Source organism: Amblyomma maculatum, chromosome 1 (genome assembly GCF_055883805.1).
Source record: "Amblyomma maculatum isolate TAMU_Amacu chromosome 1, ASM5588380v1, whole genome shotgun sequence".
Lineage (NCBI taxonomy): Eukaryota > Metazoa > Arthropoda > Arachnida > Ixodida > Ixodidae > Amblyomma > Amblyomma maculatum.
In genome coordinates, this window is record NC_139344.1 from 78,937,036 (window position 1) to 79,009,124 (window position 72,089).

At 46.2% G+C, this 72,089-nt stretch overlaps 1 protein-coding gene across 1 annotated transcript; it reads right to left on the reverse strand.

The window, feature by feature from the left end:
* Positions 1 to 14,177: 14,177 nt before the first annotated feature.
* On the reverse strand, positions 14,178 to 49,949 carry LOC146202868 (locomotion-related protein Hikaru genki-like). The gene is made up of 9 exons (XM_084585208.1): positions 49,862 to 49,949; positions 41,606 to 41,881; positions 38,541 to 38,798; positions 30,841 to 30,997; positions 28,131 to 28,279; positions 27,161 to 27,340; positions 21,420 to 21,593; positions 16,452 to 16,622; positions 14,178 to 14,904 (listed from the first exon to the last, which is right to left on the reverse strand). Exons 1-9 carry the CDS (start codon positions 49,947 to 49,949, stop codon positions 14,702 to 14,704), a joined length of 1,656 nt encoding a protein of 551 aa, XP_084441334.1. The 3' UTR covers positions 14,178 to 14,701.
* Between the last annotated feature and the right edge of the window lie 22,140 nt (positions 49,950 to 72,089).

Here is a 72,089-nt window from a genome sequence, read left to right on the forward strand (position 1 = left end):
TTTTCGTTCACTTTCTCCAGCCAACTCTGTGAAACTCTGTGTTTGGCAAAGTCCTGAAGCCGAAGGAGTTTAGTCTCAGCCGCAAAATGGAGCCATTACTTTATTATTAAAAACTAAATATCATTAAAAATGCTAGGAAATGATTTCGTATTACAGCAAGAAATACCTCGTAGCATTCACGGCCCTTTAATCTTTCATGGTGCAGTGACGGCTTCATTTTATGGCGGAGACAAAACTCTGTTTGCTTCATGACTTTTGAACAAGGCTGTACCTTTCTCTGGGGCCCGGAACAGGCTGGAGCTTTCTCATAGCCTATTGGTAATTTAACCACTCCACTCATTTTGGGCAATTTAAACCATTCCGTCCATACTGAACTCTGCACTGACGCAAGCGGCCATGGCATTGTAGCTAGCAATACTCGCTCTGTGACCCTCCAGCCACACCAGGGCTATTGCGTATGCCGCAAGCCTCCTAATATACGACTGAATAAAATTATTCCATCTCAGAGAGGGAGTGCCTAGCGTTTGCTTGAGCCGTTACGAAATTCCGCCCTTATTTTTTTGGCCGACCTTTACAGACATCACGGGCCACCATGCTTTGTGTTGGATATCTTCACTCAAAAACCCCATTTGCTGTTTGGGCGCTTGACGTTACGAATTAAAGAGAACATCTTTTCCATCGTTCAGAAGCCTGGATGGCTTCAACGAGATGCAGGTTGCTTGTCCCGTCGCCTCATCGATTCTCCGAGGTCTACCGACTGTGACGTCGACGCATGGATCTTGTCATTAGCAGCCTCTCACCACATTCTTCGCTATCTTCACTCAGCGAACATCTGACTACCGGCCACCCGGATTCTATATACCGTAGCCATGTTCGGGCTCTAAGGAGACGCACTATACCACCACAGTATGCGACCTGATGGCGCTGAGCTCTCGCTTGTCGTTCCGCAACATGTGCGCTCTACCATCTTCTAGCAGTGTCATGATACTCCCACGGTGGGCCACCTTGGCGTTTCCCTCACGTATGACAGCGTGCGCCGCCGTTTCTGCTGGCCGGGTCTCTACCGCTCCATCCAGCACTAGTGGCCGCATGTGAGTTGTGCCAGCGGCGGAAGAAGACCTCTGCTTTGCCTTCTGGACACCTGCAGCCCATGCCCATCCCGACTGACCTGAATTACTGTGTTGGCATTGACTTACTTTGGCCATTTCCAGTTTCCCCATCGGTGAACAAATGGATCGCCGTCACTACCGACTATGCTACGCGGTACGCCACTGTTCGAGCCATCCCAACCAGCTGCGCTGCAGACGTCGCTGATTTCTTCTCCGCGGCGTGATACTCCACCATGGTGCCCCTCGTGAACTACTTACAGATAGTGATCGCTGCTTCCTCCCCAGAGGGATTGACGAAATTCTTCCTCTGTACTCCGTTAGCAACACATTTCCCACTGCCTATCATCCCCAGACCAACCGACTCGCTAAAAATCTTGACCATACGCTTACAAACGCGTTGTCCATATATGTCTATCATCCCCAGACCAACCGACTCGCAAAAAATCTTGACTGTACGCTTACAAACGCGTTGTCCATATATGTCCATATAACACCACAGGAACAGGGGTGTTAACCTCTACCATTCGCGACATTCGCCTACAACACCTCTCGCCATGATACCGCTGGCTACTCTCAATTCTATCTGCTCTTTAGCTGGCACCTATTACTACATTTCGACACATCACTATCTGCTGCTGGCACCGCCACCAGTACATATGCTCGTGATGTCCTCACCTGCGCTAACGACGCCCGCCAGATTGCTCGTGACAGGCTCAATGCTTACGAAGGCTTCCAAGAATGTCGCTACAACAGTCGCTACTGTGATGTGTACTTTACTCCCAGATCTCTCGTTCTGATCTGGCTCCAAAGCCGCTGATAGAACTTTTGTGGAAAGGTTCTGCCACGCTACACAGGCCCTTACCGTAATTTGCTCCGAGTCACCGACGTCACATATCACCCCTCAGCAAGCGTAGTCCTCCGTACCGCCAACCTCCGACATGGTACGTGTGACGCGCCACAAACCGTACAATTCACGCTCTACTTCACCCACCCATAGCGCACTGGGACAGAGCTTTTGCGGAGGGAAGCGTTATATGGCTTACCGTGCTGGCATTGAGACAACCGAAGACAAAGCGACTTGGTCCGCCAGGCGACGACGAAGCAGAGGGCGTTCATAAACGAGCGGCTTTAGAGCCTGAACTAGTGTTCTACACTTCTGTGGGAATTCCACCTTTAACAATATGTTTGAGTTAGAGACGTCAACAATTGCTCTGACTGGCGCGCCGACAAGCATCTTGGTACGTCAGACAACCTATTTTGTACTATCTAGAAATTGGCAATAAAGGTTCCTATTGATATATTACATTTTTATTTTTAAGACATCTGCGAAGCCCCAAGACTGTTCAGTCAGACAGCCCCATAAGTGCTGACTCGTTGTTGACGTCCTCATTATATTATGTATGGATGTGAAATAAATTTCATTCGAGTTGATTCGATTTAAAAGATGGCACGTTCTTTGTCCTTAATCGACCTTGATATACCGTTAAAATGCTTACTTCTTCTAAGATAAGGGATACAAATGCACCGCGCCCGAAGTACTGTTATTAAAATTCCTATCACTATTGACAAACAACATATCCACTAAGACCTTTTGTACCACTAAGTGCTACATTTTTCGTTCATATTGTTTCTGTATGATGCTATGTGGGCCATGCCTAACTTATTAGTGTGATCATGTTTGCCAGGCGTCAGTGATCTTGTTGTATAAGAATGATCTTCCCTGTATAACTATGTAATGAAGTAAAAAGAAGAACCGAACAAGGGTAAATAGGGTACGCCTCAGGTCGCAGATGAGCCAACGTTTCGACAAGTCCACTTGTCGAAACGTTGGCTCATCTGCGACCTGAGGCGTACCCTATTTACCCTTGTTCGGTTCTGCTTTTTTTTATACCGTGCAAACCATCTTCTTCCTTTCGTTCTATATGTAATGAAGTGTGACACTGTATCCCCATCGTTTCACCTTTTAAGTTCCTTTTAAGACTACGCGCTCTGCATCTGACATTTTTAGCCATGTAGTCCTTATCACCCTGATATGCTTTGTACTAAATGCCCTTCCTGTTAAAATCCCCAGTGGATTGACAGTATGTTTAAATAATAATAAAATAAAAAAGTATTGTTCTACTATCGAACGTAGAAATTAACTATGGCAAACTACTTTGCGTTTTTATTAACTATTAAACCAGCCCCTTTTCAGGGTGCATTTGTTCTACTATCGAAAGTAGAAATTAACTATGGCAAACTACTTTGCGTTTTTATTAACTATTAAACCAGCCCCTTTTCAGGGTGCATTACACACCTCCCTAAAAAATACCTTGTAGAAAGACCCACAGCATTACTAAATTTCTTAGTCTGCATTATTTTCCTTCTTTAAATACTTTTTAGCAATTCATTTTGATTTTTGCGTTCAATGTGTTCTTTTTTATTAATACGCTTTCTTTTCATGTTCTGGTATGCCACAAACTACTGCAAGTTTTACTTGTTGCTGCCAGCAGCCCAAGTATGCGGCCTTATCACTTCGCTTGTTACGCGCAGAATGATCTAGGTAATGCCACGGGTATTTTCTTCTCTTTGTGCACTCTCAAGCCGTCGGGCACAGCTTTATCATTTACTTTGCCGAGCAAGATGGGTCGAGGTTTATCTCGAATGAATACCGCCACTTGCGTCTGCTTCTACATTGTTCTAGGTTGTTCTAGTCACCGTTGTGGGCCTTATTTATCTAGATGTTTCTTCACCGATATTAAATTGAGCGCAGAGGACGCTTCCTCCTATGGTCGCCTCCTAGTTACTCAATTCTTTTGCAGGCGCAAGTCAGCCCAATAAAGAATTCATTTAAGTGCAACACAAGCCTCTCCGTTTGGTGCCTTCAGCATTGTCACCAACACGTGACAATATATATTTCATTCACTCAGCTTCTTTCACGTAAACACACGAGGAAGTGATCGCTCTCTTTAAAGCCCGATACCGGCTGGTAGAACCTGATGTCGAAGCAAAGTGACCCAGGCAAAGAGGGACCTGCAGATGATGCTTAGAATGTGCCTTGATTTAGTTCTGGTGCCCAGTCAGGTAAGACGAACCGACGCTCCGAAGATAGGGGCCACATGCTCGTGTATTTTACCCAAGAATAGACCATCTTGTACTTTAACATCGCTCTTTTCGCTTCTTCTCTCGCTCATCATATGTGACATTCGCCTTTGTTTTTGCCTTGAAAATATATTTCAGGTTGCTTACTAATGTATAACATCATGTATTACACAAAGTTGGTACTCCACGATGCTAGAAAAAATATTAGTAAGCTTTATCTTGCTTCTCTGCGTGACCCATGCTTTCATTTTCATGTATTGTATAACAGGAGATCCCGCAGAAAGATTTACATCAGTACCTCCTTCTGTATCAACCCTTTCGGGTCAATGTTTGTAATTATATAATAAAATCTCTAACCATATTGGAATTCTACCCCCGTGCCGAACACCCTGCTCAGATTCCAGGCTTCACGTATGTTTGGGATCTTCTTTATTTTTTTTTCGTTTTTTTTTTTTTTAAGTCTCTGTGTATGCCGCTTGCACAGATCCGGGTTAATTGGAAGAAAATGGGAGAGGCCTTTGCCCTGCAGTGGATATAGTCCGGCTGTGATGATGATGATGGTGATGATCTTTGCCTTCCCTTTAAGCCTTTACCTCTGTGACGTACTTTTTATCCGTGGATTTTGACGTCCATTATCGTCAGTGTGCCGCCGTATGAAGTCTGAACACAACTGCGAGCTGTGCGGGCACACCTCCGATTCAAAATGTGGGCTTTACAGGTGTACCTAGCTCACGGGCGGTGGAGATCACGCCGTCTTTTTGAGATTCTGAGAACTTTACCTCTTCGCGCCTGCGTCGCGCAGACCCTGACCTACAGCTGCAGTTTCCAGCTGCCATAATGCCACGTCGTGCACGACTTGCTTTGTTCTCTGTGGCTGAGCGTCGCGCTCACAAAATATTGGTTATAGCTAATGGCTTGACCTACAGCTTTACTTGTGGCGCCAGTGGCCAGGACGTACGTTTGGTGCCGCAAAAAAAAAAAAGTGCGCTGTAACCTGCATATAACCGTCTCAGTCCTCAGCCGCTAATGTAACCAATGTTTCTATACACTAGAAGCATCAGGGCGAAGGCTTGTCAAGAACTGCTCAGCTTCTTGCGGGTGTCGCACGACAGTGAGTGGTAGTGACACATGTGCCTCGCGTTCTTTGTTTATGTACTTCATTACCCTTTTGACTATACCATACTTTGACCTAGTTTTCTCTTTTCTTGCTGCAGTGTAGCCAGGTGTAATCCTGCTCCGGTTAATCTACCTGTCTTTCTTTTCCACCCAATCTTTCCCGATTTCGCCTGCTGGCCAAGCACAGTGAGCTCGAGCTTCAGTGGGTCGCGGTCACAAAGGGTATGTGAACATGGAGGGGGTTGTTTAGAATATGCTGTTTATGGTGAAGCGACCCGAATTGGCGGTGGAAAGGAAGAAGGTTCTAGGTATGGTGCAGCTGCCCATCGTCGCGGAGGAGGGCGAAAATGGTAGAATTAACGAGCCTGTACCTACTCAATCGGTATATTATTTTCTGGATCATTTTTTTTCTTGTCCTTTTGTGTCCTTTGCTCCTTCTTACTGCCATAATTTGAACTAAAATAGTTCACCAGAAATGTTTTCGACGATGTCTAGGATTTCTTCATACAGGTCATTTCGTATAAACGTTCTCTTCTGTCAGTTTGGTTTATTACCTTGAAAGGAGATTCCCCAGTCCTACTTTCCTTGTCTGATGCCTTTTACCGCAATAAATTGTCGCTAAGTTCAGTTGTCGATTATTGCAAATGAGGAATCTGTGTACGTCCTTTTATGTAACATGACCGGAAGCCTTCAACTGCTTTATTCGACATCTTTTGCTACTTTTTTGGGTTCATGTAGCCTAAAGTTCGGTAGCTATAACTCTTTAAAACGCAAGGATACTACCTGGTCATTTGCTTGTGGTCACTCTTCTCACAGGGAACTTCCACTCTTCACCACAAAGGGATATTTTTAGTTGTTTAAATCTTGGTATCGCCGATGGTAGATGTTCATTGTTACATTTTTGAAAGCGTGATGCTTCCGCAGCTTTAAAGAAAAACCAAGTTCTTGGACGTAAAATACACGGCTAAACCTAAAGCTTAGGTTTAGAGCCTATGCTTTTAAGAGTTTTTATGACCCTTTAAATGCGAGCTGTATAATATTCTAAATATTTACAGTACTGAAAGAGTATACCTTACAATTAGGGCTTGAAAATTCCGCTCTCAGTCGATATCTTGTTACGCAGTTGACTCCCACAGACGTCGAGGTAGTAGCTTTTAAAATCTCTCATAAATGATATCGGAGCATCGTGCTTTGATCAAATATTCCCTGTTCTGCCTCGTCCAATTTGAAGCCGCACTTCGTGTCATCCATCTACTGGAGTCTTCCCAGCTGAACGACGCACACTATGCGTCTAACGACAAAGCCGGCAACGAAGAGCGCCTTTAACGCAACAAATGGCATTGTTTTGTGTTCACAAAATGGAGCTTGAGCACATTGGCAGACCAAGTGGACCTAATTTAAATGTAACGCTGTTAGTTCATTTTGCCGAACACTAGGTCAATTTTCCCAGCAAAGAGCATCGCTGCTTCAGTAGCCAGCCTGAATTTGTTGGTCATGCGCCGGGAAATTGGGATGGTTGGTGGCGCCCTTCTGTAACATTCGTTTACAACAATTTGCCACAGAGGCCCCGTCATTCTAAGCCTCCCCTGACACTTTCCGTGTTGAATCTCGGAACAGCTCACCGCAGAAAACATTTCAGATTGCAGATAATGTATCGCATTTATTTTGGAAAGCTCAGCATTGACAAAGACCGGTACCTGCTTCAATCTCACTTTTTATCTAGACGATTTGATCATCAGTGGAATATCCGAGAAATAAAATGCCGGACAGATGTGTATAAAACCTCGTTCTTTCCACTGACGATCAATGAGTTGAACAGACTGCCAGCTGGCATCACTGAGTGCTGCACGGATAATTTATTTCAGGCTTTTTTATCAGGTGTGTGACGTGGCGCGCAGTTCTCTTGTGCGTGTTTTCTTCATCACTTTGTTGTTGAGTATTTTCATCACTTTATTCGTCGCGCAGTTGCCCTCTTTCGATGCATACTTTTCATTCTGCATTATCACTTTTGTCGTGCTATTTTCTGCATTTTTTCTGCATTCTTATTGCACTTCTGGCCTTTGTAGTAATGTTATTTGTCATCTACCCTCTTGCAATAATGCCTTCGGGCGCTGCAGGACTCTGTATAAATAAATGAAAATTATATAGTACGACGATACTCATAATTTTGACATCCAAATCACCTCAAGTTTTCCGCGATGCGTTAATGAGTCAGTAAATCAGCAGTTCATACCGCGAATCATATAGTTTTATTTTTGTCAAAAATGCACCTCAATGGTTTTTTTTTTTTGTTACAACCTTAACCGTATGAAAAAACTGTAGAGCCGGGCTCTGCAAGTTGCCCATGAAGCGTCGTGTCCCTCTCTCTGCTTCGTCTCTGTTAGCACTGTTTTTTAGCCTCAGATCATGCACCAACTAGCATAAATTTCCACCCTTTTGAAGTACCTTTCTAGTTCAACGGGCACTTTCCTTTACCCTTCAGTGTTTCACCCTCCTTCCTTTTATGTCAACCTAGTTCCATGGGCAACTTGCAGAGCCCGGCTCTACAGTTTTTTCCTGTGGACTTCATTACAGCGTCGTGTCCCTCTCTCTGCTTCGTCTCTGTTAGCGCTATTTTTTAGCCTTAGATCATGCACCGACCAGCCCATATTTCCACCCTTTTGAAGTGCCTTAACCGTACTCGTTGCAAGATCAGGACAGATTTCGAAATCGGGATTTCGTATGCATGAGAAGGTTAGACTATCCCCATCAAATGTTGACAACGGTATCTTGCAATATGGCACAGTTTCTCAAATTTAAGCCTGATGTCCAAAGAAGTTGAACTTGCAAGCTGATTTTGATTCGTGCGGATGGATATGATTTGTTAGCATAAAACATTGGGCGGCCATCCAAGCGACACGCAAGATGCTCCGGAGTGGTACTCGTAAATACTATTTTATAGATCAGCTCTTCGGACGCGGTTTACAGCACATTCTAGAACACTGCCAAAGCACTCTTTGAAGTGGTCTTAGCAAGGTTCATAGGTTGGCGTTCGTCGAGTTCTTTTTTTTTTTTCTTTTTTTTTTTTCCAGGGTGAAATTCTTACGAGCCCCGTTAGACGGAATTCCGTCCTCGACAGCCGTCGTAGTTGAGGCCGAGAGATGGTCTTAAAAATGTGGCGTCCCAAAAGCCGTCGTCTAGCCACAAGAAGCGGCGAGTGCGATGATGGCACAAGTACATCAGGTACCCTTGCAGCGAAGGCCCCGTCATTTCCCGTCCCGAAGCGCGAGGGGGAGCCACCGTCTCCCCCTCGGCGCACCATTTGCTCAAACTGGCTGACCTCCACGCGGTGCCAGTTTTCCCGACTGTCGTATCGAAACTGCGACGCAACTGTTCATCATCCAGAGTTTCGTGGTGGTGTCATACGAGTTTTTTTTGCACGTAGCATGTGTCACTTGAAGTCAAGTTGCAAACTAACTTTCGTTTCACAGTTGTGACGCAACCTTTCGTCGCAATGGATTTCGGATGATGTCGTATGATTTATAATTTGACATAGCATGCAGCAGATAGTGAAATGAGAGGCGCTAGCTTGAGACAGATATGGTGACACATAAAGTGGCGATAAGACATCATGCTTCCGCCTTCGTAGCGCTAACGCAGCTTTAAGTGCTCTCTGTAAGAATGAGAGACACTATATAAGGCTTGTTACAGGATAACATGCTTCCCTTGCCAAGCTGCATGTCGAGCGCTTCTCTGCTCCCGCGTCAAACCCTCATTTTATTTACGCGGTGTTAGAAGAGTCCGGTTGAGGAGTTCAAGGACACGGTTGAGGCTCCGGCCGTGGCCACCGCACGTAGATGAAGACTAAACACAAGCCTCGCTAAAGAACACACAAAAGTTGAAGTTGGCGTCCCTCACAGCCCCTGTCTCATAGAGACCTCACGTACATCATTTATCACTAGCTTAGAGCTGAAGAGGCTTTTCTTTTCTTTTTTTTTTTTTTTGAGCCACACTATGAGGCTCGCAATGTCTTCCCTGCATTCTAAATCTCGTGAAGGTAAGACGAGTTTTGGTCGTCCCTCTATAGTGGGGAGGAACTACACGAATGCAGCAGAAATCAGGCTGCAGGGCTTAGAAGCAGACCCTATGGGCCCTAAACTTCTAACAAAGAATGTATCATCGATTATAATATTGTACTTGTCAGCTCTTCCTACATTGTCTCCGTAACGAGCGAACTGGGCAGCATCAGAAGCGCAGGATTTTATAGGAAAACTCGAGCTTCGCTTCATTGCGATATACTGCGCTAGCGTGACTTCTCTGTGCCCCCCCCCCCCCTTCCTCTCTTTTTTTAACCTCCCAAACCTTGTAGCGGTAGCAGGTCTTCAGCATTAGAAGCGCACATTAAGCGCCTATCTTAGCCTACTATAGTAACTATAGTCGTACGCGTAATAAAAACAGACAGGGCCCGGTTGGTATAACAAGCATTTTATTACCTCATGCACGAGACCAGTTTCAGAACTTTTCTTAACAGTATACGCAAATATAAAATACACTGTGCATATAAAAACACATTTGTACAATTGCGAGAATACTATATTCAGCAGTAAAGCTGAAACAGGAGAAAAGAGGCAAAAAAGACACTGCAGGCAGTCTTTATGCACGCCGTGCAAGGGGACCGGAGCTGAAAAACGACGAAACGAAGACTACTTCGTGCACGAAGGAAGCGCTATACGAGGATGTGCCGCGATATATCAAGCCACGCACTAGTATCGCTACAAGCAGCCACGCTACATTGGCACTACATTGGCCCCTAATTCGAGCAGCTTTCTTGCCAGTGCACCCATCAGCGTCTTGCAACGGCTCCAACCAGCTCGTCTGTTCATCACAGCGGAGCGCTTCAGCAGCTAGTTAGTCGTCAGGGAGACCGACGTTGGCACAAGAAGGTCTAAAGGGAAAAGCAAGAGTGCGCGACACGACAGAGGAACGTCATGACCTAGAGTCCCGGCGACACAAACGCTAAATCAGATCTTTTTTGTTTTTCGCACCTTTGTTGTTGGCGAAAATGTTTTCAACAGTCGTTCGTAAGGGTGAAGAAAATACTTAAACCATCTGAACAGCGTTTCGACTCAGCTGCGTTTCGAGCAAGACGCACTCCTTCAACTCCTTCGCTTCGAAATCTCCCACGTGTGTGAAACTGTTGACGATATCTGTCACAGACAGAGCCAGCATATTGCAGAGCGGTGGCGCCTGTTGCAAGGAGGCATAGAGCATGTCACCACACACGTCACACGTCTTAGATGCCACACGCACTTGATGAAGTAAAGGCAATCACTCATGCCCGAGTCCCAAATGCGCACAATTTCCACGCGCACGAAGGGAGAAGCTGGCGCGAATGCCACTACGTTCTCTGCGTTGAAACCGCAGCTTGGAAAGCGTTGAGGAAAAGACTGTGACGAAGAGGATAATAAACAGCCGAAAAAACAAATCTCCTCCAACAACTGATGTCCTCTTACAGCGTAGTCAGAGGAGGCGATTCTAACAGTCTTAATAATTAAGGCTTCGGTATACCACTTTAAATAAAGTAATGCCAGTGACGTCCAGAGAAGGTGTGGTTCAGCTAATTTCAAGCATCGCGACCATATACGCCCTCCTCCAAAAACGCGGTTCTAGCCCAAACTCCTTTTCCAAACAAGCAAAGCGCGAACGCCGCGACCAATAGCGCCAAGTTTGAATTTGTTATACATATATACATATTTGTTTCGTACGTGATGAGCAGATCCATCATAAAACACCCACACTACGTGGCTTCATCACAAGGATTCTCCGACCACAAGCTTTCTCTTCCAAAGCCCAGTTCCCGTGTGTGTATCGCGATGAATGCTTTCTATGTGCCTTTTAAACCTGAATTCGCGTATAAAGGCGCCTGTGCGTACTGAAGTGCGCCTTTCAAAAATAGGTACGACGCACCTTTTCTGGGCATAAACACAACCGCGTACGGCCTTCTATCGCGTCGTGCTTTTTTTTTTTTATTTCTAACCCATTGAGGCGTTATGTAATGCTATTGTATATTACTGCTATGAGCTCAAAAGAAAGAGTTGTCCCGTCATCGACACTGCAGCAGAATGAGGCGGCTTCCATTCACGGGAGCTGAAGGTCGAGCTATAGCTTCCGGCACAGCGCGCAAAATGACAGGCATGAAACAAATATGGCGTGCTCTTCGCTTTTCTAAAGTGCTTCGGATAAAAGCCAAATTTGAGGACAAATTTTTTTCCCCTTTAAGTGCGCTCTCAAAAGGCTGTATTTATACGCGTAAGAAGATACTCGGTTTTATTTTCATTTTTTTTTTCTTACTGGAATCTTCCTCCATAAAAAAAAAAAAAAAAAATGCTGCAAAGACTGTTTTCGAAGTGAAATCTTTTTTTTTTTTTTCCAGGCAACGAGATCTGCGAAGTTGCCTTATTTAAAAGGCATGCCGCCCTTATAGCTTACACTGCACAAGCCCCGTACCCCCCCCCTCCTCCCCCTCCCCCCTTTTATTTTTGCATTCCGCTTTCCCTGTAAACTGTCGGGCGATAAGATGACGCTATTAGGGCTGCCTCTGAAATATTAAACGGAGTTTGAGCGAAGCCCGCCGGTAATATTCAAAGAAAGCGTATTTTTTAAAGAATAAAATGGTTTTAAAGGCGCAGCTATATCGCTAGCACGCACTTTTAATTTAGAAATGACATAATTTCGAAAATGACCATAAAAAAAACGACCAATTCTGGGCCGCCCTGCACGCCATATTCTAATAGTGCGGCGACTGAAGGCGCCAAGCCACACCACGACAAGCTACACCTACATGTCAACCTAACATAAGGGCGCACGTTTCACGGGACCTCCTTTGTTCCGGCTGGGCAGTTCCTCGCCTCCACTTTGATCCGGCCCTTCTTCATGCAACCAAGGTCACATACGTGCGTATGCGCTTTCGATTCGGGACGCCCGGAGGACCAGAATTTATTGCGTCGTAGTGAAGAGCTCTATCCCGTTCTCAAAACTTTAGTAAGTTACATAGCTATTACTAAAAATAAAATCCGAATCTCGAAATATAACCAGGACGCCTAACTGTAATCATTGAAAAGTAAGGCGTTAAATTCCTTCAACTAGTCCACTGCTTTCAACACGATTCCCCTGTTTTGCGACACAGTCTACCACTGGGCTTCAAATACCATCTTTGTACACAGTAAAGTGTATGTATTGAAATTACTGGCGAGATTAATTAAACACCCCGTAATCATCGTATACTTACTCATCAAGCCATGATGCGTGTGCTAGTCGGCATCTGACCGCAGTGGAACATAGAAGCCTTAGTCAACTGTTCCCAGCGCCACACGAAAAAAGAAAAAGAAAAATACAAAGTAAAGTAAGCAAGCGTAGGCCTATAAGTTTTAATCCCACCTTTTTCTTAACGTTAGTGTGCATGGCACATATGTCAAATGAGTTTACAACATGCCAGGTTAGGGGAATCGTTCTGTACAGTGTACACCATTCAAACGCAGCTTGTTATCCTGATATCCCATTCTGGAATGTGTGCGAACAGTTTTATGGCTTTGCAGCTATAGAAATACTATTTCTACGTTCTGCTAATATTGTTTAAAATTTTAAATTATGGATTCGTTTATCGCCACCTTTTTACCGTCGAGTACACGTTTACATTCCTCCATAGTACCTTATTAAGGAATAGAAAATGGCAAGAGAGCAGCGCAGCGTAACAAACGGTACTTCAATGACAGAGTTTTAGTATCTTGAAAAGTTTGCAACCAAAAAATGCTTGACCACTACAAGTGTGTTTTACTGAGACACTATCACTATCTTCCTCGTACACGTAAAAGGTAACGAGCAACGTTTTCTCATTTGTGTCACTGTCGGTTATTGAAATCGTCAGTTATTGCAAATATTACTGGCCCAATGCGGCACTTCAAAATCATTGTTTACGTTGCTTCAGGCGCTAATATCTGAAATTGAAGCACGCAGAAAACCATTGCACAAATTAGGGTTTAAACTGCAGTCAGTGATACCTGCTTCCTTCTAGCGGTTAGTCTTAGCAGCTTACACAGTTAAAAAAAGCTCAGCCAACTTTCTACGCTAAGAACCACCTCCGAAGAAACATAAATCCATTATCAAAAAGGAGAAATTTTTATATGTTACTTCGGTAGCAAGAAAAAAAAAAGTAATGTCGCGCAGATTAAATAGTTTACTCGATAACGTTCTGTAATTCTGTTGTCGTATTTCTTCAACAATGCTAATGATGTCACTGAGCCGCCAGCCAAAGACTAGCTTCTATGGGAGGACGTTTGTGCCAAAGCATGAAGGCTTCAAACAGCTTTGGATTATTTTGGTCCCCAATAAATAAACATAAATGCACTCAAAACGAAGAGGCAGCTGATTCCAACCTTACCACAGCAATGACAGCAGTAACAGACTACTTCAGCCTTCGTAGAGTATGTTCGCAGGTCGGAGCATTTGTCCATTCGCTAAGCGCGTGGGCTTTGCGCGAGAAAGGCGCAAGCTGCGTAACACGGATCGCCGCGCGACGGTGCTGAACGCGACGGTGCTGAACGCGACGGTGCTGAACGCGACGGTGCTGAACGTGGGCCTATGAAGGCTTCCAGGTGTGGTGCTAACGTTTACAGGCGCTTGTAAACCCTACACGGCTTGTACACCTGCAAAGTGATTTGATGTGTTCGAGGTGAAAACAGAGCGCAGGTATGGCGTCGGCTGATGTCTCATCGCAAGACGCTAAGTCTGAAGCGACCAGCCCCGTGACACGGTCTCCTAAAAAAAAAAAAAAAAAAAGAAAAGGCTAAACTTCTGAGGTCCCGCGGAAAGAAAGAGCAGCATGAACTTGTCCTAGTTAGGTCAGTCTGCACTTTGTTCAAGCTTTCTTTTTTTTTTTTTCACGCCTCTTTTGAAAAAAAAAAAATTGATGAACGCAATGAATAAAATAAATGAAAAAAACAATTCTTTCAGATTTCTTCAATTCACTTCACGTTGACGAAAGAAACCAGGAACTCTCCGACAGCCTCAAAACATTTCACAAGTTTCCTCAAGTAGGCACCATTAAGAACAAAATATTTTTCAATTGCCTTTGTAAACTTTACGACCAAATCGCTTTTTTTGCATCACGCGTTTTACGACGGCTCACTTCCGCGCGAAAACAACCGTGCCTCTTTTGGTTTGACCACCATCCCAGTCCGCAGGCAGCGCGAGAGACAAGACGTCTTTCTGAGAGCAAAATAATGCGAGCGAAAAAAAGATTCAAAGAGCGGGCGAAGCTGCGGACGGGGTACTACGGTAGTTGGCGCGGGTCCGGGGTTTCAGGTTCGGTGCGGTGGCGACATGTGCTGGATGATGATGCCCCCTTGCACGCGCTGGTACTACTTGTGCAGCACCAGGCGCCGGCAGTGGGGAAGCGGGTGCGACCAGTGGCCATCGCGCGAACAGCGCAGCTGCGCCGAGCCTAGAAGGCGGAAGCCCGCGTTGCACTCCACTTTCACCAGCTCGTCGATGTCGTAGTGGAACTTGGAGGGCACCACACGCGCATGCGCAGGATGGCCCGGAAACTCGCAGGCCGGCTTACCTGCGAACATCCACCACGGAGCGGTCGAGCAGCTGCTCTCTCAAAGGGTGATTGGAATGTCCGTATCATCCTTCGGCGAGCACCGCAAAGAGTTGAAAACTCCTAACCTGAGAATCCTTTGCCTTTATTGCTGTCTGTTAGCGCCCTAGCAACGTGAGGCAGTAGTTTGCTTTAATCCGGGCAGTATAATATGCGTAATTGAATAAAACTGACAGACTAATGGTATTAGTTTGGCTTGGTTTGGTTTATGAGGTTTAACGTTCCAATGCGGCTCAGGCTACGAGAGACGCCGTAGAGGACGGATCCAAAAATTTCGACCATCTGCGGTTCTTTAACGTTCACTGACATCGCACAGTACACGGGCCCTTGCTTTCCGCCTCCATCGAAAAGCGGCCGCCGAGGCCGGGATTTGATTCCGCATCCTTGGGCACAGCGGTTGAGCGCCCTAACCACTGCGCCACCGCGGCTAGCCAGTGATGATATTGTCGTGGTATGTCCGCAGCTCACTAGCTGCTTTTCTCTCTGCATGGCTCTAAACGCAAGTACCGCTACAAGAGTAGCGCTACGTGTTTGCAACTGATTTTTGTTTGTTTGAATCAAAAGAGCATTACACTGATTCTCATTTATAATAAAAACGCCCAAGTCTACAACAAACAGGAGTTCGCGACAAGTACATAATGACCGAAAAGCTTCCTGGCGGACACGCCCGCTGCTGAACAATATGAAAATTAATGAAACAAATCGGGGGAATTTGCGCGTCGCTGGCAGGCATCAGTAAAACTTTAGAGGCAGTGTGCTACTCATCCGGTGGTAATGCAATAACGTGCGAATCATGAAAAAGTGCAACTTCACCTATTTATATTCTAGATACTGGCTTCCGATGAGCGCTTAATCAAAGGGTTAACTGGACATTTACTGAGATGATAGTGTCGACAGGCAGCAAATTATTGCCCAAGAGAGATTTTATTGTGGCCTTCCTCTTGCTGGTCTATACACTAGTTTTGTACAAAACACTAGAACAGGCAGAGAAAAAAAAAAGTATTAAGTACCGTTTTCCCCATCTAGAAGGACAGCTTAGCAACTAATTCCATCTGTGGTATATTTTTTTTTTTGTCAGCCGCGTGCTAAATAATCGTAAATTTAGTCATGCCAATAATTTTCTTGCTAATGACCAGCAATTTATAAATATTATTGTATAAATACATAAATATTTATTGTGTGAATAAATAAATGAATAAAAAAGTTGCGAAACTGAAGCACTAAGACTGTGTCCCTGTAGCCCAAGCATCTTGTGGAGCACGACTTTATCGTAGAAGCAGCAAACAGTTTATCTGCTAAAGCAGAATAAGTTAGCGGACTCTGAGTGCGAAAGGACAAGTGCAGAAGGTTAGAGCCTAGCGAAATCATCCAATGCTTGTAGGGAAATACATATGATCATACTCTATTTGACATGAAAATTAGCTGCGCACATCTCACATGTAAGAAAAAAGGGCGTGAAAAAAAAAAAGAGCGCTAAAGTTTACACAGCACACGCAGTAATGGCTTACATTTCGGCAGGTTGTTGGACCAAGTGCCGTTGGCTTGGCAGACGCTGACCGACTCTCCAATGAGAACGTAGCCCGCGTTGCACGTATAGTGGACGCTGTCGCCGGGATATTGCCGACCTCCGTACAGCACGCGACCGTGCGCAGGCGGAAGCGGACTGCGGCAACGGATGGCTGCGGACAGAAAGTAAGCAAATAAAGTAGTAGTAGTAGTAGTAAGTGGTTTTATTATTATAAAATAAAATAAAAATGATAAAGGAAGGAAAAAGATTTTTTTGCCTGCCCCGGTATCCGCTTTCGAAATGAGCTGGAGCACCTGAACAAAGGCGGCGGAAACAAAGGGATAGCAAGGAGACAGGTAGGAGAAATCAAAGAGGTGAGCGAAAGGGATAAAGGACAGTTTAGATTAAAGGGTAAAGGAGCATAATACAATGTTGTACATTCCACAGTATGAGTTTGTTTGAGGTCCGCCCGTGATTGTCTTAGCACGCTGGAGCACTCGACACTGCAGACAAGCCTCCACAGTGTGCAATACGTCGGCGTGGAGCCACCGGCGCTGAGGATATTGTTCTCTCTCTCTCTGCCCATCTCCCTGTGTATTGACTTGGTCGTCCGGAAGCGCCACTTGCGTTTTCGGTGGAAGAAAATGCCACACGCATTCTTTTTATACAGTGCGACATTTCCACGAGAGGGGATCACCCGAACCGCCTAGGTTCTGGATCTGACAAGAACGTAACGTGGGACTGACAAGGCCTTTCAAACATGACCGTGATAAATCCAGATAAAGTAATTACGAACTCGAAACTCGGCATGCCAGTGTACCGCGCCAAGCGGTGCTGAAAACATTGGAAAGAAACGTGGCCACCTCGCATCGTCATCTGGCCGGCGTGTTTTGACTGCGTAAACTCACCGTTGACGCAAGATGAAAGCCGTTGTCGTACGCAGGGGGCTTTTTCTTAACTTCCAGTAAAGCTACGAAAGGTTAACACGGCATAACAGAAATTAAAGAAAATCTCAACAAATGCTGTTCGAGGGGTGGCAAGCTTATTCGAACCAACTCATCCGCATCGTTGTAGCCGCATGGGCTCAAGGACTGCAGTTAAACCTGCCCAGAAAAGATCCAGTCCAGAACACATCAATTTTACAGCCTCGCTTTGAGCCTCGAAGCTCGAGTTTGGCGCTGCAGTTTGCTTCTGCCAAAACACAGACACCATAGACGACGCGATGAAGACGAACAAGCAGAATGAGAAAACGACGCAGTACTCCTGAAGGAAGAATATTTTCTTCGATCTATAAACGTTTTTTTTTTTTTTTTTATTCTCCTCCTCTGTCGTCTTCCCTTCTCGGCAGTCTCTATGTGCTGCTGCCGAATTAAACATGTTGCGCCGACTACCCCTGCAATTCGTCTCGTGCTGCAGCTTTCTTTCTTGGCGCATCCGTGTTGAAACATGTTATTCTTGTTTGTACTTCTCTTTGCATGTTTCGCTGTCTTCTAATGGAATGAGAAGACAGTCTACGCAGCAATTCCTATAGGAGCCTGCAGACGCTTTAACCGACACTACGAATGCTGAGCGAGCAAAAAACGTCTAAATCGGCTTTAGAGCTGAATCGGCTCAGCACTCCAAGATCGACACAGCATTAGTCTTTATTTTTGTCAATACTTTTTCTAACCTCGCAGTTTTTATTCTCCTTTTTTGTCTGTGTGCCTGAGCAACATTGGCAAGGTATCACCTGCGCTGAGAGAAAGCGGTCTCTTTGTATGCCTCCTTCAGCGTTTCACAGACTAAGGTGGCGAATGTTCTCTCTTTGTTATTGTCGACAAGAGTTTTTAGCATAAGCAAGTGTCACTCTTCTTTACTTGCCTCAAGAGAGCATTGGTCTCCACATGTGAAGATGAACAGGTTTGCTGGTGCTGTGCTATTTTTTTTCGTCATCTCCGCCCTTCAGAATTCTTTTATCGCCACCACATAAAAAAAAAAAAAAAAAAAAAGTTTTTTCCAGAATCGCTCTCAAATCATGTTCAGGCTCAAATATTCTCCGTATTGTTTACACAAGTAGAGACTTGAAACTCAGTGGTTAGGTTCAATAACAGCGGCTACTCAGCATTTCGCTTACTGACATTTTATCCTTAATGCAGTCATGGTGACAACTGCATGTTCGTTTAGAACTAAGCTGGGACACCACAAAGCAAGCTGTTGACATTACACTTTATTTTGTATTGTGACTCCTCGTGACGGTGTGTTACGTGCGCTCAGTAGCATAACAAAATGAATTTATAATGTGATTAATTAGAGTTTATCAAACAACGATTACTACCTCAAACTCTGATTTATTTTATTAAATGTCGCATTACCACGCACCCGAGACACCCCCACTGGACAGTGCAAGACCAGCCTAGAACAGCTCTCACGTTTTTCTTTTTTTCTGGATTTATAAAATCGCACAGCGTTGGGCGCTTCGATTTAATAACTGAGGTTGTTACCCGGCTTTTAGGCGCGCTAACATTTGACCCACCACTTCTGTAAACAGACTACTGCGATGAAACCTGGGTGCCGAATTCGAGCGCTTTTGTTTTACGTTGCCTAAGATCACCACCGAAACGGCAAAACAAGGCGAAATATGAAGCACTAAATGCATAAAACTTTCCTCGCGTACCAGCGCTACATTACTCAAGGCGTGCAATGGTTACATCCAAATAGAAATCGTGAAATGCGCCGACAGAGAAGTTGTGTGAATCTCGCTGCTTAAGTTGCTAGTATTCATCGCCGTATCCGATGCTTTAACATAAAGTCTATACGTGGAAGTTGCACGAGAACTGCCGTAGAGCTTCGTGCGTCTCTTTTGAGCTTTGAGATCCATGGAGACAAAGTAGATCAATATTAGAGGGCAAGATGAAGGTATTGTTACAATAGGTTATATGGGCATGATATAGGCCAGGTGAGAGTAGGGTCGCAACGCAACTGCCCAGGTAGGGAGCACCAGTGTCGTACTCCCAACCTGCTATGAAAATCCGCTATCGCTTGCTACACATAATATGCATATAAATAAAGACACTTCTTGGCATCAGGGTAAAAACAATCTCGACCCTTCTGACGATAACTGAGAAACGTGTTCAGCGTCCAATTATTGCACCCGGAACACAAATTTTCGGCGACTAAACATGCTGCACACGTTGAATAGCAGAGCCTTACGCGAAAGCCAGAAAAGTACGCTGTAAGCCGTTTCTTTCGGCTCAAAACAAAAATGGCTCGTTGCCGGGAGCACACATAGAATCTTTGTCAGGTGTGCCTTCTTTCTTGTCCGCTGCGTTTTGCGTTGTTTCCTCAAAAATAGGCTCCCAACGAGCTGCGCTTTCTGTGTTGTTTTGTAGGAAAAGTGTGCTCTGCGCCCCTCCGGACTGAGAGAGTTACGCTTTGTATCGGTGGCGTTGGGTGGTCTCTCATTCTTTCAGATAAGAACGTCTTGCAAAGACAGAGCCTAATAACCATGCCATGCAAATGAAGCTAAAACATAAATAACCCTTCCTAGTCTATCCTGTATATTCTCGGCAGTATTTTCTGTAGAGAGCACGACAGTAAAACTTTTTCAGTACAAACGGTGACGCTTTCTTGAAGAGGTTATTTCTTGAAAAGAGACTTCGTTAAGCGTTCAGAACAGTCAAAGAACGTTCACGGCATAAAATCTGCATACGCGTTACCGATTGATGAACGCAGTTTGCAACGAATACTTTGCGAGCTCACGAGCAATGAACCCGGCCAGTGAGACAATCTTTACACATGCGCCAGTCCACAAACTAGCGCTTATTTTGCTGCGGATTCGCACAACGCGGGGAAGTGCAAGTGTTGCATCGTACCTCACACTCGTGTCGCAAGATCCGCCAAAATGGATGTCCGAAACCCGAAGCGTAGACGGACCTGTCGGGGTTAATTTTTTGTTCTTTTTTTAAAAGCAGAAATGCATTTCACGGCTACATTTTCAGCTTCCTTTGTTTGTCCGTCCATGCTGCGAGAAAATTACAAATTCAACTAGGCCACACAGATTCATGAACAGGTAAATAAATATTCTGTTTAAGGACAAATTTCTACAACTAAGGAAAGTAAATGAGCTGAGAATAAATTTCGGTTAATTTGGGTGGCGTGAGAATAGAGTCCGGGACCACCGGATCGCGAGACGGGAGCGCTACCCAGAGGGCCACGAAGTCTGGTTGGCTTAAGGTGAAAAAAGGTGGACCTTTAACTTTTAGGCAAACATTTATACAGTACGCAGCATACGATAGGTTAACTTTATCATTTTATTAATGCCCAATATACTCGCCAGGCGACCAAAAAGAGACTCCTTTTAAATGTTGCTTTTTGTCGTTCTGGAACGCGCACGGTGTATTTATTTATAATACGTTCTTTGTTATGTTCTAAAAGGCGGTCGTAGCCTATCTCGAGTGTATTCTTTTCTACACTCACGCGAGCTTGCAGTGGCCGCGCATTTTTTTTTTTTCTTCAATGGTGTGTGATTGTTCTTGTGTGTCTAGTAGCTTCGCCGCGTGCACAATATTATTTGTAACTATGTCTCCGCCAACGCTATAGCGTTGTCACTGCTTGCATCCGCCAGGCCTACCTCATCTGGAACAAGTGACACAATTGGATAGTATAAAAAAAACAACAAATGCTTGCGCCAGGATTCGATAACAGCGATGATTCTGAGTCGTGCACTCTATGTCATCCCTGCGGCTATGTGGGTGCTTACAAGTGGCATAAGGAAAATAATGCACAGAGATTTATTTAGTAACAACCTTCTCTGCGCTTCCTTTGCGTATGCAAGCGGGATCCCAACTTTGAACAACACGCATCGATTCCTGCAAGTGCAGCCACAGGTTGGAACACAATTTTTAAACTGTAAGCGGAGAGGCAATCAACTCAGAGACTCAAGATCAACAAAATCATCAATCAACAACAACAACAAGGGTTCCAGTCTCACGCTCGCAGGTAGGCGGTGTATCCGACCAAGACTCGTTCTTCCAGCAGGTGACAAATGGAGGGCCCAGAAGCTTGAAGTTGGGCGGACAGCTGAAGTGGACGCGGATCCCGTAGGTCCTATTTTGGGTGCTCATCCTGAGGTTACCCTGGCTGGGAATGGTCGGGCACTGGATCACTGCGCAACATTCCCCGGCCTAGTGTTTTACTCCGTCCCGCGGATTTCTCGAAAATCAACATGAGTCAGCCGCATCGAAAGGGGAGCGCTGGCTTCGCGTGTTCTAAGTTTTTAAAATTCGAGAAATTAATTCCCCAACTTGAATACGACAAGGTACTTGGAGAAATGCAGTGAAAAATGTCGTGCTGAATCTTGCAGGAATTTACACCTGAAACTCTATTAGCGCGATAACGACAAAGATTTCACGGCGGGTTAGGTGACGTCACGATACTTCATGACGTACCGAGTTGCGCACTCGGGGTTCCCCTTCAAGGTAGGAATTGAACCCACCGGGACCCTTCCCTCCCGTTGTTTCCACTCGCGCTCTTTTCGCTGCGTTTTGCGATCAAAAGTTCGTCTGGCCCGTGATCTAATGTAGAACGGGTGGGCTCGATTCCTGTCCAATAAGGAGCTCCTAGAGTTCGCAGCTCCTGCCGACTCGGCTATGTTATGTGTTCTCGTGACGTCACACAGCCTGCCAACCAATCGGTGCACGGTCATGTCACATGCCAGCTACCACCTGTCAGGGGTATGTTCGTGATTTTTCGCTCATAGCGCCAACGTCTACAGAGCTAACGCTGGGTTTTTCGCTGAACAGGGCCATTACAGTTTTCGCGTTAAAAGACGATTACTTTTGCAAGGTTAGATGAAGGTACCATCCCTAAAAGCAGCGTTTTTATTGAAACAAAGCGGTTTGCGCAGAAACCTGCCATCAAGATTTGTTTTCAAATTTTGGTTCGCGGATGCGGCTTAGTAATAAATTAAGAAGATTTTTTTTTTGTTCATTTCTGCATTGCCTTGTAACATGTATCTCTGTTTCAGGAGGATTTGGAAATCTACTGAAGTATCAGGTGCAAACACAGCACTCCCAGTGGCCAAATGTTCGAACAACTGTGGCCGGAAGAGAAGTCTGCGAGAGAGCACTCACTCACGCGTCAACTAATCCACATATTCATTCGTTCGCTCATTCAACCCCACGCTCTCACCCTCCCCTGCTCGCTCACACTCACCAGCTCACTCACCCAGTCGCTCACTCACTTTATACCCCAGTCACACGGGCAAGTTTAGTGACACTTTCACGAAGTGCACTTACATAGGAAGAGTGACATTTTCGGTGCTCGCTGTCACGCGGCAAAATCAAGTGTCATTTTGAACTGATGGCAGTGCCGATACGGATGTTGCAGCCCTATGTGAAAATTAGTTTGTTTTCACGAAAATACCTTAAAATTCAATTTTATTGCCAGCACAATTACCCCAAGCTGATATTCAGAGTTATTTGTGCATCCTAGTGCGTGGTTTTGACTAAAAAAGCGTCGCGATGTCTCACGGACATGCTAGCTTGACAGCGCTTTTCGCTAACGTACAGTCGTGAGCAAAAGTGGTATACAACACTCAGCGGGTGGCGGAGCTCGAGAAAACTGCATGTCATTTTTATATAGCGACAACTATCCATGCTCGAGACAATAGTGGTAGTCCCTCAATTTGTCCACGTACGTGTGCCGATGTCGCTGTCCCTTACGCTCTCACTAGATGGCATTTCGACGCAGTTTTGCTGAGCTCTGTCACCGGCCGAGTGTTGTATACCACTTTTGCTCACGACTGTACATAGCTACTGCTGTTAACATACAAAACCGTCCTCGTTTGTGCCATATAGTTACACTGCTAGATGCGGTTATCGCGAACCTAGCTTTGCAACATTGGTTTGCATCGTTAATCGAGAAAATGCCGGTAGCGCCTACGTATGAAGCCGGGTCACCGATGTTCGAGAGCGAAAAGTGCATGAGCTGTCTGATTCAGAGCAGCGTGCATTTTTCACACGAAATCATGTCCGACGGCGCCTCTGTGAAGCATAAACTGTCCAGCGGCGCAGCCCCACGTACGGCAGCATCGTCACGTATTCACAGCGTTTGCTTGAAGTGTCGTTGTACACAACGTCGAAAAAGGTCCGGTCCTTGCCGCATCGCGAAAGTAGGCTAGAAGTTCGCAGCGTTCACATCGCCGGATGCTACTAGCTTTCCGCTGTAGTGGCGCCCGTGAGCGCCCGTGGCCGGTAGAGCGCGCGGTGCAAGTAGTGCTTGGCGAACGTAACTCTGACGGAAACGCCTCTCGCGGCGAGCAGCGCACGCGCTGCAGTATACGCTCGCCCACCGCGCGTGCGGAAACAGCTGCAATCCGACTGCGCGAGAATGCTGCTCCATCCTCCGTTAGCAAAGGCAGCCGATTTAGAGCATGGATCTTTGCGTTGTCAATTCCGCAGGCATGAACATTATATTTATCTGTGAATACTGTTTGATACCTTGCTTACACTAGTCATCTGATTGCGGCTGTCACGCGACACGCGTTAACTCCCTCAGGCAGGATACAGCTCTTGTCGGTTACCGAAGGATGTATGCTATGAGTGCAGTTGTATGCAACATCGATCTAAATTTTCTGCCCAAACGTCAACCAAAAATAGGGAGGAAGCATTTTTTTCCCCGTTACGAAGAAAAATGAAGGTGCCCATCCTACGTGTTATAAAACCGACACTCGGACAAATTGCTAGCTAGCAATTTTTAATAATGTAGATACTTTAATAATATAGGCGATCGCTATATAATTACAAACTTTCAAGAAGAAAAAAATATCGTTCAGAACATGTGCCTCGCTCTACGTCTACCCTAAAAGTATGTCTTTGTACCTGCCGCAATTCGTTCCCATTCGAAAGCAAATATACGCTGATTTCACAAAACGCCATACGGGGAAGACTATCTGCTGCAGAACCAGATTTTACCTGAAGCATGCTATTGAGCCCGTCGTACGCGCTCTAAATAACTGGCAAACTTTTGGGGCGAGCCGGGAAATTACGAACAAAAGAAATAGTTTACGAAGGTTTTCCAAATATGCATGTTTATTTCACCTTGCTTGAAAAAGCGCAGCCATTTCATTTACAAATGGACGAGTATACTGATCGTCCCAAAGGATTATTATCCGTCTACTCTAAGGTGAAAATATATACAATGGTGTAAGTGTGTAAAGGAAACTTAATACAGCCTTAGTTTAACTGGAGTGAGCTGAGCGCCAACTTGGGACGTTTCATTTGACGTAAATAAAATGTTAACAATTGACTGCTTCCTCCATTTCACATGCCATTCTCTTTACGTCCAACAATTCCGCCGATGAACATTTTCTATACGTACATAAACACGCCAGACTTGGCTGATTCGTAAATCAAAATTTCATGTCTTGAGTAATACGATAGCCGCACCATGTTCACATTTTAATGTACTATACTTAACACGGTCATATCCAACTACAAATCTTAATCCATAAAACCTCCGCTGAGCACGTGTAGGGGAAAACCACCGTCGAAACTGAGCTAATTTGAACTCAAGAATTTCTCGTGGGCAGTGGGTACGGACTCAGCTGATCACCCCACGTGCAGAATGCAACACACTCTCGCTCTGTTCATTGCACGCCATCGTATACATCAACTTCCATCTGTGTGAAAAGACTTTCGTCAGCGCTGCTCGATCAGTTTAACTACGTTAAAATCGTACCATTTGTGTTGTTCTTGCTGTCCTGCACTCAGCCTCAGGACGTCGGGAGTATTGTGGTGTAGTGACAACGTCCTAGAATTCTCATGTATAAAAACGCTAATTACGCGGCAACTATATACGGCATCGTGGCCTATGCGGCCAGGTACGCGGTTCATCAACAATCCGTTCTCTCAATGGGACCATTCCAGAACTTTCGAATGAGCAGAGACAGAGTTTAGGTTACATTCAGAGACATGTTTTAGCCGAAATCACAGTTAATGCTGAAAGTCGACCATGCATAGCAAGTTCGGGTACTGAACCGTTGAGACATCGAAATTATGCTGCGTCGCCATAAGATAACTAATACGTGCTTAATGGCACTGGCCTTACTAGCCATGCGAGAACACTCTCTAAAAGCAGCCAGAACTGTAAACCCATTTAATACAGGTGTTTATTAGGAGCAAACGCGGCTGCGGGCACATCGTCGGAGGTGAGCAATCTACTGTTTCCAGAGCAGCCGGAAATCACCTCCTTCACGTTATATACGCGTCCTGCTTCTACACAGCGTGTCCCACTTAAATGTCATGTATAAAATAAAAGGACTGATGATTAAAACATCTAAGGCATATATTGCGGCCGGATGCTTGCGATTTCGCGCTACGCTACCCAGCCTCCAACGCAGGCTACGCCGGAACGATCCTGCAAAAATTTCACCGCTGCTCGCAGGGTGGTAGGCTATCGCGATGGCTCCTAGCGAATGCCCGTTGCCTATAGTTTGTTTCACATCAAAGTATCAGCGGGCGGAGCTCTGGCATTGGCCAGCTTGATAGGATATATGGCTAACTAATGGCACTGCCTTACTGTCAACGTTACTGTCTGTCGATAATAAGAAAAAGGTGCGATTCAATTCGACGACGCCTTAGGAGCGGACCTAGCGTATACGTGTACAAGCTTACCGGGTGAGCTGCGCCGCACCGCGCCGCCAGCGTCGATGGCTATAAAGTTGTGAGCAGAAATTTGCTTGTATCGCGGCTATTACTCCTACTAGCGACTCGGTACGGGTCAACGATCCCCAAGAAGGATTCATTTTTGACATTGCATTACTCGATAGCTTATTATTGAATTATTTACAAGAAAAACAAATTCCCGCACACTTTTTTGACGCCGGTGACAGCAGGGCCGGATGTGCCGTAAAGGTGCTGGCTTGGCGCTGGCGGCTTGCGGGAGGAAAGCGGGGCTGCATCCAGCCGGTGCTTGGGCGAAATGCTGCTCTGTCAGGTGACGACTTTCTAAAGATTGAGTTGCAAATAACTCCAACTTTATTGATGCCGCTTGAAATACCGCATACCATCGAAGTGCAGCAGCAGACGAGCGCCTTCGCTTTAGCGCAAGCACTGAGAGCGAGGGTAGCTGTTCAAGTGTACGCCTCGTTTTTAGCTAGTGACAGCTTAAATCTTGTGCCTATTAAAAGAAACGTTCATGAAATTACGATAAAAATTTCAAGACCATTATAATTCTCAAAAAAATTATAAATAATATGTGGATGCCCTGCTGTCGAGGCTACACACTCACCTGCGGGACAAAGTGTAGTGAGTTCGTCAAACTCACTTCGCGCCGCGCGTGTTTAGCAGCGAGTGCAATTAAAGTTCATCGTGTGACAGGATGCGAATGACACTAAAGGTGAGCGTCACTCGTTGAAAGTGAGACACTAAACTTGCCCGTCTGACAAGGGTATTAATCACCCGCTCACCCGATCACAAATTAAGCCGCTCACCCACCAATCCAATCACGCACGAGCACGGGGGAATGCAAATATAAATATTATTTTCGCTCCATCCAGACCACATTGGCCAGCAATGGTGAAAATGACATTCGGTTTTTGGTTGCGCAGCGCCTGAAAGGTGCCTTGCGACGACAGCCAGAGCTGCACGTTGGCGCGCTAGGGACGCACACCCCGTGCACCACGGTCGCCTAGTTCCCGCAAATTGTAAACAGCACTGCTGTGGTTCCCACCTACGCAGTGTGGCGCCTTGTCGGACCAGCGCCCCGAAGGGCTGCAGACGACTTCATCCGACCCGACCAAGTTGTAGCCTTCCATGCAGGCGAACTTGGCCTTGCTGTGCATACGGTTGCCATGGTCGCTGGTGACGCGGTTCTCGTCGCCGTAGCCTTCTATTGGCGGGCAAGTTACGTCTGCGAACACCGTAAAGAAAATATACAGAACATTAACAGAAAGATAAAGGTCGTCTGTCACCTTTAAAAGCATGGTTAACACTCGATGAGCGCTTGCATGTACGTAGAAGAGAAAAAAGCTTCGACATTTGCGGAGTTCCCTCTACGCTATGTTAAAAATAATTTCGGCCAAGAACTCGTGCATACTACACAATGAATGCCGTTGGTATTTCGCCACATAATACTTTTTTTACGGCAGTGTTAATTACCTGAGCGTTGGTTTGTGACGTCCCTCGCCCGCCAATTTGACAAAGGCTTTTGGTTTACTTAAGAGGTCAAAGCAATACACAAATGAAGGATCAAGCAAGAATAAATAGCACTGTTTGAATCAACACTCTGCAGGTAAGGATAAAAATACGGGGCGTCCAGGCAATGAGCCCGTATCAGTAATCTGGGACATCTATGACTGATATTGTTTCCACTAGGCTGCTGACTGCTAAGCCTGATAAATTCCATGCAGCCAGTATTTGATGCACTTGCTTGGTTGCTCTAATGAAAAAACGCAACTATTTTTAGCCTTTATGCGACCAAAAGGGACAAATATGTCAGCGACTAACAATTTTCAGGCGCAGTGAAATCGGGAAAGGAAGCCCAGAACTGCCGCATATATTCAGCCGTTCCAAGGCGATCCCTCGCCATCTTATATAAACCGGAATAATCAATTCGCTGTTTACGAAACGAGAACGAGGCTCACGCGCGAGAAGCAGAGAAAAAAAAATGCAGCAGGCCACCACAGAAGGATCTGGCTTACCCCTGACTCTGACGTGAATCTCGTTGGTCTGTCCTCTAGGCGTCGTGCAAGTGTACGTCCCGGAGTCGTGCTCTTTCGCCTTGTAAATGAGCAGCTCGTAGCGCCACTGTTTCTCGTCAGCGGACAGGATCCAACCCTTGGCGTAGTCTCTAAATGAGCCCAATAAATGTTCCCCACCACGGCTTGTTTGACGTTCAGACTTGTAAAAGAGATAAAAACGGCGGTAAAGCCAGCAAAATAGAAATAAATGTACAAACGTTTTCGTGTTGCTCGACCCGGCCCGCGCAGGGTGAATTTTCAATGAGCCAGCAGTGCGGCACAAACATTACGCGCAGGGCTGGAAGGGGGAGTAAGGGAACGGAGATCTCCTCGCTGCGTCTCCAACCTTTTACATATGCGCACTGGAATTCGGCGGCCCCTTGCACGGCTGTGATTCGGAGCAGGCGGCTCGAGCGAGGGAACGAGTGCCCTTAAAATTCTCCGAAAACGAGCGAACTGGGACTAGCGAGCAAGAAAAAGAAAGGAGGGGGATGGAAGAGATCTCTGAGAAATACGAAAGAAAAGGGGCCGTGCGCTGAGGACGAAAGGGAATGAACATGTAGAGTGCGAGAATTTCGCCTAGAGCATAATGTTTTTCCTACTGTAAAGCGTACTTTCCCACATAAAGGATGTTTATGAGAGGAAGCAATCTTCGGCAAACCGCGAAGAATAATGGTAGTAGAGATTACACAAATGCCTGGTAGATCTCGTTAGCCCTTAGAAAATCTGCACCTGTGTTATAAAGATAATAAAAAGGCCAGATAGTTTCAAAACTGGCAAGTACATCAAAAGTAGTTCGCCAGAAGGCTAATTTTTATTAAGCATTGCTTAATTTGCGGTAGGTTACCTACCCACCAATGGCGTTCCTTGTGCACTTACGCAAGTGACAAACCAAGCATCAAGCCTTTCGGCAACGAGAAAGAAGCAAAATATTAAGCAAGAATAAAATACTGTTTCAAAAGAAAGTCCATTACGCACTACCGTTTCACTAAGGACTGCTGTTCTTGGATAGTATTATAGTACTCTTATAGCCCAGCCCTTTGCGACCACAACAAAGTGCACTCCAGAGAGCATATAAGCGGTGATGTCAGAGACACCGGTACAGGAAGTGTGTATGAGAGCGAAGAGCAGCGGAGAATGTCAACGCTGTAAGAGCGAGACAGAACCCCGCAAACCTAGCCGATGCTTACTTTTTTTTTTTTTTTTTCCGAGCACCGCCCCAAGTGACTGCACACCAAGCCACATTGGCAAAGAGTATCATGTGAGGTCGCTACAAGCTCCCCCCCTCTTTTCCCATTTCGACCTCGCAGCCGACCAGCGGGGAAACACGGACTCCATCGGCTATGACGACGTCCGGGAAAACGACGCTAAAGCCGATCGAATGGCCACTGCTACAGAGGTACATAGTTGGAGCCGCAAGTATTAGGGAAGCCGTATAACTTCCATACGATCCTCAGCAGTCAATACTTTGTAAATCACTCGAGGTTCATAAAAAAGGGCCATACTCAAGTAACGCCATAGATAGTTTTTTTTTTTTTTTTTATTGCATCCCGCGTTCGCACGTATTGCCTATCTTTTTTCCCCAAGAGTGCTGTAACGAGGGAAACGTAGCATGTTTGTGCCCCTCGATGCGAAACGGTACTTTCTTTCTCATGATTTTCCGTCTTGCTGGATGAACGGGGCGGCGAGTCATAACAACTAGACTGATTCAAACAGCAAAGAAACAGAATTTGCAGGCTGGAGAGTGCGAATAGAAGTCTACGTAAATTACCTGCTGAGGCTCAGGTGCTTGCCTGAGACATACTGCAATACTATAGTGCATGTAGAGCAAGAGAGAAGTAACTGCCGCATGGTGTAAGAGTCCAGAGTTTTCTTTGTTGTTGTTACCACATACACCTTACAGAAAAAACTAGGCAGTACGAATGATGTTCAAAAAAAGAGTTGTTGGCAATGTTTGGTTTCCTGCTCTAAAAGCGGCTGCTATTTTGTGTCTTATTTATAGCACTTCATAGCTTCAGCATGCACTGAAACGAAAAGTAGATTGGCACATTAGCGGCAAGCAATAGTGTTAAAAACGCGGAGTCTGCTGAGTGCACTTAAACTCATTATTATCCTCCGCGTAATTTATCTGACGATCTAGACCTATCGCTACAGCTTGAAATAAAACAATGCGCAGCTGCACCTCTTTTGGTCCAATTGCACCAGTACATATATTGTAAACTTTAACTTGTTTACCTCAGCGTTGACTATTGCCCCATTTTTGTGTCAATTTTCAAGAATAACGCTATAATTTTCCACTTTAGGTACTCAATTAAGTATTTTCAATCTGTCGGTGCCCTTTGCAGCGGGTATCGAAATGTGCTCGCGTTCACTTCACCGAAAGTTAACCACTTTCTGTTCTTTTTTTTTTTTTTTTTTTTTTTCAACATCCGCTTCGGTGAGAGTCACGATGGTGATTACTGACTTATTTTTCGCGCCACTAAACCGCGAAAAGGCCGAAGCAGCAAATTTATGTTCGTAAGCCATTGCTGCTGATACCTTGTAGGTGCGTCTCCTCCATTGCTCCGGATTACGCGACAAGTTCGTTCGTTAAGCTCAACCAAAACTTGGCCAACCTAGGCTTAGAAGGGGCGCGGCGCCTCGTAAAAAGGCTGCTCGGCCTGCAGCCTACCTCTGTGAGGTCCAGGCCCACTGTGGATTCCCGCTGAAGCGCTGGTAGAGACAATAGAGATAGACGTTGGTCTCCGGGTACACGACCAGCTCGCCCTCCTCGGAGACTCCGTGGTCACCTTTCTCCACCGAGTACAAGATGGTAGGCGGCACCTGCACTGCGCGGCAGATGCCGCCACACTCCGGACTCACTCGACTCCTTTTCCCGAAACGATAAGCGGCTTGCATAAGTGACACTAGAGCAAGAGAAATGTAATGACTGGGGAACTATACAGTGACTGGTGAACACTATGACTGGTCAACTAGCACGCGTGCCGGTAAACATCCGCTTAGATAGGTGTCCCACCAAACGCGTATCAGAACAAGTTTAATTTCTAGTTTGACCACGTCGAATGTTTAACTGAGCTTCCCGTAATGGGTGAAGGCTGCTTCCAAAGCGATATGTGATCTGAAACTTGAGGTGCCGTTTCAGGTGATATAAACTTCACCATAATTTTCAATGAGTGGTGAAATAACAGAGGAATCTACAGAGTCCAGACCCCTCGCAAAAGCATCGATAAAGTTTCCCGAATTCTATGACCCTCGCAACTGATATCAAATAGCTCATGAAATCTAGTGGGAATAACGCTGCATAAGCTATGTTTCTAACTTCACTAACTCAACTTGGGGGAACCAATGTATGTGTGTTGATAAGTATACATAGCTTCACAATTTGTTTGGGGGTTGATAAAATTTTGTCTTGTAGCAGTTTACGAAAAATGATAGCAAATTTAGACCCCTCCCCCTTCTTTTATATCAAAGTTTCGATAATCGTTTCTCCAATTTTATCATATGAAGCCGCTCGTTTCATTCTGCACATACCAAATCCTACATAAAACAGTAAAGGCGAATTTCCTGACGATCACAAGATAAAGTATACACGACAAAATAAAATGTGTTGCCCTGATAGATAATAACGCTCTGTGGACGTTGAAAATCGTTTCACAGTAGACGGTTACTGATTCTGTGAAGAATAAGAGTACGTCTATTTCCGTCGAAAAAAAAAAAAAAAAAACGTGGTACTGGCGTAGTCAAGATTTCGACGAGCACCAGCCTAGTCAAGAAAGATGTCAATAAATAAAGCCGCATTCATTGACCACAGATAACTGAATAAAACTGGTTTCGAAACTCTTACGAATATTTTCGTTGCAGACATAAAGAAAGCCAAAAAAAGAAAGCCTGCAGCGACTTTTTTACCGTCTCCCTTTAAACTGATTGTGGGTAGTGCTCTACCTTGTTTCATTATTGCGCATTAGTCGATTGACTACGCTGCACTCCTTTAAATATTCAAGCAAAGCTGACCTCTATCATTAGGCTTATGTAAAACACACGATTGCCTAAATCAACCTGGTTTCCGTGTGTCGCGGCTGGATTCCTTCTTCTAAACCGATATGTTATCTTTTAACTCTAGACGCAAATGAAGAAATTTTCTTACTCGCAAGGCTAATGCAGCATACATTACGCTGCTTTTAAACATCTGTATCGTAGCAAGTCTAGAGCGAAAGTTGTACAGCGCAGCTACTGTGTGCATAAGTTGACAACGCGTGGCTACAAGACTTCCTAATCGCCACGACAAGTTGTCATTTAAAGGGGCGTCCAGTCGCGCTAATTGTCACGTTTCGCCTTTTTCGCCCTTATCGGGCATTCACGCGATCCCATCGCACCTCAAGAGTCCGTGAAAAGTAAACAAACGCGTAAAAGAGTGTCGACAAGGTGGCCCGCATTGTGGCATTCATAACATTGTTAGTGCTTTGATCACGTGCTGACCATGTCATCATTTTTCTCGGTGAGTGTGGCATTCACTGCAAAAGCGAACAAGACGACTGTGAAACAATATCTTTGAATAATTTGCCCACTGGTAATAACTAAGTAACTTGGGGCATGATTTGCAAAAAAAAAAGGATTGACGTCCTAGATAGGAAAAGCAAGAAAAGAAAAACAAGAACAAAAAGAAACTTATTGTCACAAATATACAAGCAGAGGAAGCTCAGCTGAGCGCCTGTGGTAAGCGCTCGTAGCACCCAATTGCGCGAGCTTCTTCTTTCTCTGCCAGCTGATAAGCCGAGTGGCATCACCGCCCCATTAATAAAAAAAAAATGCACGGAAGCATCAGGTGCGGCAGTACAAGGCAATCTACGCGCGGTGTCAAATCACGGCATCACACATCACCAGGTAAAATAAGGTTTCAGTCAGCAATGTGCCCAACATCGGAGCGAGGTTGGCGACGGCTAAATTGGCTGATGACGTCGGGAACCACTTCATATGTGACGTCAGTTACACGGCTCAGGATTCTGTATGAACCGAAGTATCAGCACATCAATTTTTTCGACAGTCCCGGACGTCTCGCAGGGGCCCAAACCCAAAAGTTTTCTCCAGGTACATAACTGACGTGCCGATGCCGAAAGTTGTACCGGCGCGCATCCACAGACTGCTAATCTTGAATGTTGAGGCGTGCCAGTTGGCGCGTTTCCCCAGCGCGTTGGGAAAATAGCTCACCTTCCAGCGCCAACAGCTTGTCGTCAGAAGTGCATGGGTTCATGGCGTACAACATCGTCTGGAAGTCTGTTCCTTAGATAAGACGAAACAGAGTGAACCAAGACGTTTCTTGCATGGTGGTTTTATAAGCATATGTCACATCCCAGTTCCTGTGCTGCGTGTCCACATACATCGAGATCATATCGGCGATGAACCTATTTACTCTTTCCGTCAGCCCATTACTTTGAGGGTGATAAGCCGTAGTCTTGCGGTAGTTTGTGTGGCTGAGTTCGAACACGTCTCGAATGAGTTGTGCCGGGAACGCTGTGCCTCTGTCAGTAATAACATACGATATGGGACACTATTCCTTAAAACGGTTTGGTGCAGGAAAAAATTGGCGATCTCGGAAGAAGGGCCCCGTTCCACCGCCTTCGTTAAATAGTCGGTTGCAACTGTCACCCATTGTTACCGGCTGCAGATCTAGGGGGCCCAGAAGATCGTTACCGACTAGGTCGAATCGAGTAGCAGGTGGTGTAATTGGCTGCAGCAAACCTGCAGGCTTGAGTGGTGGTGACTTGCAGCATTGGCACATGCGGCAGTACCTGACGTACTTATGAACAGTGACATAAAATTTCAGCCAATAGTAGGCCTGACGAATGCGAGCAAGCGTGCGGGCGAAGCCTAAATGTCCGGCGGATGGTTCATCGTGACAAGCAAGAAGGATGTCGTCACAGAGATCTAAAGGAACAACGAGGAGATAGGGCAGAGTTTCACAACTTGAGGTCCTTTTGAACAGACCACCGCAGCGCAAACAGAACGTAGAAAGAGACCTGGAAAGATGACGGGGCACATCAGCAGCACGACCCTCCATGTGGTCAATAACACGTCGAAGTTCGCCGTCTGCTCGTTTCCGTGCCGTCAATTGTGTGTAACTAACCACACCAAGGAAACGACCTTCCTCTGTCTCATCGTCCATCCCCTCATCACCTTAAGCACCTGACAACGTGTCGGCGTCTTCATGTTTTCTCCCAGATTTATAGGCAATAGTGTAATCGAATTCCTGTAACCGCGTGCTCCACCGGACCAGGTGCCCAGATGGGTCTCGAAGACTTGCCGGCCAACACAGGGAATGGTGATCGGTTGTCACTTTGAAAGGGCGACCGTAGAGGTAGGGCTTAAACTTCATAGTCGCCAACACAACGGCCAGACACTCTTTTTTTTTATGTAGAATAACTCCGCTCAGCACGAGAAAGAGTGCGGCTCGCGTAAGCTGTTACTCTTTCGATGCCAGTCTGATATTGGGCAAGTGCAGCACAGAGTCTAGCGCCGCTGGCATTAGTGTGTACCTCGGTGTCAGCTGTCTCGTCAAAGTTCCAAGCACAGGAGGTGTTTGCAGCCGTCTGCGCAACTCCCCGAAAGCTTCTTACCAGCCAAACGGTGTATCGTCACGTGTCAGACGAGTCAGCGGATCGGCAATCTTGGAGAAGTCAGGTATGAAGCGGCGGTAGTAGGCGCAGAAGCCCACGAATTGTTTTACAGTTTTCTTGTTTGTGAGAACAGGGAATTTTTGCAATTCGGAATTTCGCAACAGGAAATGTCGGCAATTTTATCGGGATCGGTCTTGACACCGTCAGCTTCAACCACATGGCCAAGGAACTTCAGCTCAGTGTAACCAAAGTGACATTTCCCAGGCTTGAGTGTCTAATTGGCCAATCGATGAGCATCCAGTACACTTCGCAGGTGTCCAAGGAGTTGTTCAAACGTTGCGGAGAACACAACGATGTCGTCCAAGTAAACTAGGCAAATTTGCCATTTAAGATCAACGAGGACCGAGTCCATCATCCGCTGAAAAGTCACCGGTGCTGAACATAGGCCGAAAAGCAGCACTTTAAACTCGTAAATGCCATGGGAGGTAACAAATGCCATCTTATCAAGGTCCCGTTATCTGCCAGTACCCGCTTCTCAAGTAGATGGATTAGAAATACCGAGTCCGGCGAAGTCTGTCGAGGGAGTCGTCGGTGCGGAGCAGCGGGCAGAAATCTTTTATTGTGACGCTATTATACTTACAATAATCAACACAAATCCGCAGAGTTCCGTCTTTTTTCTTCACTAGGACATCACCGGCTGTGAGAGGGTTGAATGACACCATCCGTAAGCATCTCCTTGAACTTGTGTTTGGATGGCCTCGCGTTCTTTGGGGGAGATACGATAATGTTGTTGCCGGATGGGTCCGGCATCGTCGGACGTAATAGTGTTTGGTAGCGGTCGTTTGACGCACCTTTGTTGAGGATGCAAAGCATGCTGCAAACTCTTGAAATAGAGCCCTTAAATCACAATACTGATCTGCGGAGAGCTCCGAACTAATATCGATACAATCGAGGGGACCGGGCGGATGGTTCATGGTTGCAGATGCAGAGCAGGCTGAAAGTTCTTCGAATGGGTGGGCGAAGGCAATCATCGTGGCAAGAAAAATGTGTCTGTATTCCTTCGACAAATTAGTCACCAGGACGTCTGACTATTTTGACGAAAGTGGATGAGACTTCGCGCTGCAAAGATACCATGTGTAAACAGAAGTTAATGGTCTCCTTCGGCGAGCACTGTCCAATCACGCGGACATTCGTAGGCGACACGCACAAAAGCACTGGCCCGGTGGGGGGGGGGGGGGGGGATCAAAACATTTCCCGCAGAAATTTTGAGTGCCGAACAAGACTGTGGAATGGCCGAGTCACAATCCGCGTTCTCTGTTGAAATTGTGAGGGTGCATCGCCTAAGGTCAATAACAGCCCGATTCTCCCACAGAAAATCCACACCAAGTATCAAGTCGCGCGAACACTCCCGGAGCACAAGGCATCTAACGACAAACGTGGTGTCGTGAATTTGCACCAGAGCCGCACAGACCTATTGGGGTGACTACGTGTCCACCAGCAGTGCGAATTGGCGTGCCGGACCATGGAGTCGTAAGTTTTCAAAGAAACATTACCAGTTTTCCGTTCAAAATACAGAAGTCTGCTCCGGTGTCCACCAGTGCACTTAACTTGTACCCATCCAAAAATACAGGTGTGTCAAAGTGATAGACGGTTAACCCTTTCCGATGTAGTCGTGGCAGGGCTCGTGGCAGTTGAAGTCTGCGTCGTCGGGGAAACTTAATCGCGATGACTTCCAGTGACCTCGCCCCGGAGGTTACCGTCTTCAGCTTCCCCGGCGGGAATTAGGGGATCGTCCAGGTGCCCCACCTGAGAAAGTCTGGGATGATTCGGAGAGGCGGCGAGGAGAAAGAGATCGTGAAAGCCGCCGCTGAGAAGGCATACGCTGTTCAGTGGCATCACCATCATCATCATCATCATCATCATCATCATCAGCCTGATTATACCCACAGCAGAGCGAAGACCTCTCCCATATTTCACCACTTAACCCGGTTCTGTGCTAGCTGCATCCACTTGACCCCTGCGAACTTCTTAATATCATCCGCCCACCTAACTTTCTGCCGCCCCCTGCTACGCTTTTCTTCCCTTGGAATCCAGTTTGTTACCCTCAGCGACCATCGGTTATCCTCTCTTCACCCTACATGTCCTGCCCATGTCCATTTCTTCTTCTTAATTTCTACTAGAATGTCGGTAACTTGAGTTATTTATCTGACCCACTCTGCACGCTTTCTATCTCTTAATGTTACTCTTACCATTTTTCGTTCCATAGTCCTCTGTGTTGTCCTGAACTTAAGTAGAACTCTCTTGGTTAGCTTCCACGTTTCAGCCCCATAGGTGAGTACAGGCAAGATGCAACTGTTGTATACTTTCCTCTTGAACGATACCGGTAAGCTGCTAGTCATAATCTGCGAGTGCTTGCCAAATGCGCTCCATCCCAATCTTATTCTTCTTGTTATTTCCTTTTCATGGTCCGGATCTGCGGTTACTACCTGTCCTAAGTAGACATATTCGCCTACTACTTCCAGTATTTCGCTACCTAATGTAAACTGCTGTTCCTTCCCGAGGCTGTTGAACATTACCTTAGTCTTCTGCATATTGATTTTCAAGCCTACCTTTCTACTTTTCCTGTCTAGGCCATCAATAATTATTTGCAGTTCATCCCCCGAGTTGCTTAGCAAGGCAATGTCATCAGCAAATCGCAGATTACTGAGGTATTCTCCATCTACCCTTATCCCTAACTGCTCCCATTCCAAGTCTCTGAATACTTCCTCTAAACAAGCTGTGAATAGTACTGGGGAGATTGTGTCTCCTTGCCTAACACCTTTCTTTATGGGAATTTTGTTACTTTCTTTATGCAGAACTATGGTTGCCGTGCAGCCACTATATATATCTTCCAGCACTTTCACGTACGGCTCGTCTACCCCCTCCCCCCCCCCCCCCCCCCGTTCCTTAAGAAATCTGTAGTTATCTGATCCTCTCCAACTGACTTCCTCCATTTTCATAGTTTCTAATGCTTTCTTGACCTCGTCCTTCGTCACTGGTGGAACGTCTGGCTGTTTTTCCCTACCGCCAATATCATTGCGGTCCTGACTACTTTGGCTACTGTAGAGATCTGTATAGAACTCCTCGGCTACTTTGACTATCTTTTCCATATTAGTGATGACGTTGCCCGCCTTGTCCCTTATCGCATACATCTGGTTTTTGCCTATGCCCAGTTTCTTCTTTACCGCTTTAAGGCTTCCCCCGTTCTTTACAGCACGCTCAATTTTCTCCATGTTATACTTCCTTGTATCGGCCACCTTGCGCTTATTGATCAGCTTTGATATCTCGGCCAATTCGATCTGGTCTGTTAGATTGGAAGCTTTCATACTCTGGCGTTTCTTAACCAAATCTTTCGTCTCCTTAGACAGCATACCGGTATCATCTCTAACTATCCTACCGCCTACTTCTACCGCGCACTCAGTAATGATATCTCTGAAATTATTGTTCTTTGCCTCTAGGGTAATGTCGCCATCCTCAGTTAGAGCTGAATACCTATTCTGTAGCGAGATCCTGAACTCTTCTGCCCACCCCCTCACCGCTAATTCGTTGATGGGTTTCTTTCTTACTAATCTGTTAAACAGTCAGCCTCTTTAATGCAGGTCTTATTCGTCGGATGTGGTGAGCTTTTAAAGAGCTAGCTGTTACAATAGGAGTCTCATGACATATTTTTTTTCTGCCACACTTTACCAAACTACGAAAGGAAATCGTAGGGGGCGCTCACCAGATAGGTTGCTTTGCTGAGATGTCTCGAGACAGCTGGGCATGGCAGCCGACCACTGGCCGTTGACGCAGCGCACGGTCGCGTTGCCCACAAATTTGTAGCGGCCCAGCTGGGCGCAGCGGAAGCTGAGCATGCTTTCGTGAGCCATCTGGGTGAGACCGGTGACGGCCAGGGGACGCCCATCCTGGTGCACTACCAGGTGGGGTTTCTGGGGTCGCAGAGGGCAAGGCTTCAGCACCGAATGAAACCGGCCGCCGTCTGCGAGAAACCACGTTCGCTGTTCTGTAACGCGCCAGCGGAGTCCTACGAGTAAATACTGGAAGTTATTGATGTATAAGCAACATTTTATCATGTCTTGCCTGTCACAAAGTATGACCTAAAAAATGACACTGGAAAGATATCTCTAAGGCGCCACACTTCTCCCTTTAATCGAGGAAAGTAAAGACTTCACTCGAAACAGCAGCAATGGGCAAGACGAGAATCACGTCTCACCGCACTACATGGGTTACAGTGGAGTCACAACGTTCCTTACTATTACCATCACTAAGAAAGGCTGCATTCTATTGTCGGAGGTGCGCCCGTAACTGATAGCTGGTTTGTAGTGCCGTTTCAGGGCATCACGGCAAGCGGTATAATTCTGTCGTGCATGTTACGTATGCTTCTTCTGAGAAAACGTGTCATCACGTACCGGCAACGTTTAGCTATAGGATAGGAAAGTCGTCGTGACGATGCTCGCTTTCAGGAAATGAAAGCGTCAGCACACGAGACTGGTATGGCACACGTATGCCGCTTTGGGAACACAGATTCGGGGCCTGATTATGATTCTTTATTTCAAGAATAGCGCCGGAGCGAGAGAACGGGTCTGCTGGCAACGTAGCCCCTCTAGGCGTGAAGCAGGGCTTTGTGTTCTGGCACTACTGAGAGAGTCGCGCTGTAACAGTCCCGGATGTGGGGCGTGTTTGGTGTTCTTGAACAAACTAAAGCCTGAACAAGACTGGTAGCTTAGCCTATCATCTGGTTGAAGCTCATAAATTATCAACGAATACCTTCTCCGAGGTGCGGCACATTCGCGAGTTTTGCTTTATTCGCTGGCTACTTTGCATACACATGGGCAAATAAACCGATGCCGAAGTCCTGGGGATAAAACCGGGCAAACAGAAATTAGGCGCTTACTGGAGGGAAAAAGTGGTGGGCGAAACCCAAGTTGGAGTCAAATGAATGTGGAGGACAAAAGTACCAAAATTCCTGAACTCGGAAAAAGCAAAGCAAGCGCTATAGTGAGGCCATATGTGTAAGCCTGCAAGAAAATAAAACGCGGTTGTCAGGGATCAGAGTGAAATCAGGATACAAAAACAGTGCAGCGCGTTCACGAGAAGGCAATGGAAAAGGAAAGAGGGATTCCGAGAGCTTAACGTTCGGTATGTGAAACCGTGCTTAGAGACACAATTAGGCCCGGAAGTTAGCCGACGGGCACTACCTTGTTTGGCATTAGGCCCTCGTGCGATGCCTGCAGGACAAAGAGCACGAGACTAGGTGCGGGTTAAGCACTCCTCCCAAATCAGGAAAACGCACAGCAATATTCGTCCAGCGAGGGCAAAAAAAAAAAAAAAAGAAACAACTTATGCGAGTGCTCGTCCGTACCTAGTGTTTAATTACTTGCTCAAGCGAGACATGGGAAAACAATTGGGAAAAGATAAGAGGAGGTGGAAAATTAATGAGAGACGGAGAAGTAAGCCAGCTACACAATCAGCTTGATACGCCGGATGAAATGTACAAACATAAGCGTGCACATCAGGCTGTTCAATACTGAATAAATCGTTCCCCTACAAAACGTATTCAAAACAATATTTACGAAACGGGACGAACTGATCAAGAAAAAAGAAGTAAATAAGATGATTATACACGCAGGTCTCATCGTTGAGAAAAGCGAAATAATAGGGAAGACTGAGAAGCAAAAAAAAAAAAATCGAATAATGCACAAAAAGCTGTGCCGTCGCCGGCTTTTCTGGTCTTACTTTGGCAAAATGTAGTAAATTGACTATTCGCATATACTGTGAATTTGTGCATTACTCAAAGAAAGGTAGAAAACTAAGGCATATTTCGATATACGCCGTAAAGATTCAATCGAATCTAGCTGAAAACATTATTAACTTTCCTGTGATACTTTGTAATTTAGTAATAAGGAAAAATGATCTCGCGGAAGGCTGACTCGAAGCGCGAAAGGAGACAGTAGAAGTGTCAGAGCCAGAATCTTGTTAACGGAATTGTCCACACGTAGAAACGGTTTGCGAATTACTGGTGCGCCATTAAGTATAGTCCAATTACTATGACTAACGGGACAGTAATAAATTTACCAATTGATTGCAATTCGTTCTTACGTAACAGAAACAATCTTGGAGATACGGGCCCTTGGAGCAAGTAACAACTAGTGCATTAAAGGTAGCCAGAGGTAACAAGAGAAAAAACAGGAAATCCGCTTGATTTGGGTAGTTAGTCGGGCATTGCTGTCAACATAGAACAGGACCTGTGGTATGTTATTTTCTCATGCTAGTTTTTTAACTACTGTCTGACTATTAATTAGGCCGCGCTACTGAGGAACGCCTGTTTGTAAATGGCAGAAATGAACAATTCCTTAAGCTTTATGGTTAGGCACTCTATCGTGGAACGCAAGGGAAGTTCCGATCGAATACTTTTGTTCTGAAGAGATCTTTAAAGCAACAAATTTTATTTCAATTTATTTACAAACCCTAGGAATAGTTAAGCTCAAAGAGAGTTTTGTCCTGATAGGCACAGTTACACGTTAATAAAAACTAACTAATCAAAACGCGTTGAAAAAACTGAAAAATTATTTACGTTGTGTTTCTAAAATAGTTTATGGTACATTACTCACCAGTGATACCGTGTACTAAAATAAAGCTTACAGTTTAATAGCTCACTATGGAAAAAAAAAGAAAAAAGAAAAAAAGAAAATAGACAACAACAGCAAAAATAATGATGACGATGATAGTAAATACTATCTGGAGGCGCTATGGAAGGGGAGATGGAGAAAATTCAGCGGAACCTACCTCCTGCCTGGCTCTCAACGGCGCATAGGGGCCCGAGCCAGACCCCGTTGACGCACTTGATCTTGCAGGCGCGTTTTTTGGCCACGCCCCCGAAGAGGCCCATGAAGCGCACCTCGTACACATTGCCGAACTGCTGAGCAGTACCGTCGGTCTGGAAGAGCGAGCCGTTGAACACGATCTCTGGAGGTGGGCAGCTGGTTCTCGAAGTTGCAGGCTGCGACGGCAGAGTTGGCGGCCCGCTGGTCGTGGTCACTGGCCCGCTGCCGCCGCTCACCGCTGCAAGCGAAGGCGCAGCACCCACTGAATGACCAAAGCGCTCCGTTCTTCGCCCTGGCAAAGGGTCTTCAACGATGTCATGAGCTGACCGTGCGTAGAATCAATGATTTTAAGGTAGTCATTTGAGAATTCACCTATACTAGGATTAAGTTGCCATAACGTAAGTTCAGTTTTGCAGGAAGTGCATACGAAGTTCATATAAGTTTAGTCAGTCGCTCGGCTGTTTTCTGCTGCATCGTCATTTTTATGGGGGGAGAAAAAGCGGCCATCACAAGAGAAAAACATTTATAGGTCCTATTTGCCGAAACGAGCGCGAGAAACTTGAAATCATGTCAGACTGTACATGCTGAGCCCGGCAGCTTTCGGTTACAGAGTAACTTATGGAGCCACTCGTCTGAAAATTACAGTGCCATGTTCGCGCTTCCTCTTTTCGTTTTTTTTTTTGTTTGTTTTTTTTTTTTTTAGAATGACGCTGGACCAAAATTAAGCCTGTATTCGCTATGTTCGTGTCGGGTCTTTCAGAGAATATTTGAACTAATTTGCTTTGAAAAGCATATTTCCAGGTAAAAAGATGGCCACTTCGAGGCCATAGCGTTAACGATTGAAGAAGTCAGGGGGCTGGTAAATTGCATCTGGTAGGAATACTAGAAAGCTGTTCAAGTGAACTGTAAATGTTAAATTTTAACTACAACGATTAGGCATCTTTGTGTAGTACTTTGTGTTTAAATTTCACAAACACGAATGTATGATTCTGACTGCCGCCCCAGCGAAACGACTTCCGGCGCTCAGACGGTTACACCAGAACCGTGTGGCCGATGATCACAGCCAGCTAAAATATCCAAAGGCAAATACCACTCGGCGACGTATACGTGCCGTAAAGGAGACTCTGCACAGTCGCACGGTATTTTTTTTTTTCACATATATTTAACAAATATACCTACTGAAGTACTACAGCATGACAGCTGGGTCATAAAGTTACTACGATAACCATCGAGATGCAACATTAAACAGCAACATCTGTCTTTTGTTTCAGCGTATACAAACGCTACCCAATATTCAGCAACAACGTCTGTAGAGTAGCTTTTAGTTCACAAAAGTGGGGACTCGACCTGAGGTTGAACTAGAATAAGCCCCACACCCAACAAAGTGAAAAACGCTGAACGCATAACTGCACTGTACTATTCACTTTTACCAACGTTACGCTCCGGTCTAGTGAGAATAAGGGAGGCGTTGTCAGATTTCATCGCGAGAATTGTGTGACTTTTGGCGCAGAACTTTGTAACTGAGTTCCCTTGATGCCGCAACTTGTTCCGGTAACGTTCATTGTTTTGTAATCCCTCGAAGCGCTGCCCTATTATTAGCCACCTCTTAACTTTGGCTGTGCTATACGGAAAACACATCTTTCAGAATATATTCTAAGATGTTTGCTGATGCTCTGATCAGGGCCAGTGACTCCTCCGGCATCATTGTTATCCGCTGGGTAGGGTACGTGCACGATCAAGCTCCCCAAGCTCCCGCACACGCTGACGCTATGCATGTTTTAAGTCAGGCACGTTTCACGGAGGATTTTGGATTACTCGAGGCGATGGACTAATTAAATTTGAAACAGAGTTGTATAATGCTGTTGTGCTTTCCGGAAAGGACAGTTGACAAGAATAGTTGAAAGGAGGAGCTCGATGCGGTGAGCTAAAGACAGGCAAAACGTAATTAACATCCGGAAAAACGCTAGTCAAATATAGTTAGTGCGAGTCGAGATTCACAATTATTTTACAGAGGATTGGCGAAGGCTGCATGCGGTGTGCTTAATCTGAATTGCATCTCCGTCTACGCACCGTCACTCACAACACTTTCCTCTTATTTAGGACGCATTTAAGCCATCCAAAATGCATTTTAGTTGCAGCTGTCACGTTGTGAATATATCTTGCCTTCGCTATTGTCAAACGCATTTAACGGCACGCAGCTTTCTTCAAGCCCAATTCTAGCGTGCTGTAATAATTCTAACGTTTTTATGTCGGTACGCGCGTCTTTAAATTTCAGATACACCCTTTTCGACATGCCGTTTCTTTTTTTCTTCTCTTCCTACCGCAGAAACTGTTCAGATTCGGGACGGTTTGCTTATCACGGGCAACCAGCCGGCTGCAGGATAAGTTACTTTACGGGTGGATGTCCAAGCATAGCTGCGCCATAACAGGCAGTGGATTCGCGGCGCGAAAAAAAAAAAAAAAAAAAAAAAAAACGATATGGCATGGCGCGCCTACGTAAAATGCCTGCGCTATATACGTGTTATGTAAGCGCGTCACGCGTAACAAGAGCAAATAGAAAAGTCAGTCATGCGCAGTGTGTGACCTTATGCGTACCTCGCCCTTCTCAATTCGCTCGTGCGAAAAAGAAAAAGTGGCGTGCACAGGGGCTGGGCACCACTCACCGCTGTCATTTCTTTTCGCCAGCTCGGAGTAATAAAATGCGGCACCTGTTATTCATTCCGCACAGCGAACAAGCCTTACCTCAGGTCGCAGTGGCTATATCCCATTGCCGTCACGGTTTTACTGCTGAGCCAGATAGGAGGACCTATAGCTGACACGGCACTGCCCGCGGCGAGCTCTATACAGCGAGAGAAACGTTCACGGCTCAAGCCGTTTTATAGCCCGAGCACTTTTCTCGGCAGCGGCCTGCGGATAAGAGGCTTGAGAGAGAACAACACGCGTTGTGAGGTGTTTGTGATGTGGCGGCTTTGGGGGACGACCGTTCTCAGAACTCTGTTGCCGTCATCTAGCGTCTTCTCTGTTTCAGTTGCTGTTCCCTGTTTTCTTTCTTTTTTTCTTTTTGCGAAAAGGAGGGCGATAGAAGAAACATTGGATGCGACCAAAAAGAAAACGAGAAAACGAATGTCGTCATGCATCGCAGAACCCCCGCGACAGCTGCGTGGCACGGAGCGCGCTCGTCTAGCGCTACATCTTGCAAACAAAGTGTATAGGAGGTCGAGAGAAGGTGACACCGTTTCGACGTTTCATTTCTCAGAGGACCTGGCACGGAATTTAGGGGGAAAGCCGATTCTGAAAGCGTTAGGCACCTGGTATAAGGCGTGTGTCCCGTTCCTCGTCTTTGTACTTCTAATGCGCCGCGAAGAGCACAGCACTAAAAGAAAAATTATCGTGGCTCTTTTTCCTTCTTCAGTCCTTTTTTTTTTACATTTGTATCACCTCTGTATCAGGAGTATAGATGCAGGAAGGAGCAATAAAAGAGAAGCGTGTGAAAGAACAGACAAAGAGCATAAGTCTGGTAAGCTTCCTAAGCTAAGAACATGTTAAGTTTTGTGACCAACTCGAGCCTCTTTGATCGTCCGGTGACATCCTCCCCCCCCCCCCCCCCCCCTTTCTAGACGACGAGTGCTTGCTGTAGAAAAGAAGCAGCCGACACGAAACTCCACGATGATCTAGAGGCGGTATTTTTAACCTCAAGCCAGTTGAGATCACGATACGGGAGAAACAGCACGAGCGAAATGAACAAACGCGAGAGGGAAACATTCTAAACAACGTTCTTTTCCATGAAATCGAAAGGTCAGGTGACGAGGCGCTCATAACAGGTTTGAATCGCTTCGAGCAGAATGATCTGATAGCCAACCGATGATTGGCAGCGCACTGGAAAGCTACAAGGGGATAAAAATGAATTACCACGCACCGCTATAGTCACACATCAAAACATCCACTAGTGCAGCGAGGCGCAACGCCTCTGCAAATATTTTCCTGCAGCCCCCCCCCCCCCCCCCCCCCCCCACGGTGTCTCAGTGTTTAGCACACTCTACGGCTGTGCGCGAGGACGTGGGTTCGACTCCGGCCGCGACTGAGATGCGATGCGAAGTGCAAGGCGCCCGTGCACCGCGCAATGTCAGCGCATGCTAAATAACCCAAAGAGGGTTGATAACTTGATATAAACCTGGAACTCTCCACTACGGCATCCCTCAAAGCTCGTGCGTTACTTCGGGTCCTTAAACCCCACATATGCGCACCATACTCCTGTAACACGTCCAATTCGTTGACAAGTACACGACGAAAAAGGAGACAGTGTTATAGAAAGGCAACTGAAGTCACGGGTCCTGTGCTCAGTGGCACATTTTGTTCCCCGTTTATCCAGATAATATTGCGCATTCGTGACCTTTATCATCGTTGTATAGAGTCAAGCAGCTCAATTTGCCTCCGAAGCGTATACCACTTGCTTGGAAGCCCTCAAATGATACCTGGACGCTCGAGCGAAGTCTAGGAATAGAAAATGTCAGGTCATCTTGCACAACCGGTGCGTAGGCCGACGCGAGCTGTACGCCAGTGAGGTCATATACGCGGTAAAAATCCTCATATGTGGCGGATTCGAAGTGAGCTTCTATTTTCCATCAGCACCTGCAAACAAGCTGAAGTATAAGGCTGTATGGTGGGCCAGTCGGTATGTCATGCTGATGGATTATTTTACCAGCTAAATAAAACGGACACACAATTAAGAACAGTGTGGGAAATAGGCTGGACTGACAACAGAAACGTTTTATTGAAACCAAACCACCCAGTAAAAACCACGCATGCGCCCAGCCACAACCTATAACTACCCAAAAACTTGAAGAAAAAAAAAAACTCCTCTTAGACGTGATAGCAAGAGATGGGAAACTGATGCACGCATCGCCGTGTTTCGCTATCTAGAAGGCTCTCCTTTAGATTCTTCTCATCACATTTAAAATTTACTCATGAACTAGCCACGCACAACTCCATTCGGTTCCTTGACCTGTTACTAACTTTTTCAGTAGAAATCCATGTGTGCTGGATGTACTCACCTAGAACAAAAAAGAACTCTTCCCGTGAGATTATAACCACTCTAAACTATTTAAAAGGAGCGGCGACAGGGTCTACTTCCAAGATACTTTGAATGTGGTAATGGTAAGGCTTTAATCTCCAACAGATGCAGGATAGGGGTCAACCTATCCGCCTACACGACAGCCTGGAGTCCTTGGACCCGGGCGGCGTGTTCGACCAGTCGGATTACGCCTAGCTCAGTCTCAAGGTGTGAGCTCAACAGTAGAGTCTCCCAAAATTCTTCCGTTTCTTATGACTGCTCATTTATATTTCTTATTTCTGGACATGCCCATATCATATGTACCATATCCGTCTTATCCTGACAAAGTTTGCACCTATTTGAGAGTTGTTCCGGGTACCATTGACTTAGGGTAGCTGTGTTCGGAAAAGTCCTTGTTTGTAAGCGCCTCCAAATGCTTTCTTAGATCTTATTTAGTATCCTATCCGCCGGTGGATATTCTAACTTGTTAAACCGATAGTTCTCAGTAATCTATTTATAGCTGACTAGCTTGTCCCTGCTAAGAGTGTACTGAGGATCAGAACCTACCCGGAAGGTGAGACCGCGGGCAAGCTTATGAGCTCCCTGAAGCTGGGAACAGGCTGGTGCAAATGTTAGCTGGATTATTCTGTTATCCTGAAATGTTCTCAGTATCCTTTTTACCTGTGGAGAGACCCTTCCCTTGAGAAAATTCCATATTGCTGTTCTCGAATCACTTATATATATATATATATATATATATATATATATATATATATATATATATATATATATATATATATATATATATATATATATATATATATATGAGGGTGGCGCTGGTGAACACTCTCACAGTTCGTATACAGACAAAATAAATACCCAAGCAAGTAGCAGGGGGGACAGCGGCCGATGTAGCTCAGTTGGAAGAGCACCGGACGCGTTATTCGGAGGTCGTGGGTTCGGATCCCACCATCGGCACGTTGTTTTTTCTTCTACTTTGTGTCTAATTATCTTTCCCCTAAACAGATTACATTACTAATTTCTGTGATTATCCAAGTAAACATAAAAAAAAGACATAAAGTACCATCCCCAACGCTTTCCTTGGCCTCGCCGACTGTTGGCTTCTTTCCTTCATGTATTATAACGAGCACCCTCATTTCCCCTTGATTGATCTGCTTGTAGCTTACGGGGGTCTCGGTTCTGGCAGTCTTGAAGCCATAGGTAGCGTAAGAGGGTTCTAGAACAGCTTTCGCCCTCGCTCTTGATCACGTTCTACGTGACGCTGGCGGTAACGAAGGACGTCCCACGTCCGCCGCTATGGTTGAGGGTGGCGCTGGTGAACACTCTCAAAGTTCGTATACAGACAACATAAATACCCAAGCAAGTAGCAGGGGGGACAGCGGCCGATGTAGCTCAGTTGGAAGAGCACCGGACGCGATATTCGGAGGTCGTGGGTTCGGTTCCCACCATCGGCACGTTGTTTTTTCTTCTACTTTGTGTTTAATTATCTTTCCCCTAAACAGATTACATTACTAATTTCTGTGATTATCTAAGCAAACATTAAAAAAAAAAGAAAAAAGACCTAAAGTACCATCCCCAACGCTTTCCTTGGCCTCGCCGACTGTTGGCTTCTTTCCTTCATATATATATATATATATATATATATATATATATATATAAAGCTGCTGCCACACTGTGTCACTCAGAGTCACAAATGCAGGCTAACGATTGTCGATTAAAACTGATTGCTGGGCTAGTTGGTGCATAGCCACATAAAGGAAAGGTTAATAGCGCAAAGGGACTCTCACGAATAGGCACAAATAGACGCGCAGGACTTTCTCGGAACATCACATACAAACTTCTTCTTCAACATCCAAATGCTCCCGCAAAGTCAGCAACAAAGTCATCACAGCGTTTTTGGCCACCCCTACCTACCAACATTTAACAGTCGACCTCACTACTAAACAGTGAGAGAGATGATTCACTAATACATTTTGAACCAAGTCTTTTTATAAACGAGGCTTCTAGCGGCTCACGGGCAAGATTATCCCTGCTCCTGCCTACAATCTTAATTTCTTTGAACTTCGGTTCGCATTTTGTCTTAAAATTGCACGCTTTACAATGAGCCGGTATATGTAAATTTTGATTGTCTTTTAGAGAGCGCATATGTTCTGCAGCCCTATCGTTGACACAACGTCCAGTTTGCACAATGCATACCTTTCCACGGGTTAAGGGCATTTGGTCATGGATGAGTCGTGGGCAATGCCGGTCAAAGACAAGGCTGCACAAAAAAGGCATGCCAAGCCCTATGTTAAATGCGCCACAGGGGTTATTTACCAAATACCCTTAACCTGTATACATTGGGTTCAAAGGCAAAGTACCAGTAAATTCAAACACTAATGCGGCATGGACAGAAGCATGGAAAGATAGTTAATGTTGTTGTGTTGAGCCTTTTTTTTTTTTTTTCCGGTATAGAAAAGTAGAAGGAAGTGATATAGGAAGGCAGGCTTGGCTTTCTGCGTGTCTGTCGTTTCATTTTTGCTCACTGGGTACGACGCTATGAGCTGCCAAAATGTGTGAACATAACGTCACGGTCATGTAGCGATATACTCGTTCACTTGTCACAATCGTCAAAGCAACCACGGTGTTTTCGCGCGCTTTGAAGGAAGTATTTACGTGGAGTCTGTCATCTTCTGCGGGAGAGCCAGGCTCATGAAGGCGCCCTACGGACACTCGTAAGAATCGTTCACGACGGCCGAGCGTCCGTCGTCGCGTTTCCTTAATCAGTTAATTGGTTCCAGCAGATGTCACGCGTCACCTTAGAATGTGACCAACAGACTTTGAGAGAGGGTCCACAATGGCTCGGTGAAACGACGCGCGACTTGGGTCATCAGCGTTTATGCGCGAAAACATTCGTGCATGCGTGTGTGACAGATCCCACGCTAACCAAGGAGGTGTGCTGGCGTTTACGAGCCGCTGGATATTTTGGCGCCCTTAACATCGGGCCACCGCCGATGCAGCGCAGCAAAAAAAGAGAGAGTGAGATGGAAGATAACTTGGAGGAATTCGGGCCGCATGTAATAAAGTCCGGTGTCACACCTCGAAAGAGCGGCTCACTTTCGAGGTGTAGCAGGTGGCCAGAAGTGGATAGATTGGGGACGGCCTTACCCTTGGGTGTCACTTGCGCTGGGTGGAAACATGCCACGCCGAAGAGCACCAAGAACCTCAGGGACGGAACGTGCAACGCGCGGACCATTTTCCGGAGCCAGGCCTGGTTGTTTACCGCGGCCGCTTCTGCATTCCGCCGCCGCGGATGTCGCTGCCTGAATCGATTGCAGGATCCCAGATCGACCGGGAGTCGTGGAGCGCGGCCATAGTTGCTCGCTCTTACGCCGCACTGCCGCCGGGATCGGCCGCGCTACCGTCACCACCAGTAAGCGCAATACTATAAAGACCCCCGACGCATCGCAGTGGTCATGTGCGCAACGAACGATTGACCAACTACTGCTGTATCTTCGTCTTAAAAACAATATGTCGGGAAGTGGATCGCATCACAAACAAGGAGGATGCGTCAAGAACGTCATCACTTTGGGTGAGAACGGACTTGAAAAAGTGCTACAGATAGCAACATAAGATTAACTGTATGATATGTGGATACCTGTAGCACCGGCGTCCCGAACAGTGGTGTCACTTCTGTGACAAGAGTTTGAAGATAATTTCTGATTGATGTCTTGCAATGTCTGTCAGCAATATTTACTGGATCCGGCTGCGACAAAAAGACTTTGGGCATGACTTGTTTGACATAGCAAGGAAACAATTGGAAACGAAATAGCAATGTGGAGTTGTTCCCGAAGAGAAAGCGACGTTCTAACGGGGCCCATGAGAGGAGCAAATGGAGGTTCGATCTGAATACGTAAGAATTGCGGGTACGTGGCAGTGCCAATAAACTTTGTAAAGTCCCGGTAGAAATAAGTATGCATAATAAGTTTATATTTGCCGCCAATGAACTGTCTGATATATATATATATCAGACAGTTATTATATATATATATATATATATATATATATATATATATATATATATATATATATATATATATATATATATATATATATATATATATATATATATATATATATATATATATATATATATATATATATATATATATATAGATTGCCACGTGGTTGTGACAATGCCGTGACCTTAAAAGAACACACAGGCGTACAAGCACTAAAATTAACTCTTAATTGGGCTGACTTGCACCGGCAAAAGGTCGTCGATCTACGAATATCTGTCGCACACGTCAACGCTCAATTTAAAGGCGAGGAAGAAATATCTAGATAAAGCCGCAAACGGTGACTAGCATAACCTGGAACATCGTCGAAACACACGCGAGTGGCTGGAATCTTCGAGATACATATCAAAGCATCTTGCGCAACTAAGAAAATGATAAAACGTCGTCTCGCCACAATGAGCGTGAACAAAGAATACAGAAACGATCCGCGCGCTGGAATCATAGTAATAACGCCGCACGCTGGCGGCTGCCGGAAAAGAACAAATAAAGATTTGAACAGTTCGCGGCATTACTCCCCCTTAAAAAGGCATCGCCGTGATGCTGCTTACAAAATAAACACATAGAGGTAAACAAAATATGGGAATTTAATTTAGCTATAGGGCCTTTAGCGCGCGTAATAAGGCTTTAAGCGCACAACATTGACAATATCTGGGCGCGCCCTGCGCCGCTGGGATGCGGTCGTGCCTTAGGGAATGATTTCATAATTAAACTGTCCGATGCGCCAAAGAACTTTGTATGGGCCGAAGTATCGCCGCAAGAGCTTCCCACTCAGTTCGCGGCGGCGTATCGGCGTCCAAACCCGCACTTGTTCTCCCGGCCTGTACTCTTCGTCGAGTCGTCGTATTGCCGGGCGTCGGTGGTTGCTGGTCTGCGATGCGCTGCCGGGCGAGTCTTTGGGCTTCCTCTGCACGCTGCAGGTAGGCGGCGACGTCGGAGGTGTCTTCTGTCACGTGCGGCAGCATCGCGCCGTGCGTCGTCGCGGGCTCCTTGCCGTATACAAGCATAAATGGGGTCGCTCTGGTTGTCTCCCGGATGGCCCGTGTTAAACGTGAAGACCACGTACGGCAGGATGGCATCCCAGGTGTTGTGTTCGACGTCGATGTACATGGTGATCATGTCTGCGATCGTTTTGTTCAGGTACTCTGTAAGTCCATTCATCTGCGGCTGGTAGGCAGTTGTCTTCCCGTGGCTCGTTTAACTGTATAGTTCAAGACAGCCTGCGTGAGCTCCGCCGTAAAGGCTATTCCCCAGTCCGTGATAAGCATTTCAGGGGTACCGTGTGGGAGGAGAATTTGTTGGACAAAAAACTTGACGACTTCCGCTGCGGAACCGTTAGGCAGGTCCTTTGCTTCGGCGTAGCGGGTCACGCAGTCAGTGGTCACGATGATCCACGTGTGTCCTATCGATGAAGTTGGGAAGGGCCCGAGGAAGTCCATTCATATTTGTTGAAACTGATATCCGGTTCAATGGGCCAACAAGTCTCGTCAGGGATGTCATGCGTCGCTGGCACTCACGGCACATTTTGAAGTAATGGGCGACGTCGCCAGCTAACCATGGCCAATAATACTTCTCCCGGATTCGATGCAATGTGCAGACGAGGCCGAGATGTCCTGCCGTTGGCTCATCGTGGAACGCTTGTAGAATTTCCTCTCTGAGGTTTGCAGGCAAAACAAGAAGGTGTGTGGTTCTGTTGGATGCAAAGTTCTTCCCAAGGACGTCTTTTTTTAACGCGAAGGACGACAGCTGACGCCTCAACGCAGCGGGAGGGGAAGCGGCCTTTTCCTTCCAGGTAATCGACTAGATCTTTCAGCTCAGGGTCTGATCGCTGCTGTTCTGCGAAACTGCTAGTGATGATGATGATGACTTCAGACAAAATGGCAGATACCCACGGCGGGGGATAGGCCAGGGTACATTGTAGATTGCAAATATATATGGTCAAGTATTGATGTATTCAGATAAGTATGGGTGTTTAACTAGAAGTTGAAAAAAAAAAGGAAAAAAAAAAGTAATAAAATCGTACTAAGCACAGGAATCTGCCTGTTGAATATATATAATCATGAATAGAATCGTACACTGGTTTTAAGGCATATCCCTTGACACTTGCCCCCAAAAGAGAGTAGAACTGGAATGGTTAGAAGAAGGCCTAATTTCGAAAGGGGAGTCGCTAAGTAAATTTTACGGAGAGATGCGAACCGCCGGCAGAAGAGGAAAAAACGATCTATGGATTCAATTTCTTTGCAAGACTCACAGAGGTTAGTAACGAATAGCCCCCGAACGACATAAATACAGATTTAGTTTCGGTAATCTGCAGCGACAGAGAGTCATAGACACTTCACATTGCCTTGAACTACACATGCGTTCACTCCAAGGTCATTTGAGGTGTTGGTAATCCGGTGTAGAAAGGAGAGGCTCGTGACTGAGGTAATGGAGGCGTTGGAAATTTCGAAATCGTGCTAAAGTTAAGTAAATGGTATTAGGTATGCACGGAACAAGAGGTCCACCAAGGGCAGATTTTGCTAAAAAATCTGCCCTTTCATTAGATGTATAGTACCACAGTGGCCAAGGACCCAGTGAAAACGCAATTCTGCAATGTGAGGAGGAATAAATATATAAACGGAACGGCAAAGCAGAGTGCTCCTCGAATTTTCGAGCGATGCCAACACGGATAGATAACCTTTGAAATATTACTAGGGATATTTGTCAAGGATAACTCAATGGCCAGAAACTCAGCAGCAAAAATTGGCGTATAGTCAGAGACCCGAAAGGAATAACAATTCAATCAAGAGCCTGGGAGTATATGCCAATAGCTGCTTTTTTCACTCCGCTGGGAGGCATCTGTAAAAATGGCAATATGGCTTGGAAAATTGCCTAGATACTCCTCTACAAGGCCATTTTATACATTAGCAGACAAATTCTTAGCATTCCCTGAGAGGGTGTCATCAAATGAGGTTATAGATTAGGGCCTCTGGTGGTTAACTTGTACTAAAACGTTTATTGATACGGAAAGTTTCGACAGCAGGGAATAAGTAAACACAACCTGAGGGAGCTTATACCTAGGCCAAATATTATCAAAGACGTATGATGGGGATCGAATTAAATATGGGGTAGCCAATCCAGGGACAGGCTGCAATGACCTTACAAATGTTCGCACAGTGAGAAGCTGAAACCGCGAATTTAGACTAGGTATCTGAGTTTCCAAGTATAGCAAAGCATTGGCCACTGATTTGGGCAGACCTAAGCAAAGGCCCAGAGCTCGTCGTTCAAAACAAACAGAGGTTCAAGCTTGTACCTTGGGCACTCAGAAAAGAGAATGGAGCCAAATTCAAGTATTGGTCGTACGTAGGTCTTATAAACCAAGAACACAGTGTCCTCACGCATACCATATTTTTTGTTGCTGATTCTTATCAACCGGCCAAGGGAACGTTCACCTTTAAGCACAGCACTTCTAATTTGGGGCCTCCAGTATAACTGTGGGTCGTATAATATACCCAACTAATTAATAGAATCATCCTTCGGGATTAGGAGAGAATGATAAGGCAAGGAAATGTTAATAGGAGTTGTCTGTGGGAATACGAGGACGGCACATTTGTTGACATTTAAGTCTAGGTAGTCTTAGGCTGTCCAGCCAGACTTCCAGAACATTTAGATAATCTTGCAACAAACGATATAGGTTGTGAATAATTGTGGCAGAAGCAAAAAAAAAAAAAGAAAGCAATATCGTTTGCATACACATAAACTTTGATGACCGGGTGAATAGGAATATCACGCAGTAGTATATTAAACAATAACGGCGAGAGCACTGCGCCTAGTGGTACACCTCTTGACTGGGGGGTACGTGTTGGAATTTAACGCACCCTTTGTGCAAAAGAATGATCTATCCTTTAAAAATTCCCTTATCCACGCAAGGATGTATAATGTAGGATGTAGACCAGCTAGTTTATGAAGCAAAATGTATTCTACGCTGTCGTACGCCTTGGAAATATCTAGAGTAACTAGAGCTGAAACCTCTTTTTGCCTCATGGCAACCACGACTCTCCAAGTCTACGTGCGCGCTCCAAATCGAGCATCCCTATCGGAATCCAATCTGAGCCTCGCTGAAGCCTTGAAAGAATAGAACATGATCCGTTAGATGGGAATAGACTAACCATTCTATAAGCTTAACTAAATTTGAAGTGATAGCAATCAGCCGAATATTTCGAGACCAAAGCCTTACCCATGGCTTTTCAGTAGTAAAATTATTTTCGCTGTTTTCCAAGCTTGTGGAATCCAAGCTTTTTCCAAAGACGAATTCACAATCTGCAATAGGTCCAAGGCAAAGTTTTTCAATAGTATTTTCAGCGTGGCAACTGATGCTCTGTCAACACCAAGGGCAGCCGACTGCAGGCAATTAACTACAGACATTTATTCATATAGATACCTTAGTAAAGTTTGTACAAAACTGCAATCGGGCTGATGAAAAGGTAGTGCGAGCTTGAAAGCGCGCCGCAAGGCCTTGGGCAATGGATTCTAATGGATCTAATTCATCTTGTGTGAACAAAACCGTGGACTGGGTGGTATGAAAGGAAGGCAAAACTTTTGCACGTTCCATGTATCTATAGAGAGAATTCCGGTTGACTAGGTTAGACAAATAGGTATTCATATTCGCATTATATTCCTCCTTAGTCTTGGACGTTGTTCTTTTAAACGAAGCTGCAAAGAATTTGTAATTAATCCAGATGTTTGGGTACAGGTTATGGGCTAGGCGCTTCCATGCGGCTTTCCTCGGGCGATAGGCTTTTTCGCATTCTTCATTCCACCAGCTCGAAGAGGTCTTGTTTTGAATGGCAGACTGAACACTAAACTCTGATCGCCGAGTTGCGTCTAACACTGAAGACAATACTTCGCGATTCGATTTATCACAAGGGCAGAGGACCTGAAGGCCTCTCCTAGAAATTTTTTGAATAGTGTAATGTTGTCAAATTTACATGATGCGCCAGTTGGCTTAATCGGACCACATGCAATGTTGAAAGTGATAGGGTAGTGGTCACTTGACGTATCGAAGTCTATTGTAGACCACGATGATATTCCAATACCATTTGTAGCTAATGTTAAATCAATAGCTGAATGAGAGTTTGTTCTCATATAAGTATACGCGCGACTATTATAACATTGAACATAATTTCTAGACAACCAAGACCAAAGTAACTGCCCACTATAGTCTGTTCTGAAACCCCATATGACATGATGGGAACTGAAGTCCCTATCCAAAACTACATTTGAATTATTTCGTAGCAAAGCTTCTAAACCGTCTGTCCTACAGACGCCTGTGGGAAAGTAGATACTTGCAATTATAACAGGGACTCACTGCAGGACAGTAAACTCAACGGCAAGTATCTCACAATCAGGCCCAATAAAGTCATGAACCACTTTAGCCCGATGAACCAGATTTGTTGAAATCAATGTTAGCAAGTCTCCGCCTCTGCCGTGTAGGCAATCAGCTCTAAAAACGCAGTGATTTTTTAACTATGAAAGTGCGATTAGGAGAGAGTCAGGTTTCCTGCAGTAAGATAATATCAGGGATAATTTTAAGAATAAGGTGCTGCAGGTCGTCGGAAGATGATGAGAAAGAGCGACAATTCCACTGGAGTATAGAGATTCCCGCCAGGATTATAGCTTTAAGAATGAGGCATGCAGCAACCGCCTCTTCTTCCTTGTGTACCTTTCTTAGATTTTACATGCGGATGATCTGATTTATTAGGAGAGGAGGAAGCTAGCACGACGCTTCTGAGATGGGCAGGCCATCTCAACATCTGACTGACATGCGGTAGAAATATGGATTGGGCCAGTATCGTTTAAATCTACAGGCATGGACGCAGAAAAGGTGGTAGGTTGAATGTGATCTATTGTTTTATAGGAAATAGAGCAGGTAGACGGGTTTTAGTACATTTAGACGACGATGCAGCCTGTGCGGAAATTATTTGTTGCAAAGCATCGCTGAATGTATTAATTAAGCGATCAATTACCCAGCAACAGCCTTCTCTACTACAGCAACAATCGACTTTGTTCAGCTTGCTTCAACATCAAGAGATGAGATGCGGACAACATTTGCGTATGCACTCTGTCTTTTCGCTACTAGGGCATAAGCATCTGCGCTCGAGCACCTGTCGCGTTGGATAATGTCTAAGACACTCTGCTCATCGGCCCTCTTTGGACAAGTGGGATCATCAGCTGTATGACTGCATTGGCAAAGGCAGCAGTTAATATTCTCAGAAGTGCAGTGATCCGATGCGTGATCACCGCTGCAAACGCGGCAGTGCGTTGCCGACTTTCAAGCTTTGACACTGTGCCCAAAACGGCAACACTTTTTACACTGTAATGGCCGAGGATGCAAAGGGTTAGCACGGTATATAACTGGCCAAACTTTAATTTCACATGGGCAAGAGGACCTTGAAAATGTGGCAATAACTGACTCCGTTGGTACGCGTGAGCCTCCAGCCTCTCTGCTACAGCGGTAAACTGAAAGGATACCAACACCGGCGTCAGGAAGGTCTTCAAGAATCTCTGCTGGCGTAGCGGAGGAACTAGCCCCACGGATTATTCCTTTCACGTATGCGAGTTGCTCTGAAATAAATGCCTTCACAGGCAATGAAGCAAATGAAGTGCAGTGCAATAAGCCAGCAACGCAATCCAAGTCATCAGATTTGCATAATAGACCTCTTCTACCAAATGCTCGCACCTCCGAAATCTGCAGGTATCGGCTGATTGCTGCTTTCGGTTGATCTTGAATTAGACGAGGATTTTTTATTTTAATTACGCCACCTCCTACAGGAATAAGTGTCACGGGGATATGCTTGACACCATTGGCAGAAAAACATTTTAGTGGTATGTTATCATCCAGCAAACTGACGAAACAGTTTACCGCACCTGAACCCGGGGAAGAAAATGGCACGGTCGTAACACTAGCTAGTCATGAAACCTAAACCAAAAGGGGGAAACCTGGCCAAATACTCCATTTGCGGAACGGCGCCACCAGTTGACAACCAGGAAACTCCAAGACAAGCAGTGGGTCAGGCAGCAGCAAAAACCTCCAGCTGTTGTTGTTGTTGTAGCTGTCCAAGTAACATATGGCAAAGGAGGATCGGCCAAGAATTGGGTAGCAAAGAAAGTTTTTGAAGTATACTTTCATGTAAAAATAAAGAATGTGATTGGAGGGGTATAGGAAAGGAAAGGTGAAATAAATGAAATATAAAATGAGAAGTCGTAACACACACGGGAGATTGACACTCAAATTTCAAATTCAGTTTATAAAGGGCCCTTGCCGCACAAGGCGGACTTATTGTCCGATGGCGGAACTGATCACTGCCACATCGGAGCAACTATTTGAGACCTATGACTTCTTTCCCAAATGTCTCACCCCAAAGAGCAGAGCACCAGGCCGGGCGAAAGCTTGTACCTATTAAAAAGCCGGTGGGTACCCGGCGGCACCAGGGATCGAACCTGGTACCTCCCGAACACGAGGCGGATGCTTTACCACAAGGCCACAAAGAATCGCAGAACAAGTGATGTTGAAGTATTCAGCAAGACAAACGATTTGATTCCTGTAAAAAAAAATTTGCATGGCGGTAAAAACAGACCTGTGACTGTGTCCAAGGATGGCGGCGCCAAATGATAACAATATCGGACTACTTAAACTGAGGCCAAGCTGTTGCAATGGCCTATCTTCTCAACGTAGTGAAGCGATGGCAAAACAAAAAAAAGGTGATCTAATGATTCCTGTTCACCGCAAAATGCGCAGACTGGAGAAAGTGCCAAACCAGACATGTAAAGATAGAAATTTAAAGGTGGGATACGGCATCGCAGCCTTGTTAGAGAAATCTCAACTTGCCATGAATGACATAATTTTCTACTCCAAGGATATTTTAGATGCAGGTAGTCATCAGATCTTAAAAGACGTCCAGTTTGCATGTTTAATAAAATGCTTCTCCGAAACCTCGCTGCGGTGATGTACGCTGTCGCCCGAAGGACAATACGGGGCCATTGAGGGACTATTTTGCCAAGTTATCAGCATATTCATTTAAAGTCACATTGATGTGGCCTGATACCCATACCATATGTACAAGTTTCAAATTTCGAGGGATCAGGGAGAGGAAGGTTTTTACAATTGCAGAATCCACTGACGAAAAGAGGGATGAACACAAGGATAGAGAGTTGGAAATTACAGCCACTTTAGAAAAAGAGTCTAGTTTCCGTAAAGCGAGTACCACCGCTAGAAACTCCGCTTCAAAAATTGGGGTGAAATCCGGAAGACGCACAGAAAAAGATGCGGACAATATATACCCACACCTGTTTTCATTATACTGAGATGCGTCGGTTTCTATGTCTAAGCTAGCAGAAAGGCTTCTTAAATGATCTTCTAATATTCTGTTTAGAATAACGGATGATAAATCTTTAGCATTATTCGGGAATATGTCGTCCAAGACAATTTCAACAGACGACCCGCCGGTTTGCATGGGAACAATACTAGGAAGGGAAATATTTAAAGGATCTAGCAAATTTTGGACGATAACTACCTGCGGGGTGTGAATTTTAAGCCAACAGACACCAAAATAGAAGGTCGGTTGGCAGCAAGAAATAGACATAGATCGATAAAATTGATTCATATACCCTTAGGTACGTCTGAACGGTTAGAAATTTTAATCTACATATCAGAGGAGTAATCCGGGCTTCAAGGTAGAGCACATTGTTGGCGACAAAGTTTGGAAGTCCAAGACACAACCGAAGCGTTTCTCGCTCCAAGAGAACAAACAGGCGAAATTTATTAGCTGCTGAACCAGAAAACAACACTGAACCGAACTCTAAGACTGGAATCACATACATTACATAAACCATTACAAGCACATCTCTCCGCATTCTAGACCGGGGACGACTAATTCGGCGCAACATGCCCACGGCCCGAGCCCCTTTCGTAGCAATATGGTTAATGTGGGGCTGCCATGAAAGATTATCATCACAAGTGACCCCTAAATACTTTAATGATGAAACCTGAGGAATTACGTATTTGTTGCTGATACAGTACAGACAGACTTACAGGATCTTTTATATTGAAAACAAGTACAGCGCACGCAAGCCACGCAACCAATTCTCAATAGAGTTTAGGTACGTTTGCAAGAGGAGATACAGGGATTGAATATCCGATTCAGCCGCAAAAGACGCGATATCATTTGCATATACGTAAGTGCGGACGTCATGATTAACTGCAACTGAGCTGAGTAGTATATTGAAAAGCACAGGTTAGAGGACTGCTCCTTGCGGAACTCCCCTGGCTTGCTTGTATCTACTAGAATGAACGCCATTTAATGCACAGAAAAACTCTCGGTTTTGAAGGAATGCAGATATCCACGCTACTAAATAATGTGGAAACTGAAGAGTTTTTTTTTTTAATTTTATTTTTGCAATAGAATGCTATGTTCAACACTATCATAGGCGTGAAGTTCGTCGCCAGCACCTGAGTCTGTCCTTCTCGGGTTTGGCCGACACCTCTTGCGATGCCAATCCCTCTTTCCAAAAGCAGCTGGGTGCTTCCTTCGGCGACGCCTTTGGCGGTTTCGATGTCCACGTTGCTCACGCAGGCAACGACGCCTGATCGCGGCGGCACGGTCAAGTATTCGTCGAGGACGTTTAGAGGGACATGTTGCGTCGAAATCGTCGTATAAGGTATGGCGTTGTCCGTCGAGAGCTTGATGAGCTTGGATTGGAGGCCGATGAGCGCCCTATATTCATTTAGAAAGTATATGCCCAAAATTACCTCGCGCGAACACTGCAGTAGAACCCCGAAACTTGTGGAGTAAGTAAGTCCATTTACGGTTACTTTTGCGGTGCATCGCCCCGACGGAGTAATGAGGTTACCACCTGCGGTACGAATCAGCAGGTCGTTACTTTCCCGAGCTGGGAGGAAAACGGTCCACAGATTACTGAATAGCCGGCTCTGGTGTCCACTAAAGTAATAACTGTGCGACCGTCTGCAGCAGCTTCGAGGTTACTTGTTCGTGTCCTCGCATTGCATCTTGGTTTCGGTGTTCGATCTCGGCTTCGTCGTGAGCTGAGGTCGCGGCCAGGGCACACCGCTGTCACTTCGCTGGGCGGCGAAGCCAACTTGGACTCTGGTCGTGTTCTCGACGATGTTGACGTCGTGCGTAGCGGCGGTGTCACTTTGAAGTCTGGCCGCGTGATCGTCGAGACCATCTTCCAACAAAGCGTCGGCGTAATGGCGGCATCGTCGTTACTCGTCGGCGGCGGCTGAGGATCTTCGTTAGTTCGCCTATAGCAAACTCATCTCCAAAGGTTGCTCTCTTTAGTTTCCCCTGCGCGGGCTAGGGAACCCTCCTCGCACGTAGCTCTGGCCCGGCGACGCAAAGCGGGATCTGAACGACGATGGGGAGCGTGGCAGACGACTTGGCGACGCGTGCTCTCCCCTCTTCAGGAAGTCGTCGATTTACTGTGGTCGCTCGCAGGACGGGGTCTGGGGGCGTGGATGGAGAAACCACGCAGGCCGATACTCCTGTACGGACAGTGGCGGATGATGTGTCCAGGCTCACCACAATGGAAGCAGAGTGGTCGGTTGTTCGTATTTCTTGAAGGTCGTTCGTAGGCTCCGCGGGCGGAGGCCAAGTGGCGGCGTTCATGTGCAGCTTGTTCGCGTCGAGGAGAGCTTGGAGGGCCGCGTCGGGGTGCAAGACGGGGTAATGCAGCATCATAGCTCATCCCTGTTGCTTCTGACGTTGGAGCTGCCAAAGCCGTCGCTTAAGGAACGCCCATTGCTTGCTGGACTTTCTCGCGGATGACGTCCGTGAGCGACGTAACTTGCGGCTGTGTTGGCGATGGGAGGAGTCGGCGAAGCTCTTCTCGAATTATCTCACGGATAATCTCACGGAGGTTATCCCCACTCGTAGCTGCGTTGTCGCAGTTGTTTGCACCGAACACGTGAAGAGGCCGGTTGTACTCTCGAGTCCGGGCGTCTAGGGTTCGTTCTATTGAGAATGCTTCTGGTTCGAATTCGGCCACGGTTTGGGTTGGGTTCCTGACGAGGCAAGCGAAAAGTGATTCTCTGACGCCTCGCATCAAAAAATTTCCTTTCCCCCCTTCGGTCATGTTAGGGTCGGCGCGGCGAAAGGGGCTCTTCATCTCCTCAACGTAAGCCAGGACAGGTTCATTTGGGAATTGAAGTCTTGATTTATGGAGGGCCTGGGCTGTTTCCTTCCGGACGGCACTTGCAAAGGCAGTCAAAAAATATTTCTTGAAAATCTCCCAGTCCTTCAAAGCTGCTTCATGATTTTCGAACCTTATACAGGTATATCCTTCGAGAGCAAAAATAGACTTGCCTTAGCTTCACTTCGTCGTTCCAAGTGTTGAACGTTTAAGAGCAAGAAAACTCACGGGGGTGGACGAAAACCAAGGGTGCTTTCTGCTCGACGAGTGCCATTTTCGGGGTAACAAATGGTGTCGAAATTCAGCACCTTCACCAATGTCACGTGGTTGTGGCAATGCCGCGATCATAAGTGCACTCAGGGGCAGAAGCACTGAAATCAACTCTTTATTGGGCTGACGTGCTCCCGCAAAAGACCTAAGCAATCGGCGGCAGCGATAGCAACAATCGTGCTCAGTGGTCGTTGATCTACGAATACCTGTCGCACACGTCAACGCTCAATTTAAGGGCGGGGAAGAAACATCTAGATAAAGCCGCAAACGGTGACTAGCATAACCTGGAACATTGTTGAAACACGCGTGAGGGGCTGGAATCTTCGAGATACATATCTACGCATTTTTCGCGACAAAGAAAATGATAAAGCGTCGTTTTGCGACAGCGAACATGAACAAACAAGGAATGCATAACAATCCGCGTGCTGGAATCAGAGTGATAAGGTCGCACGCCGATGGCTGCCAAAAAAGAACAAATAAAGATTTTATTAGTCCGCGGCAATATTGTGAAAGAAGGCTAGGTCGAGACGGCAGGGTCGAGACGGCCAGGTCAGCGATGCCTTAATTGTCTAGCGTTTTAATCCGATCACGAACCCAGGCGAGTGCCAGCGCCGGCGCCACGGGACGATGAGATGGTATGTACAAATGAAAGAAGATCATGGCATGTACAAATGAAACCTGATCCATGGAAGGCTCACACAGTCCTGCCCGGGGGGTCGGAAACGGCCAGCCTGGCCGCTCCTAACTAACCGATGCACCGCGACGCACAAACGGTTTCAAGCGAGAAACATGTACAATTTCAGTTCCACAGTGGCGTCGATCGGCTGGGGCATCAACATGCGTGACTTTGTAGTTTATTGGGAAAGTTTGGCTGATGACCTAGTAGGGACCAAGGTAGCGGTGGTGGAATTTGTCACTAAGGCCAGGGGTGCGCAGTGGTGTATAAAGCAGTACTTTGCCACCAGGACTAAAAGAGACCACGCGATGCGTAGAATCGTAACGACTCTTGCGGTCTTCCCGGCACGCTGCTGTGTAAAGGTGGGCAAGATGACGGCATCTGGTAACACGAGATAAGAACTGGGTAGGTACTGATGTGGAGTAGTTGGGCGTGGAGAAGAAGGAAGTGTCAAAATTATAGTGGGAGGACGGCCATAAACGAGGAAAAATAGAGAGTAACCGGTAGTCCGTTGTACACCTGTATTATAGGCGAATGTGACGAGTGGTAGAATAGTGTCCCAATTTCGATGATCCAGTGTGATGTACATGGATATCATATCCGATAGGGTGCGGTGAAATCGCTGTCAGACCGTTAGTCTGGGGATGGTAGCTTGAGGCTGTCTTATGGAGGGTGGATGACGCACGAAGAACTTCGGGTACGTCTGTCGATAAGAAGGCCGTCTCGCGGTCACTTAGAAGCACCCGAGGAGCGCCATGACGCAGTACAATTGATCGCAAAACGAAATTAGCTACTTCTTGAGCGGAACCAGTCGCTACAGGTGCTGTCTCAACGTAGCGCGTAAGGTGGTCGACAGCTGTTATGATCCAATGGTTACCCCCACCGGAGAGAGGTAGGGGACCATATAAGTCGATGCCGACTACGTCGAATGGCGTCACGGGACAGAGAAAAGGTTGTAGAAGGCCAGCGGGTGAAGAAGTCGGCCGTTTGTTATGTTGGCACAGAGGGAAGGATGAGACGTATTTGGCAACGCCGAAAGAAAGGCCGGGCCAAAATAATCGTTCTTTCACGCGGTCGTAGGTTTTGTCAAAACCAAGGTGACCTGCAGTAGCGTCATCGTGGAGATCCGCCAGTATACGTGGGCGAAGCACGTGCGGCACGACTGGGATCCAGCGAATTCCATCAGGGCAATACACGTAGCTGCGTAGTATGCCATCTTCGAGCTTGAAATTGCGAAGCATTTGGTGGTTCGGAAGCGCCGATGAGGCAGTCGATGATGGGCCGGCAGTAGGCATCAGCTAACTGCTGTGAGCGGAGAGCGGAGAGCGTGTTTGTTCTCAAAGGCGTCAAAAGAAACTGTTGTGATATACATCGGTGAAAGAGATGGTCGACTGTGGTCAGAGGTGGAAATGCATTGGGAAGAAAAATAGCAAGCTGATTCCGAAAGTGGACAGCGAGAAAGAGCATCGGCGTCATGGTGTTGGCGACCCGATTAAAAAGTGACATCGAAATGATATTCTTGCAGGCGTAGAATCCAACGGCCAAGTCTGCCTATCAAATTTTTCAGCGAAGATAACCAACAAAGAGCATGGTGATCGGTCACAACTGTGAAATGCCGACCATATAGGTAAGGGCGAAACTTTTGAACAGCCCAGACGACGGCGAGACATTCCTGCTCGGTAATGGTGTAGTTTTTCTCAGCTGGAGTCATAGTCCGACTGGCGAAGGCAATCACTTTCTCACGCGAAGTTGCATCGCGCTGCAGAAGCACAGCGCCAAGACTGTGACCACTGGCATCGGTGTGCAGGATGGTTGAAGCGCTGTCACTGAAGTGGCCATGGACAGGATATGATGTGAGGGCGTGCTTTAGGTCGTTAAAAGCAGTTTCGCACTGTTCAGTCCAGACGAAAGGGCTGCGTGCTTTAAGTAGCTCATGAAGTGGAGCAGCAGTAGTTGAAAAATGCCTTACAAAACACCGGAAATAAGACGCCAGGCCGAGGAAACTGCGTAAATCTGCCGTCCGTTGTGGACGAGCGAAGTTCAAAACCTCGATGATTTTTTCAGGGTCTGGACGAATGCCATCATGGCTAACCAGATGTACCAATATTTTAAGTTCCTTCTGTGCAAAGTGGCACTTCTTGGTGTTGAGCTGAAGGCCCGCTGAAGCGAGACACGTGAGGACTTCATTCAGGCGCGTGAGATGATCGTTAAAAGTTGACGAAAAATAACAATGTCGTTCAATTAACATCAACAGGTTCTCCATTTTAGGCCACGAAGTACAGTATCGATCATTCTTTCAAATGTTGCTGGTGCGTTACAAAGTCCGAAAGGCATAACATTAAATTCGTAAAAGCCACCGGGAGTTGCGAAAGCGGTTTTTTCTTTGTCGTCCTCGTGCATAGGTATTTGCCAATAACTTGAGCGGAGGTCCAAAGTCAAGAAATATTCGGCGCCTTGTAGAGAGTCAAGATCGTCATCAATTCGCGGCATCGGGTATACATCTTTGCGGGTAATTTTGTTGAGTGCGCGATAATCAACACAAAAGCGTACCGAGCCATCCTTTTTTTTTTGTTGTTTTTTTAACAAGCGTTACTGGGCAGGACCATGGGCTTGTTGAGGAACGAATAATATTGCGACGGAGCATGTCATTGGACATTTTCTTCAATTACTTTTCGTTCAGAAAGGGAAACACGATAAGGCCGTCGCCGAACGATAGTGTTACCTTGTGTAATGATGTGATGGTGCACAACACTAGTCCGTTCCAGTGATGGGGAAGTGGCATCAAAAATGGCTTGGTGGTGTCGAAGCAATGTCAGCAGTTCTTGGCGTTGGTTCGGCGTGAGGTTAGGATTAATAGTCTTTGTGAGAACAGAAAGAGAGGCGTCTGACGACGACACACGGTGCTGAGGCAGAGGGGCGGTGAGCACCATCAGGGACAAAGGTTGAACATCCACCATGCAATAGAGAGAAGTTCCTTTTTGGAGCACGAGGGATTCACGTGAAGTGTTAGTGGCCGCTACTGTCGCTGAGCCGTTGTGGAACCGGACAAGACTTGACGGGAAGGCGATGCCATTTACAATATGACGACAAGATGGTGAGATGATTACGTTCCAGTCAGTTATGTGGTCAGAAACAACAGTAAGTAGTTTTTCGCACTGAGGAGGCAAAACAGTATTAGCGGCGGCAACGAGGTGCTGATGTCGCTCAGAAAAAGTCAGATGAAAAATCGCTTCCTGTCATATGGATAACGCGTACGGTCGCCACAAGAAATTAACGCCGAAGCGGTTGACAAAAAAATCCCATCCAAAAATCATCAGATGCGCACAAGGTGAGAGCACAACAAACTGCACATGATGGCGGATGCCGTCGATAACAACTCGTACGGTGCACTTCGCTGAAGGGCGCAAAGGGACGTCATTGGCTCCACGGAGATCAGGTCCATCATATGGTGTTGTCACTTTTCGCAAACGGTAGCACAAATAAGCGTGAATGACAGAAATTGCAGCCCCTGTATCAATCAAAGCTTCGACGGGTAATCCTTCAGCGAAAACAGAAATCACATTCTACGGGCGATCAGGAGGACTTTTAGTAAGTTAGCAGAGTGCAGTTTGACTTCCGGAAACTGCAACACTTAATTTTCCTGATGGCGGACAGGGAGAGTTGTTGCGGTTCGGAGAGGGGAAACTGAGCGGCGGTATAGGGATGGGGACCGGCGTCGGGATACATGGCTCCCACGAGGCTCAGACGAGAATTCTGGAGATGGGGAGGATCGTCGAGGTATGCTTGGAGAAAACTGGCGTTGATAACACAAAGCTGAAGGCATGCCACAGTAATAACAAACTGGTCGGGAGGGGCGCCAAGGTGCGTAATAGGGTGGTGCAGGTTGAGCCGTCGCCATTGCATTGACGTGATTGTAGGTTGGTGCCACTCGAGGCAGGGGAACCAACAGGGGGGGGGGGGGGGGGGGGGGGGTACAGCGACGTGCGCGTAGGTCGGCGCAGGGCGGGTTGCAGGAGGTTCGGATGCCATAGGGTGGGTGATGGTTGCTAACTCTTCTTTAATGATGTTGCGGAGAACGGCGTCATTAGAAGGTGCGGAAGAATAATCGCACCCGTGTCCACAGACAGGCTTAAGTGCTTGGAGCTCCTCGCGGATGATGGCTCGAATCAGTGCCCGCAGATCGAGGTCAGCAGAGGTCGGGCCAGTAGCGATGTCGGGCTGCAATCGGGAGGACTGCAGCTGGTCGAGGCGTTGGCAGGTCGTAATAATGAAATCAACATTTGAATGATTTTGGGCAACTAGGGTGTTATAAGCCATAGAATTGATTCCTTTCAATACGTGGTGTACTCGTTCAGGTTCCGGCATGGTGGGACTAATACGCTGGCAAAGTGCAAGTATGGCCCCTATGTAAGACGCATATGGCTCATCGGGACCTTGAAGGCTGGAAGCGGGCTTGTTATTCGAGATCTCAGTCCGAACTGCCAGGTCGGCGAAGTATTGGCGGAACTGCTGTTTGAATGTGGTCCAATTAGTGGTGTGGGGTTTGAGACTAATAAACCAGTTTCTGGCGACGTCAGTGAGGTAGAAAGAAACATTAAGAATTTTTAGAGCATCGTAACACCGGTTGAAGGCACTGCAGCGTTCATAAGTGTCAAACCAGTCATCGACGTCTTCATCGCGACGCCCAGCGAACAGCGGCGGGTCGCGTTGTCGTGTGGGCACAGTCGGAGGGGTGGTGCAGCCGAGGTAGAGGATCCGGCCGGTTCGTGGGTACTCTCGGTAGACATAACGATGGTGGCAGTTGCCAAACGGCGACCGGAACGTAGCTCTACCGAGAGGTAGGGCTCAAAGCAGAAAGGGGATCGAATTTCACCTCCACCACTTGTGAAAGAAGGCTAGGTCGAGACAGCAAGGTCGTGACGGCCAGGCCGGCGATGCCTTGTCTAGCGTTTTAATCCGATCACGAACTCAGGCGTGTGCCAGCGCTGGCGCCGCGTAATGTACAAATGAAAGAAGATCCATGGAAGGCTCACAATATATATATATATATATATATATATATATATATATATATATATATATATATATATATATATATATATGTATGACATTTAGTTGAACCCCCTATTACTGAAGAAGAATTGGAACGGCCTGGCGTTCTCGTTACCAGTCTCTTCGTGAACCTCAGCGCCCCGCGTTGTCATTTCGACGATCCGGTGATCCGTCACGTGCGCTGATCTTTTTTGCTCGCGGCTGTGCCCTCTGAGCCGCTGCGTATCATCGTTTGGGGGCCCTACGTTTGTAGATTCTCTTCGAACCAAAGGGCAAACGAAGAAATGAAGCGTATTTGTATGCCAATAATACCAACCAACTCGTAATTAAGAAAAGCTTTTAAGGCTTAGATCTATGCACAGCCACTCGGAGGCTTTGTGCGAATATACCGATTTCAACGGCATTCCAGCCTCGTGCTTCCGTGAGCATTACGACTCCTCCCAATCAAAAATCAAATCGACGAAAGACGCAACTAGTTGGATACTCACACTTCAACACTACACGATGATGCAGTGTAGTTTTGTAAGAGACCTGTGCAAAAGCAAGGGGGTTCAGTGATGCGAGCAGGAGATGTGTGTATAGCATACAACGTGAAACTTGTTTTCTACTAAGAAAGCTGCAAACCCGTATTTTCAGCTGCTTAACATGTTTTCTTTTCTTTTTTTTGCACAGTGGGCCATCCCGCAGGATATTAGCCGTCCGTTTATGATGGGCAACAAGCAAGCAACAAAATAGCAATTCACAGAGGAAGGCAAAAAGAAGTGGTAGTTCTAACAGCAACTTCTGATTGTGTTAAACTGAAATATAAAAAAAAATGAAGTACACTTAAGCTCCGAAGTATTTGCGGTAGCGTAGACTAACCTGCTTTAACCAAGCCTTATGAACGTACATGTGTGGCCTACATAGGAGTAGCGTGAATGCAAGGGTCCTGGCAGGCAATATTCTGATATCATCTTCCCATATGTCAGGAGAGGCCTGAGTCGGCAGCTCCTGCCAAACGTATGTCAGTCAACCCTAAGTCCAGTTAGTCCTTGGCCATGTCAGCTGGCAGCTACCGCCTGCCAGCGTCATGCTCGTGATTTTTTACCCATAATGCCGGCGCTGACGCTGGATTTTCACTTACTATACCTCTAACGCTATAGCGTTAAAATATAAATAGGCAGCAATGCTAAGAAGCTCCTAATTCATCTGTAAGTCTAGAGGTGTTCTCAAACGAACTGCTTTCTCTCCCGCACTCCTGAATACCTTGCCCGTTCTATTCCGACCAACCATGAGTTGACAACATATGTGCACGCTGGCGATATAGTTTTATTTGCTTCCGCGAATGACACATACATAAATGTCTTTGTTCTATGGTTACCTGATAACCACTTTTGCCCTATTGTAAACCAGTGCGCGTTGTTATTTTCCCCAGAATTACATCAGGTAACCATCTCTCTTGTTTATGGGTACCACACCATTCTTCCATTATGATCCATTAAGCACCTCGGAGTTACATACAACTCCCTTCTCTCTTACTGGGGCGCATATATATATGGTAGCTGGGAAAGGAATATGGGTGGTTGGCACACAGCGCAGGAGAAGCAACTCCTGCTCGGCCAAGCGATGGCCCTCTCTTCTCATGAATTTAAAAAAATGTACATTCGCCCTATCATGGAATTTGGGTGTATTTAGTTCTCTGGATCGTCTGCGTACAAGTAGCGCCCCTTACTGCTCTTGGAGCGTGATGCACTGCATCTCTGCTTGGGACTCCCAAATTTCTTGCCAACTATGTTATGTATCGTGAATCGAGGGTTCCACCTCTGGCATCAAGATTACGCCTTCTGATGGTGCGAGCGTTTTTAAAGGCATGCCACTCGGAGCAATGTGTGCCTTAGTTGATTTTCCTTCGTGAGCCCGATAAAATTTGTGAGCGCCAAAGAAAGGTGTTAGGCAAGGAGTCACAATCTCCCCAGTACTATTCACAGCTTGCTTAGAAGTATTCAGAGACTTGGAATGGGAGCAGTTAGGGATAAGGGTAGATGGAGAATACCTCAGTAATCTGCGATTTGCTGATAGCATTGCCTTGCTAAGCAACTCGGAGGATGAACTGCAAATAATGATTGATGACCTAGACACGAAAAGTATCAATGTAGGCTTGAAAATCAATATGCAGAAGACTAAGGTAATGTTCAACAGCCTCGGGAAGGAACAGCAGTTTACATTAGGTAGCGAAGTACTGGAAGTAGTAGGCGAATATGTCTACTTAGGACAGGTAGTAACCGCAGATCCGGACCATGAAAAGGAAATAACAAGAAGAATAAGATTCGGATGGAGCGCATTTGGCAAGCACTCGCAGATTATGACTAGCAGCTTACCGGTATCGCTCAAGAGGAAGGTATACAACAGTTGCATCTTACCTGTACTCACCTATGGGGCTGAAACGTGGAGGCTAACCAAGAGAGTTCTACTTAAGTTGAGGACAACCCAGAGGGCTATGGAACGAAAAATGGTAGGGGTAACATTAAGAGATAGGAAGCGTGCAGATTGGGTGAGAAAAATAACTCAAGTTGCTGACATTCTAGTGGAAATTAAGAATAAGAAATGGACATGGGCAAGACATGTAGGGCGAAGAGAGGACAACCGATGGTCGCTTAGGGTAACAAACTGGATTCCAAGAGAAGGAAAGCGTAGCAGGGGGCGGCAGAAAGTTAGGTGGGCGGATGAGATAAAGAAGTTCGCAGGGGTCAAGTGGATGCAGCTAGCACAGAACCGGGTTAGGTGGAGATATATGGGAGAGGCCTTCGCCCTGCAGTGGGTATAGTCAGGCTGATGATGATGATGATGAAACATGGGTTTGGCTCTCTAAAATACGGCGCGCAAGCGTCTCGCTGTCAAACCACAGTAACATCTGTGTTGACACGTGACCTTGAGGCATGACTTTCACCATACGTGACGGCATCTAGCAAACAAGTTGTTGGCAGGTGGCATACATGGCAGAACATACGTTCATTGGTAGGTTGTATGACGTAACGGTAACGTATGCTGTCACAAAGTTGAGAGGAGCTGCCAAATTCTGATGCTCGTTTGAGGTCCAATGATGAGATGAGAATCAACCATCCTGACCTTTTAGATAACGAGAAAGACACTCTACTCCTGAGATGTGGTAGCACGTTATTTCAGAAGTTGTTTTTACTCATTTGGAGACGTAAATTGACACTCCGCATCAGGAAGACGACATCTTTCTGCGCTATGCCAAACTAATCCCGTTCACTTTGTTGGACAATATATTGCAGGACTACTTGACGACATTTCGCTCCCCTTGTTGTAACAGCGACAGATGCCTCGCTACGTCAAAATAGCGACGCGTTAAGACATTGCCTCAGTCGTTTGTTTGACCTTCACCACTCCGTCTTACACACTATACCTCACTATTTATTTCGTCGAATGCGTAAGCTTAATAACCCTTTTACCTGTAATAATCATAACGGGCCAATTTTATTCGTACTCGCTCAAGTCTCTGATCCGCTTATATGTAGAGGTGGGCAACCTCATGAGGTTTCAACATTACCTGTTTAGGCTGTCTCCTTCTGCGACAGGGGGTGCACAGAAATTCCGCCATCTCGCAAAATAGCTGGGACCACTTTCGCCATTCTCTTGGAGCCTCCGTTGACGATGATCCGCAGTGAACACACAGCAAGATGCAGTCTGCAGCTGCAGCGCTGGGCACCCTCATAAGGTTTCAACTTAACTTAGTTTGTGGGGTTTAACGTCCCAAAGCAACTCAGGCTATGAGAGACGCCGTAGTGGAGGACCCCGGAAATTTCGACCGCCTGGGGTTCTTTAACGTGCACTGACATCGCACAGTACACGGGCGCCTTGCTTTTCGCCTCCATCGAAAAGCTGTCGCCGAGGGGTTTCAACTTAACTTCGTGAGGTTGCCCACTTCTGCCTATCTCGGTAGTCAGTACGTTTCTTCTGGGTTCCTCGACCCAGGGGCGCATTTCCCTGAAGCTTTTGACGCTTTAGTGAAAGCATCTCTAAGTGACCCAGCCGCTAACTCCCAACCTGCGCACAGGCTACGGCGACTAGGTTTTCGAGTAATGTAGACCGCCTAAAACGAATTTCGCAGTGGCTGCGAAGACCCGCTCTGCAA

Excerpts from the sequence above, each read along its gene's own strand:
- LOC146202868 (XM_084585208.1), bottom strand. The coding sequence starts at position 49,949 with ATGGTCCGCGCGTTGCACGTTCCGTCCCTGAGGTTCTTGGTGCTCTTC. Across the intron at positions 41,882-49,861 it reads AGCGCAAGTGACACCCAAGG|CGGTGAGCGGCGGCAGCGGG; the intron begins GTAAGGCCGTCC and ends CTTCGCTTGCAG. Across the intron at positions 16,623-21,419 it reads TACACCGCCTACCTGCGAGC|CCATCCGTTGCCGCAGTCCG; the intron begins GTGAGACTGGAA and ends TTCTGTCCGCAG.